Here is a 72,089-nt window from a genome sequence, read left to right on the forward strand (position 1 = left end):
AACCCTCCTCTGACTGGCCAGCTGTGGGGACCAGCAGCCTCCTTGCCCTGGGTGCAGTGGCGGGTGGCCTGCGCCCCCACCTGTCTTTGGAGGTCTCCCCTAAGGGTGGAGATTCGGACACTCAAGACCTTACAAGGCAAAGTGTTAAAAATGCAGCCACTGTCCGACACCCGTGCATCCTTCTGAGAAGACCTGGAGTTCAGAAGTCACTGACACCAGATCTGAGCCACTCTCTTTTTATCAGCTGAAGCCACTGTTGGCCCTTTTACAAGAAGAGACACAGCTGCATTTCAAAAGTGGACACCCATGGTTATCAAGTTTCTCTGGGTCTGGTCAAGTTTATCTGTTCTTCCTTGAGTTCTGTCAGAATTTTTTTTTGTAAAATGAAACTCACAGATTAAATTATAAACTCGTTCACTACCAACATAGTCTATAGAAAACGGCAGAAGAGGGGCAGAGAGAAATAGCGAATTAGTTAAATACACACACTCAGTTACATGAAACTAGTGAGAAATGTTAAAGTTCTACTACTTGGGACTCACCATCAGATCATGGTAAGCCTTTGTAATATTCCTTTTCCAACACAAGTTAGCCTTCTAGTTACTTTCAGCCAGTCATTTAGACGGTCAGGTTTCTATGTCACGTGCAGTGACACAGGTATGAATTTTTAAGGGCTCTGAGATTTTGGGGCTCCAGCAGTACGATGGCTAGAGTCCTCCATTACCTCTTTAAATCCTGGGCATAGTCACATAGGAATGTTTCCAGGAGCTTCCTGGAGCCTCATCTCCTTCCTCTTGCCCCCCTTGGGTTGTAGCAACAACTCACTTCCACGGAGCATCTCAGGAGATGCTGTCTTTGCAAGCTGCACTGCTGCTCTTCCATCCATAGGTTGAGCCTGTTTCTTTACATCCTTGGGTCCGAGCTGGTCTCAACTCTTGCTCTGACAGATGGACCAAGGCAGAAGTAACGGTCTGGGAATCTGAAGTCCAGGCTTCAGGAGGCTCTAAACCTCTACCCTCACTTTCTTGCCACTGTGAATCTGTTACCTGGGTCGGTCAGCAGTAGCCCTGCGGACATGCATATGCTGCTGACCTTGGGTGCAGGGGTCAGGGGTAGGAAGAAAGACAATCTCCTTTCTCTCCTTTGTGATGTCTGCTGGATCACCGCCCCCAAGAGATAGAGTCTGGCTGTTCAACCAAAGGTGTGACAGAGCCATGATGATGGCCAGCTAGGAGGGGACAGGAGGAGAAAGCCCATCCTCCCCTAAATGGGTTAGTGCTTTCAGCTCCACAGTCCCTGAGGGAGAAAACATGGATTTCTTGCAATATAATTGCCAGTACGTATGCATGCATATGTATGTAGGCATGCATGTGTATATACACCATATATGTGTGCATATGTGTGTGTGTACTCAGTCACTTAGCCATGTCTGAATCTTTGCGACCCTATGTAATGTAACCTGACTGGCTCCTCTCTCCATGAGATTCTCCAGGCAATAATACTGGAGTGGGTTGCCATGTCCTCCTTGAGGGGATCTTTCTGACCCAGGGATCGAACCTACATCTCCTCCTTGGCAGGCAGATTCTTTACCAGGGAAGCCAATTGAATATTAAATTTTACATGGGCTTATTTTAAAAATTTCAAGTTGGATACATGTCAAATCTTGCACAGTAACCTGAGAAGAGTGGTGACATGGAGATCATATCTAGACGCTTGGAATATTGGCACAGATGTGCGGGGAGTCTGTTAGTAGGCGACTTAATCATCAAGAACCAGGAATTTACCCTAAGACTGAAGAGGGCAGACTGCGATTTTTCACAGCTTCTCCTTCTCAAGTGTGAAGAATTGAAGAGACAAAGTGAAAACCAGCCTCCGTCAGCCCACAGTGCACTCCTTGCCCTGGATACTAAGGTTAACAGTCCTGAGTCCCCTCGGGCCTGGTGGAGGATGGTCCCACAGCTGGCACATACATTCCTCCGATGCTGTGCCAGTGTCTTTGTTTTTTCGTTTGTTGTTAACGTGGAAATGATACATAACTGGAGCCTTGCAAAGTGCTTGGCAAGCAATGTGTTTTGCTCAGACCACCCTTTATTTCACAGTGAGAGCAAAAGAAACAGGCAGTGCAGATGTGACTGATGGTCCTAGAGGACCCCTGTCAGGGTGACCTCCAGAACTGGAGCAAGAGTGGTTATTCTGAAGGCACTGAAATAAGTGGGTCCAACTTCGAAATATTTTAGAAAATCTTTTCTTGCTCATCTGGAAAGCTGAGATTTTTTTTCCCAAAAAAGCACAATGAAGGCCTTTTTTCCCCCAAAAAAACCCCCAAGAAGACCCCCCTTCCGAAGACCCCCCCATGTGCACTTCCTGTTCAGGGTTCACAGCTGAAGCCACTGTGTTTTCAGGGATCCTGGACCAGTGACCACAGATGCCCAAACAGCAGCACTATTTTGCCTGGCAAGACAAACCACTAATTGACTCACGGTAGGTCATTTCCTCCATGGCTTTCCACCACGTTTTAATAGGGAGGAAAACCGATGAGCTGAAAATGGAAACTCTGAAACTTGGCAATGAGATGTTAACTTTCCTCCTCCTGGTTTTTTTTGCAGCAAAAATTTCTCCCTGATGGTTTGATGCGGCCATTGCTTTCTTAGTGGAAGAAAGAAAGGAATTTGGGATCTGGGGCCGTGAAGAAAGAAGATAGGAAAAGGAGGTAGAATTGGGGCTAATATAAAAGGATAAATTCTGCTTTTCTTGGTCCATCTCTTTGTCAGATACTTTTACTCTCTGGACTGACCACCATATGACAAATAGAATATTTGAGCATGAGGGCAAGAGGCAGGAAGTATGACTCTGTGTATTCGATTGATTCTCACATTTATTTACCTATAATGTTTGGAAAAGACCCTGATGCTGGGAAAGATTCAGGACAAAAGGAGAAGTGGGTGGCAGAGGATGAGATGGTTAGATAACAACACCAACTCAAAGGATATGAATTTGAGCAAACAGGGGAACCTGATGTGCTGCAGTCCATGGGGTTGCAAAGAGTCAGACACGACTTAGTGACTGACAAGAACAAGTATATAACAGAGTAGATTCCACAAGTAGAAACACAATTTTCCTTCCTCCTCTCTGTATAAAGCAGAGAGAAGCACTCTGCCTTGTATTGTAGAGCAGATTCACACTGCAACCCCTTTCTGCATCTCAGCACATTCCTGGGCAGAAACTGGAGACAAAAACACATGTGGTTCACTGTGGTTTCTGGGAGACCATGAGCTAGTTTGGAGACAGGACAAGCATTTCCAGGACGTTGGGGGTCAGGGGCCAGGAGGGGTAACCTCCTCACCTCTGTTGCTGATCTAGGTGATGGCTTCATTCTTAGAATAAATTTGTGGGAGAAAAACCTTTAACATGCATGACTATGATAAAAGGCTCCAGATTACATAAAGCACCCACCATTGAGTGAATTATTCTTGTGTTCTCCATCCTAAATGGTCCATGTTTGAACTGCTTGTGCCAAAGGAAGTGGTAGGAGGCGAGGGTTGACAGAAGGGACAGTGTGTTACTGCTGGGGGACCACGACAGGCCTTTATGAGGAGTGCACTGTTGCCATGACAACTAAGACTCAGGAGGCCCCTGACAGGCACACAGATGTCTTTAGAAGGTTCTCTGGCTTGAGGACCCTCAGGGAGTGCCCTGTATGCGATAAGATCAGCATTTTCCCAGGAAAGATAAAAATGAAGATTTTAAAACATTATTTCTTGAGCAATCACTGTGTCCCAAGACTATCCCATCTACAACATAAAAGATCCCTTCAAACCTGCAAAGCCCAGGGGAGGAGTGGGGCAGTGGGGAGGGGACTCCAGTTCTTGTTTATCCACCTAATATCAGTGTTGGTGCCTCCCATCACATGACTTCACACTGACGCTTCCTCCTCTGCGTTTAGTCCTCCTCCAGCTTGCGGCCTTGTGAACATGCATCTGGGAAGGTCAGATGTCCTTAGGAAAGTGACCTGTGTGTGTTTTTCCTGTCCATGTTCCCTCCGTTTCTGCTTCATTTAGTTCCTTAAATGTGGATCTACTGACAGCTACCGTTCAACTCTTCTTCTACACCCCCTTCCAAATGGATCTGTACTGTTAACTTATCCTTAATCACTGAGCCAGCATCCCTGGAAGAGAAGCAGCGCAGATCCTCCTTCCGGAAAGGTAAGGGACTCCCCTCAGTGCCTAAAGGTGGGGGGAAGGGGGCACTCTGACTTCTCCTGTTCAGATTCATCTAGTCGTTCTTTTAATTTCTTCTTTTATGTATCTGCTGTACTCGAACATTCCTGTCTAATCTGTCAACTGCTGATCAGAGAGCTAATTAGGGACCTCATGCCAGGGAAAGTGGCCAGTCTCACGTTTGTGTCTTACCAACCACAGTGCTATTTACCTCTTTGGGGTTTTGAGTGTTTTATATGGAAACAACTTGAAAAGACTGGGGAATTAAAGTGAGATTTTTTTGGTAAACTTCTAATGTTGTGATCACTGAAGATAGTTGTGTGAGTGTGTGTGTGTGTGTGTATGTGTGTGTTTAGTTGCTCAGTCATTTTTGACTCTTTGTGATCCCACGGACTGCAAGCTGCTAGGCTCTTCTATCCATGGGGATTCTCCAGGCAAGAATACTGGAGATTCTCCAGGCAATAATAAAAGTGGGTTGTCATGCCCTCCTCCAGGGAATCTTCCCAACCCAGAGATCGAACCCAGGTTTCCCGCATTGTGGGTGATTTTTTTACTGTCTGAGTCAATTTCACCAAAAATTTCCCAGTGCAACATCTTGAAAAATGACAGTAGGACATCACTTCTAAGACACCCACATCTTCACCTCGTAAGTACTCCTCAGGTGGCCCGCATGTAGACACACACACTTACCTTCCACTCCCAGATTCTTTGAAACCCCTGAAACCCATTAATCTTTTCTCCATTTTCACAGTTTCGCCATTTCAAGAATATGCTACAAATAGAATCACAGAATGTGCACCCCTTGGGATTGATTTTTATTCTGTTCCACATAATTCCCTGGAGACCCAGGTTTCTCTATCAATGTCTTCTTTTTATTGTTGAGAAATATTCCTTGGTATGGATGTCCCACAGCGTACACACTCACCTACTGAAGGACTTCTGGGAGGTTGAAAGGTTTGGCAATTATTAGTGTGGCTGGTGTTCACATTCCTGGAAAAGTTTTTGTGTGAAACAGAAGTCTTCATTTCTCTGAAATAAATGCCCAGGTGTGCAAATGCTGTGTCATATGATAGTTGCATGTTTAGTTTTTAAGAATCTACCTAACTGTCCTCCTGAATTTATGTTCTCATCAAGAAAAAGAGATGGTGCCACTGTGTTTTCATCTTGGCTGGTCCGATAAGTGTGGGTAGCTTTTTCAGGGTAGCTTTTTAAAAGAATTGTATTGACTTTTGGCTGTGCTGGGTCTTCATTGTTGCTTTTTCTCTAGTTGTGGTGGCTTCTCACCACAGTGCCTGCTCTTGCTGTGGAGCTCACGTTGCAGGATGCACAGGCTTCAGTAGTTGCAGCACGTGAGTTCAGTAGGTCTGGTGCCAGGGCTTCATTGCTCCACAGTATGTGGGATCATCCTGGACCCATGGAACCCATGTCTCCTGCATTGGCAGGTGGATTCCTTACCATTAAGCCACCAGGGAAGCCCTTCAGGGCAGCTTCAATTTGCATTTCCTACTTGACTTGGTGTTTGTGACCCCAGTTTTTCTGTGCTCCTTGTCTGGAGTAGAACCACTGTTGGCTAAAAGATTTCCATCATGGAAGGCTGCCCATTTCCAGGTTTTTGTTGGGGCTTTTGTGATTGTACCAGTTGGTTTCTGGGTTGCTGATTTTTGCATCAATCTGGGAGGTATGAGGCATAGGGAAAACCCAGGAATCACCACTGGGCTTTTCCTTGGGTCCTAAGACCCCTAGCTGGCCTACTTTCTTCTCTTCCCTCTTCAGAGTCTCTATAGGCTGGTTCTACATGTAGTAGCCAGGTTTCTTAGCTGTAGTTGGTGAAAGGGATAGGAAAAAGTAGGTCTCATTGTGGCCTTATTTTTGTATTTCCCTGGTGGGCACAATAAAGGACAGAAATGGTGTGGACCTAACAGAAGCAGAAGATAATATGAAGAGGTGGCAAGAATACACAGAAGAACTATACAAAAACGATCTTCATGACCCAGATAATCACGATGGTGTGATCACTCACCTAGAACCAGACATCCTGGAATACGAAGTTAAGTAGGCCTTAAGAAGCATCACTACAAACAAAGCTAGTAGAGGTGACGGAATTCCAGTTGAGCTATTTCAAATCCTAAAAGATGATGCTGTGAAAGTGCTGCACTCAATACGCCAGCAAATTTGGAAAACTCAACAGTGGCCACAGGACTGGAAAAGGTCAGTTTTCATTTCAATCCCAAAGAAAGGCAATGCCAAAGAATACTCAAACTACCACACAATTGCACTCATCTCACATGCTAGCAAAGTAATGCTCAAAATTCTCCAAGCCAGGCTTTAATAGTACATTAAACATGAATTTCCAGATGTTCAAGCTGGACTTAGAAAAGGCAGAGGAGCCAGAGATCAAATTGGCAACATCTGTTGGATCATGTAAAAGCAAGAAAGTTTCAGAAAAACATCTACTTCTGCTTTGTTGACTATGCCAAAGCCTTAGACTGTGTGGACCACAACAAACTCTGGAAAATTCTTAAAGAGATGGTAATACCAGACCACCTGACCTGTCTCCTGAGAAATCTGTATGCAGGTCAAGAAGCAACAGTTAGAACTGGACATGGAACAACAGACTGGTTCCAAATAGGGAAAGGAGTACATCAAGGCTGTATATTGTCGCCCTCTTATTTAACTTATTAAATGCAGAGTACATCATGGATGAAGCACAAGCTGGAATCAAGATTACCAGGAGAAATATCAATAACCTCAGAAATGCAGATGACACCACCCTTGTGGCAGAAAGCGAAGAACTAAAGAGTCTCTCCATGAAAGTGAAAGAGGAGAGTGAAAAAGTTGGCTTAAAACTCAGAATTCAGAAAACAAAGATCATGGCATCTGGTCCCATCACTTCATGGCAAATAGATGGGGAAACAGTGAAAACAGTGACAGACTTTATCTTTTGAGGCTTCAAAATCACTGCAGATGGTGACTGCAGCCTTGAAGTTAAAAGACGCTTGCTCCTTGGAAGAAAAGTTATGACCAACCTAGACAGCGTATTAAAAAGCAGAGACATTACTTTGCCGACAAAGGTCTGTCTAGTCAAGGCTATGGTTTTTCCAGTAGTCATGTGTGGATGTGAGAGTTGGACTATAAAGAAAGCTGAGTGCCAAAGAATTCACACTTTTGAACTGTGGTGTTGGAGAAAACTCTTAAGAGTCCCTTGGACAGCAAGGAGATCCAACCAGTCCATCCTAAAGGAAATCAGTCCTGAATATTCATTGGAAGGACTGACGCTGAAGCTGAAACTGCAATACTTTGGCCACCTGATGCAAAGAACTGACTCATTGGAAAAGACCCTGATGCCGGGAAAGATAGAAGGTGGAAGGAGAAGGGGCTGACAGAGGATGAGATGGTTGGATGGCATCACTGACTCAATGGACATGAGTTTGAGTAAACTCCGGGAGGTAGTGATGGACAGGGAGACCTGGTGTGCTGCAGTCTGTGGGGTCACAGTCGGACATGACTGAGTGACTGGACTGAACTGCTGTCTTGGTTGGCCTGGGCTGTCATAACTGAACATTGCAGACAGGAGTTGTAACAATAGAAATCTGCTTCTCACATTTCTGGAGGCTGCAAGTCTACAGTCAGAGATCTGGCAAATTTGCTGTCTGGTGAGAACCCACTTCCCAGTTCACAGATGGTGTTTTCTCACTGTGTCCTCACTGGGGGAAGGGGACAGGGGCTCTCCGGGGTCTCCTGTATAAGGGCACTCACCCATCACGGTGGCTACACCCCAGGACTCATCACCCCCCAAAGCCCCCACTCCTGACACCATCACACTTGGTTTAGGATTTAATATAAGAATTTTTGAAAAAAAAAAAAAGAAAAAAAAAAAAAAAAAGAATTTTTGGAGCACAAACATTCAGTCCATAAAAGACCTATAAGAAAGGGATACATGAAGCGTTCAGGTAAAGACCTAGAGTAGACACAGCTGTAGGATTTTGACACATTTTCCCCATGCTGGCTGGTCACAAGTCTGTTCTGACTGGGGTTTCCCTGAGCACCACCTCCTCTTATATATTTTAAATGTCAGCTCCTGCCTAACAAGATTTTAGTGCGTAAGTAGAAAAGGTAGTGTAATTCTGATAAAGCTTTGTGAAAAGACAGAAAACACAGCAGTGACCTCTGAATACTAGATGAGGTCAATATCCATCAGTGGAAAGCTGCCAATCTGAAACACAGTTTAGGGCTGTATTCTACAGGAAAAGGAAAACTGAAAGCTGTGGAATGGGAATGTAGCGTCGTTGCAGCTATAATTCAAGGTATAATACTGCTTGAAAAACACTTTTTCTTTCCTGCAAAAATGCAAATACCTAAAAATATTTTTGAGGTTTTGTAAAAATATAAGAAAAAGCTTTTTGCCTACTCAAATCTCCCCACCATTTCTACCACGGTTAAGACAGAGAGATTTTAGTAGCAGCACTTCTTACTTTCAATAGATTCACACATTTGCAAAGTAGGTGAAGATTCTTCAGATATCTTAATAGCATGTTCAAGTTCAGGGAGTGATCTGCCTTAAAAATATCAACATGAACATGAAACATTCCTAGAATTTGAAATATTTTAAAGTATTAAATATTTTAAAAAACTTTTTAGGCTGTTTCATAACGTAGTCAACATCTCATGCAGGTAAGATGAAAGAGTCAGGCAGATTGAAAGAAGAGATATTTCATTTTTGTCATGCCTTATGAGTTATCTCTTGAAAATGAAAACAAATCTATATGTTGACTAACTTAATAACATTGATTTATGGTCTGTTCGACAATGTAATCTAGTCCTATTTTTCATGGAATTCTTGATTTTCTCAATGAAAATCCTATGTAAAAACTTGGGTGATGTTCTGTAGAATGATCTTGTTTTCTTGTTTCACTGTACTGTCAAAACTTGACACATTCAACAACAACCCACCTTAAAAATAAAACAAAATCCAGTTAAAAACTAATTATCTATGAAAAGAAAATCTGTATTATCATCATCAAATGTTGTCAAAACTATAGTGCAAAAATTAAATCTGAAATGGAACAGAAGTGTTTTGTCTGTAGCAAGTTTTATTTTTCTGAGACTTTATACCAATCATTAACTCCCAGAAATACATTACATTTGGCACTGAATAATGAGAACAAAAAGAGCATGCAAAATCATAGCTGATAATTTTAAGTCAAGCCTAAGATAGAGATTTCTTTTGCACATCCTAGATAAGCAAGTGGTTAAATGTAATGATTTTACGTTGATAAACGGAACGATTTGTTTTTCAAGTTAACCATATAATAAATCCTATTTACATATTGTTTGTATGTGTTATGTATTTAACATTTACCAATGTCTTTCTTCTATTACTTGTAGGGAATAGTTCCCAGATATTTATTTATTACACCATGAAAGTAGAGGACTAGTTCCTTATTCATATGTTCACCAAGCCTGTGATTATCATTTTATGATATTCTGTAGAATTTACTTTGCTCTGTTACATAATTACTATGCTCTGGTGGAATGTAAGTAAAAATGATACAAATCAGATGAAATGAACACCTGCTGGAGGCCAGCTAGTAACATAATCTTCAAGGTGACCCAGTGCAATTACTTCGCCTACACGAAGATTTTTAATAGTTCCCGTATTATTAGAAAAGGTGTAAATAATTATACGGTAAATATTGGCTCATCACGAATAACAATGAGCTAATAAACTGCTTCGGTGATTCATATGTCTTTCAAAGTGCACATATTCTGGGAACCGCTTCAGAAATTCCTATGCTTCAATAGGGCCATTGAATACACAAGTAAGTGTAGGGTAACTTCATCGAACTTTTCAGAAGATCATTTGTTTTTCTTTGAAGAAAAACTTTAAATAAAATATGATTCTTTTATACTGGGTTCCCAGGAAAATAGAGACTAAGGTGAAAACTTTTATGTTGACACTGTCCAGGTGAGTGCAAACCAGGGCAGTAAGAGTGAGGGAGGACAAAGGCGAGAGGAGCAGGCAGGAGATGAAACGCAGAGACACACACTTCCTGGCCAGCCCCTCTTTGCGGCAAGAGCAGCTGACCTCTCATCCAATGGGACATCCTCACATGGGTCGTAGGAGCTGCTGCAACTTGGGATGGTCCAGCAGAGGAGGAGATGAGAGAACGGTTTCCTCTCAGCCCTTCTGCCCCCTCTCCTCCCCAGGTGTCTGCCCTGTAGGGTGTGAGGTCCTGCATTTCCCAGCAGCCTCTGCGGAACCATATGTCCCAGTGGGTCTGGACTTGGCAGGAGCCCCCTGGGTCCTCAGCATCACCTGCTCTGTCTTCAGCGGGATGGTCTGGGGCTGAGGCATCAGGTCAGAGGGAATGGGGTCACGCAGGTGTTCACTGAAGTGTGAGTCCATCATAACCCCCTTTTTATTCTCAAATCTTGTCTACATTTACAATGTCTCCTTCTCTACCAAATAAAAATTTATTTAAGGAAAAGGGCAAGGAAGCTGTTACCGAACTTTAGGGAACTTTTTTATTTTTAAATATGCCTGATGGTCTGTGGTTAAGTCTTCAAGACCTTCAGGTGAGGATTCAGTGGGATCTGCCTTCAGTAAAGGGGCTTCCCTGGTGACACAGTGGTGAAGGATATGTCTGCCAATGCAGGAGATGCAGGTTCAATCCCTGGGTCCAGAAGATCCCCTGGAGAAGGAAATGGCAACGTACTCCAGTGTTCTTGCCTGGAGAATGCCATGGACAGCGGAGCCTAGAGGGCTACAGTAGCAACGAATCGGACACGACTGAGCGACTAAACAACAACCTTCAGTAAAAGACACTAAGAATTAGTGGCCAGGAAGGATACTGTTGATGCCAGTAAATGTTCATTCATAGCATCTTTTCTAAAGGGGAATTCTCAATAATTACCTGCAGGAAGTGGAGACAGACATCCACTTATAAAGGAAGTTACTGTCTGAACATCTGTCAGGATGGTGGGATGGTAGGCATCGTGGTTTCTCCAATGTATGAACAATGCCTTTCAGAATTTTGCTCTTTTGTGAGAAGTGAATTCCATATATATTTTAGAGACTGCTTGTCCAGCGTTTTTTAATGTGTTGGGGTTCTAGCCTGATTATCATTTCTTGGATGTGGCTGTGATTAAAGAGTATCTCAAATAAGAAAGAGGAGTCAAAGTGTATGTGAGCATTTTTACAGAAAGAGAGAATCACAGTCTCACATGGCCAGTGCGTGCATGCTCAATGGATTCTTTGCGACCCCCTGGACTGTAGCCTACCAGGCTCCTCTGTCCATGGAACTCTCCAGACAAAAATACTGGAGTGGGTTGCCATTTCCTTCTCCAGGGAGTCTTCCTGACCCAGGGATTGAACCTGAGTCTCTTGTGTCTCCTGCATTGGCAGGCAGGTTCTTTACCAGCTGAACCATTGGGAAAACCCAATTTTTTTCCCATATAGAGAAAGGTCTTAACTGTGCAGGGCACCTTTTCTGACAGCAAGAAGTAAGACAACCCCACTGACGGGTACAAGTGACGGTGTGGGAGGCTACCAATCCTTAGGATCCACGTCATGTTTGCAAGATCTACATAAGCATTAGAGCCATTCCATTATTTTTGTTTGCTTTGTATAAATTTCCATTTGTGAATTTTGCATAAGTTCTGTTTCTAATTGGAGAGCTTGTTTCATGTAAAACAAAGGAAACAGAATGCAGGGGATTTTGTGTATACTTAGTGAAGAGGAATTTAAAGTGCAAAGGCTTAAAAAAGATGATAAAAATTACCAGAAGTACCTGGAAGGCTGTGCTCACCCACTTCTTCTTATGTGAGATGGTGATTTCTTTGGAAAAGACCCCGATGCTGGGAAAGATTGATGATAGGAGAAGGAGACGACAGGGGATGAGATGGTTGGATGGCATCACTGACTCGATGGACATCAGTTTGAGCAAGCTCTGGGAGCTGGTGATGGACAGGGAAGCCTGGTGCTCTGCATTTCATGGGATCACAAAGAGCTGGACATGGCCAAGCGACTGAACTGGACTGAATAGCAGAAAATAAATTAGGAATGATATTTTGCATGTGCATCCCTCACATACACCATGAAGGTTTGAGGGGCTCTGATAAACAGCACCCCCTTCTTTGTTTCAATTTAGAACCTGCTGAAAAGGAGAATGGAGAGACAGGTGGGAAACCAGCTGTCACTCACCTGATGGATTAAAGACCACGTGACCGTGGCTCACGGGCTCTAGGAGCTTGTTCTTGCTCCTGGGAATAAGGCAAATGTGTTCACCCCATCACAGGAAGAGTTGGAGATCTGAAGGTGTCCTGGGAGTGCCTTTAACTTTGATTAAGTGCAGCAGAAGTCATCTCCCTGTACGACAGCCAACTCTGAGGAGAAGGGACACGCCCACTGGACCATGTACACCCACTTCCTCCTCCTAGGTCCTGGACCAGACAGCCCCTCCTTCCTCACTTACGAGTCAGTCCAGGTAGTGAGAATCCAAGGGCATCATTCTGTCCAGATGTTCGGCCTCAGGCTTGGACTGCTTCTGGTTGCCATGCAGGGGTGGGTAGGGGAAGGTGAGGGTGTTAGAGAATGAGAAATGAATCCCTGCCGTTGGCATTATTCAAACTTACACAAGTCAATTAAGCATTTTTTAGCAACAACCAGGTCATGAAACAAATAGCTTGTTCTCCCAGCCTCAGGTTTGATTTGAGGTCATGCTTTTTCTGTACCTGGTTTAACATCAAACGCTCCCTGGAAGGTGCTGCTTCATCATGAAATGTAATTCTCTAACTCTTCTCTCCAAGAACACCATGGGACTCTGTGAGCCTTTTCAGAAAACGAATTTAATTGATTCTTAATTAATCCATAGTTCCTCTAGTCAGGAGTAAAACACAATGTGTGAAGATCAAACGTGAGATTTTCTGTGTTTGTTGTTTTATTGCTTTGCCTACTTGAAATAATCCTGTTCCCTGCCCCCTGTGTGAACTTGGATGGATGCCTACACGGTTTTACTCTCTGATAAGACATAAGTTCTAAAGTCCTCTTTGAGAGTTTGGCATTCAAGTGTTTCAGTGATTTTCCTGTTTCCAATAAACCCAGTTGCCATGGAAACTTTCTTTGTGACCATTTATTTACTTACTTTACAAATCAGGAGAAAAGATGATGTACCTCCTTGACACCCTGGTGAGTCATTTGAGGTCAAAGTGGGAAGTCCTTACATCCCATGGCTGAGCAGTTACACTGGTGTTTACTGCTTAAACTTCTACAGACCTGATTTAGGTTTTACTTCCTTCCAGAATGATGGGTGAAGGAGTGCCAGAGTAACTGAACTTGCTCTTTCTATGTGACCTGGATTCTTGTATCAGAGTGGGGACCTGTGAGCTCCTAACACACTGTCAGGGTTTCACAGAACCATTCTGGCACCTGCAAGGTTTTCCCTGCACATTTTTCAACCCTTGCATCTGCAGTGAAATTCTCATCACATAAAGATTACTTGTTTATTTAGAAAGTTAGATTTTGCTTCCTGTGCAATTGCACAGGGCAATTGTTTGTTTGCCTGCAAACTTTCATTCTGCAAGAATAAAGTTAGACTCAGTCACCATGAAAACTACCTCTTCAAATGGAAATGGAGCACACTTGTGCTGAACATGGTTAACTAAATTTCAGTTCTGTGATGGCTCAATTATATTTATATAGCTAATTTTATGGGGCAAGTATAAAGAGCAAATTATTTGACTCAATTAGTTGCTTTTTTAACAAGTGACTTTCCTGGCCAAGCACCCATGTACAACTGGTCTACCTATTTGAAGCTAGCAAAAGGCCATACAACTTAAAATTGTCCCAGATGGTCACATAATGGCAGCATGGTTTCCTTAGTTCCAGACTCCTCAAATACCAATAACCTTGAACTGTGGTGTTGGAGAGGACACATGAAGGTCCTGTGGATTGCAAGGAGATCAAACCAGTCAATCCTAAAGGAAATCAACCCTAAATATTCATTGGAAGAACTGATGCTGAAGCTGAAGCTCCAATTCTTTGGCCACTGATGTGAAGAACTAACTCATTGGAAAAGACCCTGATGCTGGGGAAGATTGAAAGGGGGAGAAGGGGGCGGCAGAGGATAAGATGGTTAGATAGCATCACTGGCTCAATGAACGTGAGTTTGAGAAAACTCTGGGAGATAGTGAAGGACGGGGAAGACTGGTGTGTTACAGGCTTGGAGTTGCAAAGAGTTGGACATGACTTACTGACTGAACAAGTCCAATTTGGACCTTCTGGTCTTTACAATTATTTTTCTATAAATGATGCATGGACTTCAAAAATATATTTTTATCACTTTTTTGTTTGTTTGTTAAATTTTCATTTAACTATTGCCAGAGCTTAAGTTCTCAAGCAGCATGAGCACAATTACATTTTGCAATTACTAGAAAAAAAATGGGACCCGGCATGCCACAATTTCCCTAGCCAAGATCCCCAGGCTGGACATTGTAATTTCTCTCCATCATGGAATTCTTTAGAAACTGCTCTGACAGTTCACCAAGCTAAGCATTCTATCATCATTCTTTGCTCTTATTATTTATGATAGTAAATTATATAAATGCTTACTTTTTTCCCCACAGTGGATGCCTCAAACAGCCTCTGTGGCATAGCCACTCAGCCTTTCAAATGCTTTATTAATTTAAACTAGCGAGTTCATTCCAAGATCTCTGTTAAATAAATACAAGGAGAAAGGCTCTGAGATCTCCATTAAAAAAAAGAAGAAGAAGAAGAAGGGCTCATTTAAAACATGATGTCCTAAATCGTTTTTTTCATTTTTTTTATCTTACCATAGCTGGGATGGAAAAAATGCACACCCAGGAAGGGGACTACTTCTTATGTTTGAAAGAGTATCTCTATTTTTTCTCCCTGTATTTATGTGTCACTTGTTCCTTTTTCTTAATATATGGAAAACTAAATTCAAATGTTTATCTTGTTCGCATTCTTTGTAACAGGGGCCTCAGGCAGGCTTCATGTCTAGTCTTGTTGTGATTTGGCTTAGAAAGGTAAACCTTAATTTCATCTGACTTTGCAGTAACTATTCAGTGTTTGGTATTTATCTCTTACGAACTGGCAAGCAAGTAGCTCAAGTCTTCAGGAGTCAGAGCAGCGGGTGGCCATGAATATGTGAAAAACCCTAAGATATTGGCGAAGGCTGTGACAAATACTGGCAAAGTCTTCACTGTACACAGGTGATATCCCTCGGCAACATGGAGGGGCCTGAGTGTTGAGAAGTTACTCCTCTGGGAGCACGGTGGTCATTTCCGTAAATCCCTATATTCTTTGAGACTAAAGAAAACCATCTCTTATGATGGTGTCTCTCCAGGCCTTTGTGTCAGTCACATTGCATCAAGATCCTTGACAAAAATTTAGGCTTTAAGGACCTAGGATGGCTTATGAAGATTTATTTTTAAGATGTGTCTACTGTTGTGAAAATAGAACTGCATTTGGAAGCAAATTATTGCATCAAGAAGTGAATGGTTTAAATAAATGTTTTTACTGAATTGACATGCAGTTGAGAATGGTGTCATTTATAGAACATAGCATCACAATTGGCTGCTTCCTGGAAGAGTGTTAACTGTCTCAGAAAACATCAAGATGGCAGGACAAGAAAGCAAGCATATTTATGGAAAACAAAGAGGGTGCCAGGTTTACCAGGGTTTCGAACAACCAGTAAATGTTGCTGTTTAACTGAAAATTTGATCATCGGGGGTTAACCTGGTTGATTTTCCAAACTGTCCGCTTTCATATTTTTCCCCTTCAAATACCTTGTCAGTTATTGCCCACCAATTGTGCTCGTTTCAGAGCCAACGGCAGGTAATGAGATGCTGATTGGGGATTCTAGAATTCACTTGCTGATGATTATGTGTTATTTTAACAGGAGAATGACAATAATTTCCTGTAATGCCACTTGTTAAGGTAATTATGCTATAATTGCCTTATCAAGGTGTCATAGAGGAGAGGGGAGAAATTCCAAGATTTCACAGCTGCTGTCTCGTTCCTTTAAGTGTTCTCTTGAAACTGCATTGTCAGCCATTGGGATAAATCACTTCCCATTGTTTTAAATCTGGACATTGTTGTCCCAACTAGGTTATGTGACCTTAAAATGAGATTTTTCAACAGTTGATGTCTTAATATAAAAGTTATGCTGTAAATTAAATGCATAGAACTGCAGATACACTGAAATGTGTTTCAATTGCAAGGAAATCCAAAGAGATCACTTGTAGAAAAAGTGGATTTAAGAAATCAGTTAAATATGAATAAATATAATAGCATACTTTAAGGGCATGTGTTTCTAAAATGTGTGAGTGAAACACGCGTTTGGCAGTTAATGTTCAATTAAGGGTGCTGTCCATAGTACTGAAAAAAAGCAGCAGTCTCTTTGTTTAACTTTATAGTACCACAGTGAAGATTAATTGTTCATTTAAGGAAGCCCTTATCTCCTTACTGTAGTTATCAATAACATGAAAATGTTTGGTGAATATGGGACCCTGTTCTAAAATATTAAGCAAAATGCTCCTAAGTTGAGGAAACTCATGTTTACTCTGCACACACTAAGCTTGCATTCTGTTTGGAGTAGGAGACAAAAGAAAGATAAAACAAGTAAAAAGACAGGATGATAGACGGTGGTGAGCAGTAACAGTGAAGAATAAGGCAGAGAGTAAACCAAGCATCCGAGAGGGAAGGTTGGCATTTTCCAGGCAGAGGCAGGAAGATAGGGCAACTCTGGGGTCCAGACTGAAGGAGTTGAAGAGTCATCCGTGTGATCCCAGGTAGGAAGTTATAGCTGAACATACAGAGATCCTGGTGCATCCTGATACAGGTGGTGTATTTGAGGAACGCTGGCTGGCTGTGGATGGCCTGCGGGGAGGGACAATAGAAGTTGTAGATGAGTTCAGAGAGGAGGAAGGGCCAGATGGTAGAGGATCTGTCCCATATCTTGGTGGGCTTTTACTCTGAGAGGGGTGCAGATCCTTGGGGGCTTTATGTGGACATGATGGACTCCACAGCCTTAAAATTGGTCTGGCTGCTAAATAGAGAGCAGACTGTGGGGGCAGAAGTGAGGGTTCCAGCTGATGGACTTGAAATAAGGTTCCAGATTGGTGAAAAGATGGTGGTGGCTTGGATCCTGGACGTGTAATGAGAAAGGGCGGGAAGTGGTCTGCTGGACTGCCAATGGACTCAGTGTGGGGGAGGCCGGGGATTCCTCATCTACTCATCTAGGAAAATAGAGCCACCAGGATCTGCATGGAGGGGATGCTAGGAGGGCTGGCTTGGAGGGAAAGATCAGGAACTTTGTGCAGATGTGTTCCATTTGAGCAGTTACTGAGTCCCCAAAGGAGCATCAAGGGGGCTGTGTATATGACTCTGGCATTCAAGGAGCACTGGGAGTAATTCCTGTGGTCTTGTTTTAGCAGGGATATTTTAAATCTTGTGTATACTAATAGAGATGATTCAATGGAGAAGAACAGTGTGGAAGAAAGAAGGGCTGAAGGATGGAGCAAAACAGACAGGACCAATGACACACTTGTTTCATAGAAGTGTTCCTCTTCCTTTTTTCCAATTTAATTTTTTTAATTGAAATATAGCTGATTTATAGGGTTGTGCCAATCTCTTCCATACAACAAAGTGACTCAGTTATACACATATAGACCTTTTTAAAAAATATTCTTTTCCATTATGGTTTATCACAGGATGTTGAATATTGTTCCCTATGCTATACAGTAGGACCTTGTTGTTGTTTATTGTGTATTTGTGTTAGTTACTCAATCACATCCAACTCTTTGCAAGCCCAGGGACTGTAGCCTGCCAGGTTCCTCCATCCATGGGATTTAAGGATGGATAAACAACAAGGTGTTCCTCGTCTCTAATGTAGAGTGAGGCAGAGTGCAGACAGGTGGGGGGCAGGACAGAGCATGTTTGCCTTGTACACATTTGTGGGGTAGAATCTTGAAAAAATACCAACATATGTTTCCTCCTACACACATTTTAAATCCTGCATCTTCTCTCTATTAACTCTCCATTAGAAATGTAAGTTTTCCTGCCTCCGGAAAGAGAACGCAACCAATCTTAACCTCTTGATTTCTGAGCTCCTAATTAGACACTTAAAAAAAAAAAAAGACACACACAAAAGCTGAACAATCATTTGAAAGTGAAAGCACTTTTGACTCCTAAGAGCCAGGCTCCTTTGAGAAGGAATTTTTAATCTTCAAATTAAAAATATCTTAACTAAGAGTACCAGTAGTAAAACCATCAACTCTGGGTGGACTCTGGGTGTGGACTCTCCCCAGAGTTGAGGAGAATCTGAGCAATGGGAAAGGTTGTCTCCCTCTAGTTCAAAGTGGCATGGGTTTGGTCCTCAGGCAGAAGGGAGACCCTAGGGTACAGATGAACTTCGATGCTTCCAGGGATCTGGGAGGAGTCCAGTCTCCTCACCTTGGGGTGGAAGCCATGCGGGAGGGGGTGCTGCCTGACAGATTAAGGTCCCCAAAAAGAGAAACCTCCTGCAGGACCTATCTTTCTGTTCCAATAGGTCATTTCCAAGATCAGTCCCCAATTTTTTTCATTTCCCAAGTTTTCAACATACCACTGTTCCTCTGTATCCTTCACCTTTCGCAAAGTGATCTTTCTGAAACCCCTGTCTGTCGCCTTTGCCCACCTGGCACACCTAAGTCATCCCTCTGGATGAGTGGGGGTTTTCCGACCAGTGGTGGCCACCAGGTCCTCCCCAGTTGATAGTGAGAATGAAGCTTGTGCAAGACCAGACCACTGGACAATTAAAGCCCAGCCATATCTCCGGGTGACACCCACTTGGTGGAGAAGTTGGGAGAGAAAAGGAGGAAAGGGCCAATTTGACTCTTGATTCTTTCAATCAGGCTTTCCCTCTCTAGATTCATTCACCAAATGAGGGAACAGCATTCATACATTTTAAAATGAAAATACTCTCCAGAACATTCTGTTTTGATGTGGTATGATTTTAAACATCAGAAATGAAGAGAAGAGAGGCAGAGAACTAAAGAAGGTGTTTTATAATTCACTTGAATATTTTCCACAATTAGAGATTGCTGGTGTAATGGTTATGAAGACACAAAAGTGCTTGATTGCCGCACAATTTCCCAGTGAATGAGAGAAAATTAATTTATCAGCACTGCATTTAGTAATAAATATTTAATGGCATATTCTTTTTTAACATGTTTAAACCACATGCTTTTCTTGTCACTTCCATAACATTTACCAGCACTTTCTGCATCATGCTTTGAGCTGGTGGTCCTTTTATCTTCCTATGATCTGACTGAATAAAGATATTTCTACTGATACCAGCACCTAGGTTTTCAGAATTGGTGAGCTTGAATCTTGCATTATTTTTTACTTGTTTTTTTTTTTTTAAACATTCCGAGGTACAATTTAAATAATAGGGTAGAAAATTATATAATATCTGTTTCAAACCCCAGTATCTTCTTTCATTATACTGCCAAATATTTTTAGAGGTTTCTTTTAATCCTCTCAAACATTTTATGAATGTGTGGTATTTTAGAGTTCCATTTTGGGGAAAGTTTCTCTTTTTCCATGTGAAAAGAAACTGTGACATGAGTGGGTGGGGCTATTTTCTCTAACATGAATAATACCTTAGAAATAGTCATTTGAGACAAGGTTCTAATTTATGTTCTCTGAATTTCTGCCATAGCACTGGTTCAGGTGAGTTTTTTTATATCCTGCAAAATAATGTTCCTAGGACATGTTGGCTGGCCAATGGTTTTCAAATGCCCACATTTCGTTGAATCTATGGTGCCATAAATTTAAAGGTACACCATCACTGTGTGTGACATTTAGAAAGAGAAAATGTTTCCAATTAAACTGTCACCCAGAATTCCTAATTAACTTACCAGAGAAGCTTTTTAATATTTATTTAAAAATACTTTCATCCTACATCTCTTTCATACATAAAACAGAATATGTGTGTGTGTGTGTGTGTGTGTGTGTGTATGCTCAGTCATGACTGACTCTTTGCTGCTCCATAGAATATAACCTATCAGGCTCCTCTGCCAATGGGATTTTCCAGGCAAGAATACTGGAGTGGGTTGCCATTTCCTACTCCAGGGGATCTTCTCAACCCAGGGATCAAACCCATGTCTCTTCCGTCTCCTGCATTGGCTGGCAGATTCTTTACCACTAGCACCAACTGGGAAGCCCAAAACAGAGTATAAATTAACTGAATTGGTATTCTTGACATTTCTCTCCTATTCTGGGGTGTCTGAACACATTTTTCTCTGAGGTGTTAAGTCCACATACTTTCTGAGAGCTTGGCAGTTTTCTCTGTGACATTTAAGCATAGACGATCTAGCACTTCATCTACTCCATTGTTGCCTAAACCGTTGGCATCCAGTCTGTATGTTTTGATGAATATGCCCAGTTAGTGGTGACTATGTTACAACTAAGAATCACAGCAGCTAAGATGAATTTGTATTTCAGTTATGATAGTATGTGGGGGTGAGGGTTGGGCAGGGAGAGAAAGTCTATATACACAGAAAGAAGGCAGTTACGCGTATATGTATATATGTGCGCGTGTATGTGTTTGTCTCTTTATAACTACACCTGCAAGCTCTGGGAGATTTTGTGAAGGCCAGGGAAGCGTGGCATGCTGCAGTCCATGAGGCTGCAAAGAGCTGGACACGACTGAACAGCAACAACCACAACATGTCTGCTATTGGACCTATTTCTCTATTGGAGAATACACCTGTTCATGTGTTCATAAGCAGAACAATAGCTGAACTTTCTGTGCAATGTTAATATAAAGGGCCATTCCTCAGCCATAGTACACACAACGAGGTTAAACTTCAAACACAAAATTTTCCACTCAGTATTAGCACTGATTGTTGCCCAATCATTTAATGAATTTTTCCATTCTCTCCTTCATTTCTCATATATGCTGACAGAAAAATAAGGGTAAAAAATTAGAGCTCAGAGCAATGAATGGCTGTTGGTGGTCCAAATGGATAAGCCAGAGATTCCTTCAACTTTATTCTCAACACTGTCAACCTCTCAGCTTCTACTTTCGATTAGTAGGTACAAAGAATGGATGGACGTGCATGTTTTAACACACACAGACAAAAAAGATAAGAACTAAGGTAAACAAATGCTTTCACAAACTTAGCAACTTAAGTTGGTTATACCAGGGAAGAAGCTGTGTGGGCAAATGGTGAAGCTGGTATTTGGTGAACTGATCCTTATCGAATATGCTGGACCTTTTTAAAATTAGAAAACTTGTAATCAGAAGGCTGAAAGCTAATAATTAAAAGAAAAACCACTAGCAACATCATGTAGCATATCTGTTTCATTTTGTTTGTTCAAGTGAACTTGATATAAAAATAATACTTGCAGGTGGTAATTTTTCTTTCAGAATAAGCAATTTTAATGCTTGATGAAGTAAGGGCAGTGAGAGAAATCTGTGGTTGTGTGAAAACAGACCAGATCCTCAAGGTTTTTCAAACCATATTTTGTGTTTACTTGGTTTACTAATTTTACATTTTGGGTGAAGAGTTTATCCTTGACACTCAGCATATCAGAAATGCTCAACCAGATTCTTCTTAGAGAAGTTATTTCTATGTCTTCTCAGGATTGCCATGGCAATAGGATGGTAATGATGGTGTGTAAGTTTGGGGAGACGCACCACAGGTTTTTCTCATCAGTATAGGCGGTTGCCTACTTAGGGGCTCTGGTCACTACCTGAACTATTTTTTCTTTAATTTTTAGTTGGAGGAAGATAGCTTTACAATGTTTTATTGGTGTTTGCCATACATCAACATGTATCAGCCATAGGTATACATATGTCCTGCCCCTCATGAACCTCCCTCCTGTCTCTCACCTCATCCCAACCTTCTAGATTGTCACAGAGCACTGGATTGGGTTCACTGCATCACACAGCAAATTCCCACTGGCAATCTAATTTTGCATATGGTAATATATGCTTATTACCATGCACATAATATGATTATATTACTATGCTACTCTCAATTCATCCCACCCTCTCCTTCCCCCACTGTGCCCACAAGTCTGTTCTCTATGCTATTATTTTTTTTCTTCAATTATTTTAGTACAAAATTATATCAGAAAAGATGTTTCCTACTGTCTTAGTTGACTTGGATGCTATGATGAGAGTTACTGTGGACCAAGTGGCTTAACAATAGACGGGTATTTCTCATGGCCCTGGAGGATGGACACCCAAGATGAAGGCACCTGAGATCCAGTGGTTGGTGGAGACAGAAGCACTTCATGATCTGTGGTTGACAAATAAGAGTGGAAATCATGCTGCCATCACTTGCACTTGGTCAGCATCAAGAGTGCCCAGGCAGAAATGTGCTTGTTAAAACTGACATCCAAGAAAGCCCCACGTCGATGGTGACCACTCCTTCTCCCAGGATCTTCTCTGAGATGTGATCAACAGTGAGGGACCCTGGAAAACCTTAGTGCACTGCTACATTACATTTCACTGCACAAAACAAATTGTGGATAAAGGATCCACCAACTGGATGATATCTTCCTAGAAAATTGTCCTTGAACACACTCTCCCATCTCTTCTCCATTATATTTATTGAATTCAGCTGCATCCATGTAGTTTCCCTTCTGTCAGTCTTTATTAATATTCACAGAGCATCTGTGTGCATGTGCGTGCATGATCAGTCATGTCCAACTCTTTTGGCCCCATGGACTGTAGCCCTCCAGGCTCCTCTGTCCATGGAATTTTCCAGAATACTGGAGTGGGTTGCCATTTCCTTCTCCAGGGGATCTTCCTGACTCAGGGATTGAACCCAGGTCTCCTGCGTTTCCTGCATTGGCAGGTGGGAGCCACTGGGGAAGACACACATCTACTCTGTGTTAAACACCTTGCTTTATATGGGTGAAAGAAGAGTAATACAACAGATTACTGACAAATAACTCTTCAGAAGCTCTTATATGTTTTAAATGAAAACTACGTAACAATTTACATTTTCTTTTTTCTCTTGATAGCTAAGAAATTGATGTCAATTATTAACACTCTGAAGAAACAATTTTATTGTAGCTTCCAGGTACAATTACCTTCAGTTTTCCTTATCTGGTTACTGATTTTTTCCTTAACTTTTCATTTTAATTCTGTATTTGTATATGATATTTCATCCTAAGACATAGAATGTTTTGAGAGCAGAGAAGGTATGAATTCCAAATTAGCAAGTATCTACCATTTTACCTAATGATAGAACTGTAAGGAAATTAGTGATTTTGGACAATTCTTTTCTGACCTAAGTAACGGTTATCTAACTCAGGAGAATGTTGACCAGTTTTTAGCCCTGCAGCTTCTTGGAGAACAACTTTGATGGAAACAGGCAGTGACTGTGGATGTCAAACATGAAACCTTGTTCTCTTCAGTGACTTTCTAAATACACACTTTGCTGGGCTTGGATTTCAATCAAATGCTGTCAAATAAATGAATCTTCACAAGCAAACTTCGTGTCTTTATTTGTCATATGGAGTTTCAGCTAGTAGAAAAATAATATTCTTTGAAATAACAGAGTTTTAATTTGTAGTGTTTTATCTTACTTTTAAGGGCATGCTGGCACTTAGGTATGTTCAAAGATTTCTATTAAATAAATGCATTTGGAAGATGTTGCAGGGTGTGTATTTATACAATAACCTAAATAAAGGGAAAACCATCAAGGGTACAAAACTAAAAAGTTGGGCTACATACGAACCATCAGGCACTTCAGATTTACTACTGTTAAGAATAATTTTTATTGTCATTCTATCTTCATTTTTAATGATTTTAATTATTATCCACATAACTACAAGAGCAGAGGCACGGGACCACATTAATAAGAGAGAAGTGAATGTAACCCCAGTCTTCTATTCTTGCTTTAGTCCCAGCTGCATTTTACTCTAAAAACCATTAATAGCTTTATTTCTCGTTAATGGAGTAATTTATATAGTACCCAGTATCTTCATTGATAGCACTTTTTATCCTGTAGCAAATGCGCAGCATTTAGCAAATCAATTACGTGAGTTATGAAGAGTGGCCCAGGCCCCATCGTCACTCCATTCTTCTCAATAACAAAGGAGAAAACACATTAAAAACTAGCATTGATGGGTTGTTGTGAGACTCGGTCAATGCACTCTCCCAGAGTTGAAATTAAAAGGCAGTTAGGAGAAAATTGTTTTCTCTGGTCATCAGTCACAATGTGAAAGCCCTTTTTCACCATGATTAATTAAAAGCCAAAAAAAGAGCGTGAGATGGGATGAACTTTAATAAAGTATCTGGCTGGTTTGCAGTACCATCATGAGTTAATGGACAGTGGTTTGCCTTGACTAAGTGTTATAGCTCCAGTCCATAATTTCATCTTGAAAATGGGCAAGGGAGTGAATCTTCCTCTTCGTAATTGAGTATTGATTTGAAAATAAATGGCAGTGAAACTCCCACTGAACTGTCAGGATATATTCTGGACAGCACTGACAATAAATGATTTCTGGTTCTTGGGAAAGCTATGGATCAGCTTGATGCTTAAACACATAGAAGACCAGTGCAATCTGCCTTCCGTTTCATCAAGTTTCCGAGGTCAATAGATGGCGCAGCTTGGGATCTGGCGCCCACGTGCCCTGGCCCTGGCTCTACTCTGGTTAGGAGCCTGCTTTGTAAAATGCTTCCTTGGATCTGGAAAGTAATTTTAAAACAGCAGGTGCAACATTTGATTCCTCTTCCAAATAACAGCTTCCTTCTAAATACTGCACTCAGGGAATACTTTTCAATGGGAGGGACTTAAAATGTCATTATAAATGTTTCGAGGAGGCTCAATAGATTTCCTTTACAAGTGGTAAGTGGTATAATTGGTGTGATCTAACCAGGCACAAAAATTACATCCTGTGGTTTAGTCTCCTGTGTTCAAGGATTGCTCAGTGTCTTAAATGGGAAGCTGTGGACAGCAGTGAAAGGTGAAAAAAATGTGGAAGGAAATTGAGAAAGATAGGATGGGATTCTAAAACAAGATTGCCCTTTAAAAAATGTCATTTGATGGATAAATCCTTGGGCTAATACATCAGTGCTCATTCTAAGAATTTGGAGCCATGATCTTTGTTTTCTTGATACTAAAGACCTTTTGAGACTTTTAAAACCACATTTCATTCATTTGCATGACATTCCTGAAGTGATATCTACCATGTTCACATTAGTGGTTTTCTGTTAAATCAGAGGACAAAACAGTGTTGCAGGAAAGATGTCTTTGTGTAGCTTTCTCTTTGATTAATCGCCAAGCTGTTCTCAGCCCAGAGTTTCTTTGTTAATTACACTGGATGTCTGTCCAATATGCCTTCTGATGGTTGGGGAAGAAAACGTGCTTTGTCAGGTGCTTTTCTTTGTTACGGTGGAAAACATTTTATATTTATTTGACTTCAGAGAAGCTCTTTTGGAAGAGCAATGGTTTTTGGACTCTCAGGGCTATGAAAGAGCATTTGAGACACATAGAAACACAGAAAAGCCCCACTCTGGGTCCTATATCCCCATACTCTGCTCCCCCATCTGTATATAGACTTCACTAAACAATAGTCATGTCCAGTTGGCACCAACTAAAACAACTAAAGCGAATTTTTTAAGAATGTGGACAAGTTATAGACACTGAAAAGACTCAGTGTAGCATAAATTTTGGGGGTTTTTGGTTTTGTTTTGTTTTTTGATTTGATATATATATATATATACACATATATATGCATGTGTGTGTATATATATATGTTTATTTGGCCACACCTCACAGCTTAAGGGATCTTAGTTCCTCAATCAGGGATTGAACCTGGGCCCTAGCAGTGAAAATGCCAAGTCATAATCACTGGATCGCAGGGGAATTCAAGGTTCAGTTTAGTTTTCCGACACTCCCGTCTGGAATAGCCCGGTGCAGATGAGGGCTGCAAGGTCCCCAGGAGTGGGGACTCACCTAGATGTGTTCCCATGGGATAGAACCAGATCTGTGGGCTTTTAAACTATGTCAAAGGTCATGAGTAATTTTATGTACCAGAGGCATATCTGCATAGGTATATTTAATCCAAAGATGAAAAAGCACATTTTTATTATAAAATTGGAGTTGAATATTCACAGAAGTATAGTGAGGAACATATGCAAGTGACAATAATTATCCTACAGTTTATTCATGGCATATTTGGATTATCATAGGTACACTTTCTCAACATTTCTGAATGTTGCACATATTAATATATTCAAGACTCTGGTTTTTAAGAGGGCAGCCCTCAAAATTAGTATAATTTTTTTTCCTTTTGAGCTTTTTATTTTGTATTGGGATACAGCCAATTCACAATGCTGTAATAGTTTCAGGTGAAAGCAAAGGGACTCAGCTACACATATACACGTATCCATTCTCCCCCAAAACCCCCTCCCAGCTATAACATTTAGCAGAGTTTCATGTGCTGTACAGTAGGTTCTTGTTGGTTATCCAAAAACTAGTATGCATTTTAATGAGGATGAACTATGAATTATTTTTGTATTTTTCCCTGGAGGAGGAAATGGCAACCCACTCCAGCATTCTTGCCAGGATAATTCCATGGACAGAGGAGCCTTCTGGGCTACAGTCCATGGGGTCACAAGAGTTGATACAACTGAAGTGACTGAGCACACATGACTTTGGTAAATTCAATGACAACAGCATTTATTTATTGGTTTATCTCAGGTCTATTAGCAAAGTTCTTTGGGAACACAGACATGTTCATTCATTTCCACATTGTCTATGTTTTCATGCCACAAAGGCAGAGCTGAGTCATTGTGACAGAGCCCTACGAACTACAAAGCCTACAGTATTTACAACCTGGCCTTTTTATAGGAAAAGTCTGTTGACCTCAGATCTAGAGGAAAGGGGAGCTTTATGATAAAACAGTGAATAAAGCTAAAGATCTGGATATACTCCATACTTTCCTTAGAAATTTTTAAATTCACTACTTGATAAAAGTCTTTTGTTCATAAGGATCTCCCCACTGTTTAAATCACCAATTAAAAACTCCTGCCACTGGTTTTGTCAAAGAGAACTGAGGGAGACAGTAGCAGAGTCTAGGTTGAAACAGAGAACACCTCCCTCAATCCAGTTAAAACACCTATCCTGCAGTCAGAGAGGATTTGATGAGCTCTGCTCTGGGAAATGGCAACACTGGAAATGCTCTCCAGTGTTCTTGCCTGGAGAATCCCAGGGACAGGGGAACCTGGTGGGCTGCTGTCTTTGGGGTCACACAGAGTTGGACATGACTGAAGCGACTTGGCAGCAGCAGCTCTCCCACCCAAGGGTGTTTTTTCCACACTGGACAACAATCTTCAGAGTCAAACAGAGGAAACCGCAGTTAGAAAGTGTCCACAGAAAGTTCTTGCCCTTTCTTAGTCTTCACAGCACACTGTGAGGTTCTTACTATTATTATCTCCTGGATGTCAAGGAGGAAGGGCTTCCTGGATGGCTCAGGGGGTAAAGAATCTGCCTGCAATGCAGGAGATGCTGGGGATGTGGGTTTGATCCCCGGGTCGGGAAGATATCCTAGAGGGGGAAATGGCAACCCACTCCAGTATTCTTTCCTGGAGAATCCCATGGACAGAGGAGGCTGGCAGGCTAAGTCCATGGGGGCGGAAGAGCCAGACATGACTGAGCATGCACACTATGCTTGTCAAGGAGGAAATGGACTCTCAGGGTCCTACAGGCCATGTGAAGTAGAGAAAAGGTTGACACCTCCTCCTAGAGTCCCAGCTGAACTCTCAACACTTCAGGCAGAGACTGTGGAATCGTAAGTCATGGACAGGTGAAGGCCTTTGTAGTCAGGTCTCCAAAGTCAGGGCCTGTGTTTTTATTTGCAGTTTCCTCTATCTCTGGTTCTTCACTTTTCCTTTGTTGTTAATTTTTTTCAAATCAAGAGCAGCCTGAGTAAAGAACCTTCTAGTTACCTACTTGCCTTCAGAAGAAGCACAGGTTTGTCAGGAAAATAGATGTGCCCGTGAACAAACCCACACCTGCCCCCTTCCTGGTAGATGGACAGTTGGTTAATTGTAATCGTATATGTCACACAGCAGTCAAGGGAGGCATCTCAAACCACAGGTGTGACTTCTGTTGACTTTTGTAAAACTCTGAACAGTAAATGAATTCTAGCATGCAGTTACCTTAGTTGATAGCATTTTTTCACTTTATTTCATATTTTTACAACTATAAATCTGAAAGAAAAAGTTTAATCTGGTAAAAGATAATCATAACTGAGTATCTTTCTATTATTCCCCAAACTCCTAAACTTAGGAAATACCTCAATGGATTCATTTATGTTACTTCTCTATCATTCAGTTACACTCAATGCTTAATATTTAATACTTACTTTAAAAATCTCTTCATGGAAACCTTGGTAGGTTTTAAAAGCATTTAACAACTTTCCTCTCCTCTTCAGGATAAATTCACCCATGTTTAAAAATTTCCTCTGGTTTGTTCTAACTCCTAGATAGATGAACGTTTGGGGCGTGTGCCCTTGTATTTAGATCAGAAAAAGCAAGTGGAGAGAGTGAGTCTCTTTACCAAGAAGGAACTCCCCTCAACTGCCCACATTTCAAGGAGCCAATAGCTCTTTTGAGAAACTTATTTTTTTTCATCTTCCAAGCTGCTTTTATGGTTTCTTTTAGTGAGTTTTCCACAGATAAACATGTTGAGTAGTAGGGACATCAAGAAACTTAATCTCCTAAAACAAATCCTTCAAGGGTGGGCCCACGGGGAGTCCTGGAAGAAACTGCTTTCAGCACAGGAAAATGAACCCATAGGCTGGGAAACACCCCAATGGCCTTTCCAGAGTTCACTTCAGAGTGATTATAGTCTTGGCTGCAACTGGCATGGTAGCTAGATTCTGTTGTTGGTGGTGGTGGGTTTTTTGTTTTTTTTTTTTTGATGTAGACCACTTTTAAAGACTTTATTGAATTTTTTAGAATAATGTTTCTGTTTGGATCTTTGGTTTTTGGCCGCTGTTTTTTTTTGTTTATTTTTTATTTTTTTAATTTTTTTTGGCCAAAAGGCATATAGGATCTTAGCTCCCTGACTAGGAATCAAACATGCATCCCCTGTATTGGAAGGTGAAGTTTTAATCACTGAACCCCAAAAGAAGTCCCTGGATGGTAGTTTTTGTCTGCTTTCCCTGTCCTGTGTTCATGACTGAGATCCACTCTCATATGTTTAAAAAAAAGAACTCAACCAGGGTGAACCCACTTGTAATTTTTTTTAAGGTTATTACTATTTTTCTGTCTTATTTAAAAGGTTATCATTATTTTCTTTCTTTTGGGGGGCAGGGCCATGCAGTATGTGGGATCTTAGTTCCTTGGCCAGAGATCGAACCTGCACTCCTTTCAGTAGAAGTACAGCCTCTTAACCGCTAGACCACCAGGGAAGTCCCTACCCACTTGTCTTTATTGGCCAATACATAGAAAAGCAGAAGAGCAAATGGGGAGATTGCACCTTCTTAGGGTTCTAGAAGCTTTTTCAGATTTCAAAAGTGCTTTCCCTGTCCTGTGTTCATGACTGAAATCCATTGTCATATGTTTAAAAGCATTGTCATATGTTGAACAAGTATTGGGCTTCCCCGTTGGCTCAGATGGTAAAGAATCCTCCTGCAATGACAGGATACCCCGGTTTGATCCCTGGGTCAGGAAGAGCCTCAGGAGGAGGGCACAGTAACCCACTCAAATATTCTTGCCTGGAGAATCCCAAGGACAGAGGAGCCTGGTGGGCTACTGTCCATGGGGTCACAAAGAGGCAGACACGACTGAGTGACTAGCACTTTCACATTCATTGATGTTTATACATTTAATACACTCTGATAATCTTCTGCTTTACCAACCAAATCATACAGTGGAACAAAAGTGGAGCCGTGGTTTCACCTGAGAAAGTAATGGCCTCGCCCATCAGTTATTTCGAGTGCAACCCTGATGACCATGATGCAAAACTTCCCTTCTTCGTAACTGTGTTTGGTTCTCACCTGAGCTGTGTGTGTTAGGGCCGGTCAGTATTTTAATCCCATATTTACACAGGGAGGACTGAGATCCAGAATGAAATGACCCCCTGTGGATCGTGCATACGTAAGTGATGAGTCTGGGATTGCCTCTGGCCTCCTGCCTCCAAGGGTAACATGCGCTCCACTGATATTTAAGGGATGTGACACTGTTGTGAACTTTGCAGCGATTCCGGGTCTGCCCTCATCTCAATGCAGTTCTGATAATGCGCCTGGGAAACTGCAGGCAGGGTCTGGATGGCAGTTTTCTGCTGAGGCCACGTCTCTCCACACTGGCAGCCCATTTAGGGCGTTGGTATTTATGCAAAGATAATAGAGAACTGCAATTACCTGTTCATCTATTCTCCAGCTGGACTGTCAATCACAGAGAGGCAGTGCTTTAAAAATCTTGTCAATCAGAGAGTTTCTCCCACATAAAGGTCTGCCTCTCGCCTCCTCCAACACCACTTCCTATAAACCTCTTAAAATGCTTAATTCAGGTGGTTTCCTTGCTTCATCTCTACCTGCACTCCCAAATTATCTCGACCCCCAGTTTTAGAAAGTGGAAATGGTTTGACTTATCCATCCATTAGACATGCAACTGGAAACAGAAAAGCGTTGCTGAACCAGGGACAGTTCCGCATTCAGGGTCCCCGGTAATGAAGCTGCTCCTCCTGCAGACCTCTTTCCCAAACAAGCAAATCTTATTCCTCCTCTGGCTTCTCATGGAAGCTCAATTCACCTCCATGCATATCTAGTTTCTTTTCCTCTGCAATTTGTCTCGGTTTTGTGATTAGTGGCAAAAACCCTTTTCGCCTTGCACACTGCTTTCTGCTTAGCAAAACAGAACTTGTGCTATGTAGCCGGGGCTTAAGGTCAACGGTTAAATTGTTCCTGCTCCAGAAGACACGTTTTCACGGGCTGAATCTCAAGCATCCGATTAGCATCATTTGTACCTGTAATAAATGTCCAGGTGGAACAGGGAAGAGAGTCAGGGGAAAATGCTGAAATTCTCTGTTCTCTGCCTAGAATGCACTGCTGTCAATTATCTCATTTTCATTTCTTTAGAGACTTTTATTAGCAAAAATGATAGAATAGTTTTCAGTCTGAGGACTAGAAGGAAGCCTGCACATCGGCTCATTGGGCAGTGGTGGCACCTGTTTGCAAGTCAGGGAGACCCAATGTCAGAGCCAGGGTCTCACCAGAGAAAGTTCCCAGGACCTCAGCCTCCTCATTCATAACAGAAGCAGCTTCCAAGATGACCTGCATTTCTAAAACACGATGATCTCCCTGTCAGATACATAGGGACAGAGCATATAAGATCTAAATGTTATTATGAAATTACCAAGCTTAGAGTCACCCGAAGTCCTTAATAAGGGGTAGAACAAGCATTACTACTGGAGCCACCAGTCCCCCAAAGAATAACAACCAAGGAAGAACTTAGGAGAGAAAAGACCAAAACCAAAGATGAAAGAAAAGAGAGTGAAAAGAAACTGGAGAAGATCCCTGAGGAGAGGATGCTTCAGGTGGCGCTGCAGACACATCACATGGGAGTGGATTAGTTAGTCCGCCATGGTCCAGGGATCTGTTTTTCCACCTGGCCCCACCATTGAAGTGTTTGTGGGTGTAAACTAGGGCCCCTGCCACTGGAGTGTCCATGGGTATAAACCAGGACCCCCACCATTGGAGTGTCAATGGTATAAACCAGGACCCCCATCATTGGAGTGTCCATGGGTGTAAACCAGGGCCCCCATCACTGGAGTGTCCATGGATGTAAACCAGGGACCCCACCATTGGAGTGTCAATGGTGTAAACCAGGACCCCCATCATTGGAGTGTCCATGGGTGTAAACCAGGGCCCCCACCACTGGAGTGTCCATGGATGTAAACCAGGGCCCCCATCATTGGAGTGTCAATGGTGTAAACCAGGGCCCCCACCACTGGTGTGTCCATGGGTGTAAACCAGGGACCCCACCATTGAAGTGTCCATGGGAGTAAACCAGGGTCCCCACCATTGGAGTGTCCATGGGTATAAACCAGAGGCCCCACCATTGAGATGTCCATGGTGTAAACCAGGACCCCCACCATTGGGGTGTCAATGCTGTAAATAGGACCCCCCCCATTGTACTGTCCATGGGGTAAACCAGGGCCCCCAATAGTGGAGTGTCCATGGGTATAAACCAGGGTCCCCACCATTTAAGTGTCCATGGGTACTACCAGGGGCCCCACCATTGAAGTGTCCATGGGTGTAAACCAGGAACCCCACCATTGGAGTGTCCATGGTGTAAACCAGGGTCCCCACCACTGGAGTGTCCATGGGTGTAAACCAGGAACCCCACCATTGGAGTCTCCATGGTGTAAACCAGGGCCCCCACCATCGGAGTATCCATGGGTATAAACCAAGACCCCCACCATTTGAGTGTCCATGGTGTAAACCAGGACCCCCAACATTGGAGTGTCCGTGAATGTTAACCAGGACCCCCACCATTGGAGTGTCCATGGTGTAAACCAGGGACCCCACCATTGGAGTGTCCATGGTGTAAACCAGGGTCCCCACCATTGGAATGTCCATGGTGTAAACCAGGACCCCCATCATTGGAGTGTCCTTGGATGTTAACCAGGACCCCCACCATTGGAGTGTCCATGGTGTAAACCAGGGCCATGCAGATTGCCTGAGCTGGTAGAGGTGACAGAAGCAGGCAGTGACAGGCCAACTTCAGACAGTTCCCTCCTTCTTTCTAATTCCTTGATGCTGGGGGATTACCAGCTAAGGACTATGCTCCCCTGTTGCTCAAGGGTAGCACGTCCCTGACGAGTCTTCATTCCCCACCCCTACGCAATCCAGGGTCAGCCCAGGACACCTCCTCTCTCTAATGGGGCACCACTGGTGCAGTGGCTAAGCCAAGATCGCAGGGGTCATGTCATATCTCTCTCTTCCCTCACATCCACTCTACATGGCTACATTTGGATGCACTCTGTGCGTTACTTTTTACACAAACGCTGAAAGTACTACAATTGTAAGCTGCTACATCCTTACCTTATTTATGTACTTAGTTGCTCAGTGGTGTCCTACTCTTTGCAACCCCACCGACTGTAGCCTGCCAGGTTCCTCTGTCCATGGGATTCTCCAGGCAAGAATATTGGAGTGGGTTGCCATGCCCTCCTCCAGGAGATCTTCCCCACCCCGGGATGGAACCCAGGTCTCCCGCACTGCAGGTGGATTCTTTACCATCTGAGCCACCTGGGAAGCCCTCTTACCTTCCTTAGAAAGACAGAAAATCTTTTCTTCTCCTCCAAAATAAAAATAATTCAGAACCAAGGTGTTGTGGATGTGTTTTCTGATACACAAACCCACATTGTTACAAAACACAATCATCCCAGGGCTCCTGGCAAATTCTAACACCTGAATGGAGGGACTGTTTTTGACAAATGCGTTGCTAATTACTTCTGGCACCACTAGGTCTTGGAACGAATAGCGGTTGTACAGGACGTTCCTCCCAAGCAGAGTGACATCAAACAGTTATTGTAGGAAGGGAGCGGGTAAAGTCCCCAGCTTCTGTGTTCATCCATCACAACGATCAAGCCTGACTGCATCTCCCTGCCCCCATAGCTGTGCCCCCACCGAAGTTCAGCTCCTCTACAGTTACCCCCGCCCTGTACTCTCACACTGTCAGTGACAAATCACCCTGGAGATGCATTGTTTCATAGTTTTGGAGACCCGTACTCCAAAATCCAGGTGTCACAGGTTGACTCCCCTTGGAGGCTCAGATGTATGGTCCATCAATGCTTCTCTCATTGTTTCTGGTGGCTCCCGGCAATCCTTAGGTTCCCTTGAATTTCTGTGCTGGGTCACTGCTGTCTCTGCCCACATCGTCACGTCACCTTCCTTTCTCTATCTGTCTATTACAAAGACTTTCGTCATAGGGTTTATGGTCCACCTAGTCTATGGTTGCCTTCGACATCCTTACCTAATGACACCTGCAGAGACCCTTACTGCACATTTTGAGCAATAGGTCACATTCTGAGTGCCTGGGAGAACACATATTTGGGGGACCCCTTTCCAGCTGCCACAGTCACTAAATATGAAACCTCCAGCTCTCCTCTCAGGTTACATGAAACGCATCCTTTTCTACCTCACTCAAATTTGTGGTCCACAAATTCAAAAACTGCTTGTTAGGTTTTAAACATTTCTCTCCGTTTTCTCCTATGAACCAGTCTCTCAACCAGTCTCTCTCACTTTCTCTCAGGCACCAGTATCCCATGGACTTTTTCATAATTTAAAATGTCAACATTTCCCAGTTTGGAATGTATGAAAAAATGAGTCAACTGAAGTCTTTTTAAAGTGGTGTCTGTTTCACACGAGAAACATTCATTGGGCAACAGCAGTTCCATGGATCGCCCATGTTTCAGCATGACTGGCAAATAAGGCATTAATTACCCTTATTTTAGAACTATCTTTTCAAGGAAGTCTCAGTCATGACCATTTTGGATGGTGGAGATGGTGTCTTACTGTGGAGCCAATGGCACGCATGCTCATTGCCCACTATAAAACATTTGGGTTCCTTAAGCTCTGAGTTCTTCCTTAATGAAACCCCCTGTGTGTGGGCATCCATGTAGACGGATCCATGTCATTCTTGTGGGCAAGGAGGACCACACAGAGTTCCTGAGGTTAGTAAAGTCCTTTGTCTCAGACTCAGGAGTCTTGAGTCTCCTGATGGCAACCATGAAATTGTGACTAATTTATAAGCTCATACAAAAAATAAAACCTTAGACCCTCTGAAGACCTCAGTTAGATACAGTGTTTCTTTTTTTTTTCCCATCTATGTACCAATGATTTTCAATGAAATGAGAGACAGCGTGAGAGAACATGTTAAAATCATTCAGGTAGTGTTTTCAAAATACCTATTTTCATCTCTGCTCAGAAGACACTTGTATCTCTTGAGGATATGTTCAAGTGAGTAGACTGGCCAGGATTCAACCATGGACTTACTGTTTCTTCACAACATTTGTTTATTCTGAGTCTTAAGTGCTTTTTTTGGGGGGGGGGGTATGACTATACTTCTAGAAATAACCTCTCTTTAACAATTAGAATTTCTAACTATTCATTAGTATCCATCACTAACTACATATCATCTGGGCTCTGTGAGCATAACAAAATTATAGCTTTTGCCTCTTTTTCCCTTCTCCCAAACAATTTGCTTTGGCTTTCTCATCTCTGTCATTGGTATCACTGTTTCTTTTTGTTCTCACTGGAACGCTTGGATATGTTTGAATTTCAATGTTGTAGATCTAGAATAAATTTAGTGACCATTGAATTCAATATTCCTATTACCCAAGTGAAGCACTAAGGATCAGAGATAAAGCTGTTTATGCAAACTTACAGGAAAGTTGCCGAAGTATCTTTACTTCAGTTTAGTACTTTTATTCTTAGTTTAATGCTTTTTACACCACAACCCTTTCTCTCTGTCTCCAGATTATGGATGTTACCAAGTTATTCCTATATTTAAAGTCCTCTTAAATCTGTCTTTTTTACTTTGCACTTGTATTGCTGACCAAGAAATGCCATTAATTGTAAATTTGATTTGTTATTCTTTTATTGGACTTCCCAGGTGGTGTAGTGGTAAAGAACCTGCTTGGCAGAGCAGGAGAATTCAGAGACATGGGTTTGATCCCTGGGTCAGGAAGATCCCCTGGAGGAGGGCATGACAACCCACTCCAGTATTCTTGCATGGAGAATCCCAAGGACAGAGTAGCCTGATGGGCTACAGTCCATGGGGTCACAGAGAGTCTGACACAACTGAGCACACACTTTCTTTTATTTTGAGAGGTCTATGAAAGAAATGTGGACACAGCTTTGTAAGGCTTAACTCCATTCATGAAAGAGTACAGAACCCATGTTGCCTATCACCTGAGTCATAGTTCTACTTTTTTGGTATAAAACGTAAACCCAGTATTTTCAGATCGACTTTGAAGTATTTGTACGATCCTGTATTTATTTCTCTCTATACCGACCTCAGCTGTACATCATCTAGAAATTCAGAGATTCTTCTCCTTCCAGTATGAGTCATGGAGAGATTTGTAGGTGCCCATACTCTAAAGGTTGAGGTCACCATGGCTCTGATGAATGTCTGGTTGGTGCCAGGAGAGGCATTGTGCACAGGACCTGCTGTCCCAGACAAGCTCCTCCTCGGTCATCAGTGGTGACCAGTGAGGATGATCAGAACCTCCCCAGAGTGATGGTCACCTGTGTTTCTTTATACATTGACTGAAGATGTATCATTGACATGAGTAGGCAGTTTTCAAATTTGTTTTTATGTTCACTTGTTTAATGCCTGCTCATTTTGTGAATTTTTAGCAGCACAACTGGCATTGTGTCAGTGTCAAGACTCTTCCCTCCATCTTTATCTTTCACTCCATCTCTCTCTATATATATCTGTCTCCTGGATTTACTACTGTGGCCTTTCTGAAATTCATTATAGATCAAGAACATCTGCCAATATCTCTCTTACAGTGGGACCTCACTTTGAGAGTTCAAACCAGTATAATTCACTTTCCCCGTGTTCAGCAATTCTGTGCTAACCATACTTCCCTACCCCCATGATAAACAACTCTGGGATGAAGGCGACTTCCTAACTTTGCACTACACACTCTTGCAATCAGGCGAATGCAGCTCAGTTATCCACTCCAGGAAACGCTCCTACTGGGAGCTATGAAAGTGATGCTACCTAAATATTACATCTCATTCAAGACTAACATATCACTCATCAATACTCGTTTCAAGACCCTACCTTCCCATGTTCACCACCCAAAGCTATTATCATAAACTCTCTGGAACCCCAACCAGTTCTCCACCTTGGGTGTCAGCTTTTACATCGCTCAGCTGAAGCCCTAGATACATAAGTGTCTTCCTGTTGTTTTTCCCTTCTGAGATACTGCTGAGACTCAGCCAAGATGTTACTGTCCTTTAGAGCAGTGAGCTGAATAAATTTTGTCTGTCTGTTCAACAGCTTTGATGGTCGTCTCTTTGGAAATTCAATGGCAAACACAAGTTCTAGGCTTTTCTCTCAGGGTCATCTTTCTTAGCCTGACTGCTGGAATTCACATTCCTAGCTTCAGCTTTTCTCCCAGGTGTCAGGGTTCTGTTTTCCCCCTGTGGTTCCAGATGAACAAGCAGATGTTTTCACCTTTTGCATACCTGCTGCCTTCCTGACGTAGGGCTCTGCAACTCCTCTCTTGGGGTCTGAGCAGAGAGGTGTCCTCCTGGGAGTGGAGTTTCCTCCAACTGAGCTGAGAGAGCAGAAATTGTGGAGCAGTTATGGCTTAAGTGCACCAGGCTCTTGATGTTCTTACTGAGCTTTAGTAGATTTTCTTGAGTAAATGTTTCCTCATTTGCTGTATGCCCTTAGGATAACTTCCAGACAGTTAAAAATTTCAAAAAGGTTTAAATAATTTCTACCAGTTATGGGTGTCTCACAGGGAATGGATCCACAAGGTTCCTGGTGCCACCATTCTGGAAGTGGGATTTCCTTAATCCTTAAACCCAAGTAAATACTAAAGCTTCTTGGTGTTCAGTAAAACCTCATGGAAGCTTTTATGTGAGTAAGTCTCTCCTTCGGAGGGCAAGACGACTATTTCCAGTTACAGAGAGATCTCAAAGAAATATCAGATTCAGGAAACTGGGCATAATTTATTTTTTGCAGTTTGATAAGAAGAAGAACACACCATCGCTTGGTAATTGGCAACCACCATAAAGTGCCTATCTTGGTCTATCAGTGTTAATGATAACATAATGAAGCCCAGGGAAGGAGAACATCAAAGAGAGAACTAACTTACCATCCACCACCCTCGTTTTACCCGTGGTGAGAGGCTCATGAAACAGAAGTGGCAGCTTTTTCGTACACCATGTTCTGCTTCTGTGCCTGACTGTTGACATTCAATGAATGAAAATGATGGCGGAGTAGCCTACATCTTTGAGCAGGTATCAGAGAGCTCCAAGTACTCAGAACCCATCTGTCAGCACTAAATCTTTCTGTTAATTTGTATTAGATTTTTTTCCCAGTCATAAAATAGCTAGACTAGAGATCAGATTGGCTATAGCAAACTTTATCTGGGAGGAGAAAAGTGTCAGTGTTCAGGATGCAATCCAAGGACCCTCTCACAGGTAGCTCTGAGGAAGGTGGGGAATGAAGTCAGTTTTAACATTTTGGAGATGATGGTCTTGGACCAAAACTGATGATAATTAAGAAAAGTCACTGCTGTCAGATAACAATGTGACTTGAGTTTGAATGACTTGCCTCCTAGCCTAAAGCTTCCCACAGTGTCTCTACTGATTTGCTTGTCAAGTAACAAGTCACTGTAATTTCCTGATGATGTGAGAGTCCTTAGAGAGATGTGGACTTTACGCTGAACCTTGGGGAGATGTTTATCACAGGGGTGTCTGCGATCTGGTGACGAGACAACTTGATTCCCTGAGCCGACATCCTCCACTTGGGAAGAATGTGCTACCATATGGCATTTTAAAGATGTTATTCTAAAAAACAAAACAAAACAAAAAACATTGTTAAAGTGAGCGTTTCATGAGACTCTGTGCTTCCAATGCAGGGGGCATGAGTTCAATCCCTGGTCGGGGAATTAAGATCCCACATGTTGTGAGGTGTGGTCAAAAGAAAAAAGTCTTTGTAAAATTTAATTTAACATATGGTCTATTTGTTAAACAATTGTTACATTTTTTTAGTGTGGCAGTCATTTCTTTCGTGAATTAATAATAATTTTTTAAAAAGTTTTACAGAAATTGCCACTTCACTGAGAAAACTGGGTTCAGATGTCAATTTTTTTTTTTTCTGTAAATGATTTAACTAGTGGAAAAATTAACTCCTATTTATTGAAGAAGTATTTTAAATAGTAACAATTCAAAAACCTAAGATCATGGCATCTGGTCCCATCACTTCATGGCAACTAGGTGGGGAAACAGGGACAGATTTTATTTTCGTGGGCTCCAAAATTGCTGTAGATAGTGACTGCAGCCATGAAATTAAAAGATACTTGCTCCTTGGAAGAAAAGTTATGACCAACCTAGACAGCATATTAAAAATCAGAGACATCACTTTGCCAACAAAGGTCCATATGGTAAAAGCTATGGTTTTTCCAGTAGTCATGTGCGGATGAGAGATTTGGACCATAAAAAAGGTTGAATGCCAAAGAATTGATGCTTTTAAACTGTGGTGCTGGAGAAGACTCTTGAGAGTCCCTTGGACTGCAAGGAGATCAAACCAGTCAATCCTAAAGGAAATCAATCCTGAATATTCATTAGAAGAACTGTTGCTGAAGCTCCAGTACTTCGGCCACCTGATGTGAAGGGCCAACTCATTAGAAAAGACCCTGATGCTGGGAAATTTTGAAGGCAGGAAGAGAAGGAGATGACAGAGGATGAGATGGTTGGATGGCATCACTGACTCACTGGACACAAGTTTGAGCAAGCTCTGGGCGATGGTGAAGAACAGGGAATCCTGGAATGCTGCAGTCCATGGGGTCACAAAGAGTCGGGCATGACTGAGTTACTGAACAATAACAACAAATGTATTATGATGGATGTCAGGCTTGATAATTGTCATTTAAAATTGTTTCTTATGCATTCATTTTCTAAAATCCTTTTATTTTCTTTTAAAATTTAGATTATAAACTCCATCTGTTCAGGTCATAGTCACTTGACATATTCAGCTATAGAATTTTAATTCATCCCTGTACAGGTGTATGAGCCTTGTTTAGTGATAGTAGGTTAATGAGAAGGTGTGAAAATTATATTACAAATCGAGTTCTGAAAGATTGGAAGGGTGAAGAGAAGTCACTGGTTATATTTAGTTTTGTTGTTAAATTGTAGAAAATGATCTTTCATGAAGCCATTTTTTTTAAACCATGTAAATAAAATCAACTACTTTTAATACTTTTTCAGACTATATGGACCCTCTTTTCATATGTGAAGAATTTCTTCTGGATAACCAAACAAGGACCTACTGTATAGCACAGGGAACGTTGGTCAGTATTATGTAACAACATAAATGGGAAAAGAATTTGACAAAGAATAGATACATGTATGTGTATAACTGAGTCACTTTGCTGTACACTTGAAATTATCACAAATTATTAATCAACTATGCATGCAAGCTAAGTCAGTCAGTTATGTCCGCCTCTTTGAGATCCCACTGACTGTAGCCTGCCAGGCTCCTCTATCCTCAGAATTCTCCAGGCAAGAATACCGGAGTAGGTTGCTATTTCCTTCCCCAGGGAATCCTCCCGACCCAGGGATCGAACCTGGGTTTTCTGCATTGGCAGGTGGATTACTTAACACTAGCACCACCAGGGAAGCAAATGGCAATCATATTCCTCAAATAGCTAGATGAATTTCTTTACTTGACAGTGCTTATCTTCCAAATACTCAACAGTAATTCCAATTTACAGGAAGCAGGTGGCTTCCCCCAAACCTTCTAGATAACGACCTCTGAAAGGCGGAGGCAGCAGAATCTATTCTGACTCTAGTCCTGGGTCTCAGGTCAGTGGGAGGTCAGGAGATCCTGATTCGGTCCAGGACAGTTGGCCAGTCACTGCATTTTAGGAGTTGATGATCTTCATAATACATCTCACGGCCCATCATGTCTGTCTCCAGTACGATCACTTTTTCCTTCCTCAAATCCATATTCAGGTGCCTTTCTTTTTGATGAGCAGGGATATTTAAGCAACAGATACCATGCCATTCAAATCTAATTTACCCAAATGAAACCACTGTCCCACTCTAAGAAAATTCCTTTCTTTAGCTGGGGTAACGGCTCCTCCAGCTGTCAGGCTGTAACTGAGTCAATCACTGGGGTCCTACCCAGGTACAGCCAACTGAGGCTGCATGGCGGGGTTGGGAGCGGAGGCTGAGGGCTGATTCTGAGAAACAGGAGACCGGTTCTTCCTGTGTTATCCCAGAGCAAGTGGTCTTACCTGTTGGATCATACAAATCATTTTTGGCATTTCTTTATTTTTACTTTCCAACTTGATGGAAATACCACTTTGAACAGTTTCGTGGAAACATCAGAAGTGTAGTCCATGTTTCAATAGTCTTGTAGCTGACTTCATGTATATTTATAATTTTATCACTTTCAGACATCTATTACTTTTCCTGCTCTTGGATGCTTAAAGAGCATGGCTTCTCCTGTCTTCTTCCACCCTAATAGTCCATGTGTCATCTCAGCAGTAAATTATTGAGCATTTGCCACCATTTCCAGGAGAGCTGTCCTCTGGGAGGTAGGGAGGACATGGAGATGAGGATGAACCTGTCTGGTTAAAATCTGAAATATCGAGATATATAGTGGTCAGATTAACAGCACTGACAAAAATGGGACTATATAATTTTTATTTTTCCCAAGCCATTAGACAGAACATTTAGGCTCCCCTGAAAGTAACACTGAGACGAGGATGTGGGCTGAGGGTGAATAACTGATGTGGTTATCTGATAAGCAGGCTAGTGAATAAAGATAGTTTACCAGGAAAAGAGTGAATACAGAGGTGCACTTAAAGGTAACTTTTTCTTGGCAATAGTGAGTCTATTCCCCATGAGTCCTTCAGTAGAGGGCATACAGAACACCCTCCCAGGAGAGTCTGTGTGATGATGAGAGCCAGGATCATGGACACACATCTGCCCCTGGAGATGCCTTCCCAGTACTTGTGAGCTTGTTCAAGTGAGGGGCAAGCAGGGACCCTTGTCTCCAATGGTGGGGACAACCTGTCAGTGTGAATCTGCGCCTCGAAGTGACTGTGAGAGACCAACATTCTCCACATCTTTTGTTCCCAGACCCATTTATTCTAGCTTTGGGAACACGACACTGTTTTTCAACTCACTTATTCTACATCCTGCTCATAGTGTCTCAAGTTGTTTAGACTTGATGTGTATGGGAACCCAAAGTCAACCCCATGACCAGTTATAAGTTGTCCACTGAAGCACTTCCTTTGTCTGAGTATGTGATCTTCACCCCAATACGAAGAGTGTGTTTTCAGTGAAAAGTTTCCTCTGTGACACAAGTATAATCTTTCCCAATAAGCTTATTATTCTTTTTTTAGATTAACAATATCCTCCAATTCAAAATCGAAACTCACTACTTGATACAAGGTTTTCATCAACTTTAAAAAACAGCTCTGAGAGTAAAAAGCCATGTTGACATATATTCTCAAGTAATTCAATGAAGGATATTCAAGGAAGTAATTCATTGGAAGGACGGATGTTGAAGCTGAAACTCCAATACTTTGGCCACCTGATGCAAAGAGCTGACTCATTGGAAAAGACCCTGATGCTGGGAAGGATTGAGGGCAGGAGGAGAAGGGGACGACAGAGGATGAGATGGTTGGATGGCATTGCCAACTCAATGGACATGGGTTTGGGTGGACTCTGGGAGTTGGTGATGGACAGGGAGGCCTGGTGTGCTGTGGTTCGTGGGGTTGCAAAGAGTCAGACATGACTGAGTGACTGAACTGAACTGAATTCAGTGAAAGGAAGTTGTTTTTTTTTTTTTTAATGACCATTTACATTTGAAGGATACATTTTGAATTAAAGAATTTTAGTAAATGGGAATGTAAATAATCAATGTTTCATTTGCCTCTTTTTTCTGTTATGTGTTTGGAATCTATCCTTTCACATTTAGGAAAACCTGAAGTGTTCATTTTAGCTATTCTTTGTACTAGGTTTAATACTTTCTTGACCAAGTTGACCCTTGGATTCTGTGCGGTCCACTTAGGAAATACTCTCTGAGCAGAGATAAACCATTGTGTGAAACAGCAAACTGTGAATTTGCTTCCAGAACTGCTGTGGAAATACATTCTTACATTGAAAGAATGTAAAACTGAGCTAAGCCCTGAAGGGTGGTAGAATTAGGATGGTTAGACATTAATTAACATGTTTAAAAGAGAGTGAAATTCTCAGAGACCAAAAATACGTGTGAGTCTGCACTGAGAACACATGTGGTGTGTATTCATGGACTGGACTAGGATAGACAGAAGTCACGAGATATACGGCCTGGGTGGGTTCAGACCACTGCGCAAAGAGCTGCAAACACAAGAGTGATGACTATAATTCATCTCCTGGGCCATGAGGAATGACAGAATGTGAAGAATAGTATCATGATTTGAGATCCTTTTAAGATATGATCATGGTGACTGTTGGGTGCCGGTCTTGCTGTCTTCCAGATCAGCAGAGGGAAATCAGAAACTGTAATCAGATTTAAGAGCAAGTCTTTCAGACTATAAGCAGGTGTTTATAAAACCAGTACAGTGGAAGTCAATGGGAAGTGACTATCTTAAGTACTTTCATGAAGGAAGGATTTTAGGGTTCATCATTTTGGGGTTAATTTCTACTGAAACAGCCTGTTAGAATTTTCATTGAAATGAAGTACACAGAGCAATGAGGGGAGAGTTGACTTCTTAACAATATGAATCATTTCAATCCATTAACGTGACTCACCTATTAATTTAACTTGTTTTCATTGATATTTTAGTTTTCAGCACATGAATCCACAAGTGTTTTCCTAGTTATACTTTTTAAAATGTCATGTTTACAAAGTATTATAAATGGTATTCAAGTTTTCGTTTCCAATTATTCCTAGTCAGTATATAGGAATACAGTTTTTCCATAGACCTTGCATCAAGTGAACATAATAAATTCATGTATTAGTTCCTGTAACTAATTTTTATCTAGATGTACATGGTGTCTGCAAACAAAAGTAAGTTTATTATTTCAGATCTATAAGTCCATTATTTATTTGCCTTATTATCAGACAGTAACTACTGTAGGCTTTGTGAATCATATAGTATTTCTGTTGCATGTTCTTTTCTCCTTCCTTTTTTGCTTTCTTCCTTTCTTTTTACATTTGGGAGTTTGGGATTGTCATGTATTATGTTTAAAATAGATAAGCAAAAAGGACTCACTGTATAGCACTGGGAACTCTGCTCAATATCCTGTAATAACCTAAATGGGAAAAAAAATTGAGAAAGAATAGTTCCATGTATATGTATAACTGAATCACTTTGCTGTACACCTCAAACTATCCTAACATTGTTCATCAACTCTACTCCAATATAAAATAAAGCTTTTAAAAAATTTAAAAGCAATTCTCAGTTTCCAAGCTATACAAAAATAGGCCATAGACAGAATTTTTGTAGCTTTGATGCAGAGTCTGTAACTGTGATATTTAAGAGGTTTATTCAAACTAGGTATTGAATGAATAGATAAATGAAAGGCTCTTCAAGACAGACCCATTACAGAAAGTTACACTCGTTCTGGGAGTTTTTCAACATTTTAGTCTCAATTATTTCCCCCAGTTAGATATTTGCATTTCACTTCCCTTCAGTTCCCTTGCTAACCCCAGGGTGACCCTTAGAGTGGAGTATTGCCTGGTATCCATCGTGTGCTTCTTTGTATGGTTGAGAGATTGCTGACACTAAATGCCATGGACAGCAGAGAACTTCTGAAAACCCTGGACTTTTTATCATTGAGCCATCGTTTCTTTTATGGATCTACAGTTACATCAACCCTATGTAGAAACCCACCTTTTAAGGCATTTTCCACCTGTTCCACTCTCATTGCCAAAAGGATGGAGACATTTAAGATCAAGTACCTTTTAGGATTTTCAATTTTTCCCCCACACTGTTTTTATCTCAAATAGTTCTTTTTTTTTCTTCTTGAATGTGCTGCTTTTTTAATTTTTTTTCAAATAGCTCTTGTTACAGCTCAGAAAGATTAACTCCAGGCACTGAGGAAAAGAAAGGAGAGAGAGGCGGAGAGAGAAAGACAGAGAGCGAGCGCGCAATCAATTTACAATAGTCTTGAACCACACATGTAAGAAAACAGGATTCCAGAAAGTCTTGGTTTGAGAGATTACTGTTGAATAGCAGGTCATTCTAATGGAGGTAATGACTAAAACATATTATTTATCTAAAAACCCCCAAAATGTTTTTGTCTTGTAGTGACTGTGATTCAAGACCCTCCGGTCTCTTCATCTCTGCAAGAAGTTGAAATGCCTCTGGGAATTTCTGTTGTGTCAAAATCTAAACAGTGATGTGGAAAATGCTCAATATCAGTGTAAACACTCAGATACAGGTGAAAACTGTGTATTCTGAAAGAAATATTATTAGAAAATATGTACATATATAAACCACAGAAAAGACTACCAGAAAGCTACAAAGAAGTCATGTTTCTGTTTGCACTTCCTGTACTTTACATATTTCCTACAGAAAATGTGAATCAACTTTATAACCCAGAAAAAGACCTATTTATAAAAGGATGTATGCTTTTAATCTTTGTGTCCTTCCATTATAAGCTTTAACATGAGCTGATATCATGTCCTCGCTGTTTCTCAGTGATGAGAAAACGTGTATCTGATCTCTCTCTTAGGAAAGTGTATGCATTTTTAAAGGAAATTTCTGCTGTCTCTCTTCTTAACCCAACATAATGGATGGAATTTAGATTTAAGAAGTATTTGGAGTGATCATCAAATCTTGTTTTCACTTTGCTCTTTAAAGAGCAGTAGTTATTATTCTATTTGATGGTTATAGCTCTGAAAGTACAAACAGCAGAGGCATAACTAAAAATGAGATTTAAATTCCCCGACTTGAAGCTCCATCATGACAACCCTTCCGAGGTTCATCCCTCATCGATTCTGTGATGATTTAAGAATCACAGAACAATCTGGCTGTCCCTTCCTAAGAATGCAGTCCCCAACTGTCTGCTGTCTTTCCTTGTCATTAGTTTTCTACATTAAAGATGTAGACACTGTAATTGTTTTCCACTTAACAGCATCATCAGCTGAGCAGACAGGAGTGGCTGCTTTTATAAATCTGCCTGTTTCTCTGCAGGCATGAGCCTCACCCTTCTTCCTCCGCGCTGAGCTGGGCGCCTCTGATTGCACCCGTGTCCCCGAAGCGGGTAGGAGAAAGTGAGAGCTTGCCCCCAGTAGCTCCGACCCCCTGTCGGTGCTTCAGAGAAAATCCAGGCTGAACTGGAGCTCAGGCGGAGGGCAGAATTCCCAGAATTACAAAAGCAGTGTTGAGAGGTAATTGAATATACTTACATTTAGGTCTTAATTACCTTTTTGATTGGAGGTTTATCTTTAGCATGGTATTTTGATAATGCAGCAGGACCAATTATTTTGCGTGATCTCCCACTGTGTTAAGGAAATGCAGACTGTAATTTTGCGATAAGTAAGTTCAGTGGGAATAATGTTCTAAAAGTGTATCAATTATGGCAGGCTTTTAGTTATATTTTTACTGGTGTGTAAGCATTCCCAGTGACTGGGTTTGAACAATGTCTTCACCTTTTACTTCTGCTTCCCTTGGCAGTGAGAGCTGGTCATGGGATGTGGGGTTATAAGGGAGGGGTTCTATGCTTAAAATTATGGAAAAGATGCTTGAAAACTGTCTTAAAGAAATGAGTTGAATGAGTAAGAATACACATTTTCAGTGAGACACACATAGCTTTAGGGTGGAAATAGCAGAGACAGAAGATCTTCACGGTTGGTCAGGATACACAGGTGAAAATAATAGTAATATAAACAACAATCCTAATGGAAATCAATCCTGAATATTCATTGGAAGGACTGATGTTGAAGCACTGATACTTTGGCCACCTGATGTGAAGAGACGACTCACTAGAAAAGACCCTGATGCTGGGAAAGATTGAAGGCAGAAGGAGAAGGGGATGACAGAAGACGAGATGGTTGGATGGCATCACCGCTCGATGGACGTGACTTTGAACAAACTCTGGGAGATAGTGAAGGACAGGGAAGCCTGGCGTGCTGCAGTCCATGGGGCCCAATGAGTCAGACATGACTTAGTGACTGAATAACAACAACCCCAAAATCTTTGCTGAAAGAAATCTATGAGGATGACACCTCAATCGTCTCAACTGAGGACACCACGACCACTCTCCTAAGAATATCTGAGACTTCTGAACTATGCCCTGTGAGATGCCTTTAGCTTTTAGCAATTTTAGCCATTAGATAGTCATATCACTCTGAACTTTATAATGACATAGACTTGATCTCTTTCTTAAAAATCACCATCAGCAACAGGGAACCCACTTAGAACATCAATATAAGAACATGATCTTTGCAATTAACTTCCTGCAAGGTTATGGAAATTTTTTCCAGAAATGAAGTGATTGGGAAAAGGAAATTTCCAGAGAAATTGTCCAAGAGCAGTCACTCTCCACCTTGTCCCCTTCCACCCTCATTGCCTCTTGAATATACACGCACCTCTACCCTAGTGGGCTTTCCTAATAGCTCACCTGGTAAGGAATCTGCCTGCAATGTGGGAGACCTGGGTTTGATCCCTGGGTTGGGAAGATCCCCTGGAGAAGGGAATGGCTACCCACTCCAGTATCCTGGCCTGGAGAATTCCATGGACTGTACAATCCATGGGTCACAAAGAGTCGGACATGAGTGAGTGACTGTCACTTCACTTCTACCCTAGTGAAGAGTGAACCTGAATTATTTAAAATTATTTTATTGTATTTTCTCTTCTTGTTATATTGAAATGTTGTTAACATTGTTCACATTAGCATTATGGAAAGAAAGAAATGGTGCTTGCAGCTTATTAAGTGTCTTAGCTTTTCTTCAGCATTTAATCAAGTGAGAAAACGATTCATTGCCTCATAGACCTCAAATCATGAACATTATCTTCTCAATTCTGTGCAGAATATGAACACCCCAGGACTAGGAGTTTTGATACGAATTTAATATCCAAGAAAGCAGAGAATATAAAGCATTCAATGCAAGCAGTAAGATAAAAATAATAATATTTCAAATCTACTGTGTGCATTCAACAACAAGGCTTTGAATTAAATAAAAATCTTTAAAGAAATTATACCTCTAAAGACATTTTATTTCAAACTAAGCTTTAAAACACAGGGAGCTAGAAAGAAAAATACTGACATATATAACTTGCCCCTTAAGGGAAAAAATACTCATTACTTGTGTAAGCAAAAGATATAAGAAATAAATAATCAAGCATGACTTCAAAACGATAAGTCACCAACAAAGGATTACTCTGTTCTAGATAAAAACTGCATGAGATATGAGCTTTATGCTATAAAAGAATGAAGGAGATAGCAAATTATATGATCTTTTATTTAAAAAGAGTAATTTTTTCCTCAACTTTATAAAATGTTTCTAGAGCAAAATCAGTGACAGAGATCTCTCTTTGTATTTAATGGTGTGAAGAGTCCAGATACATAAACCCTGATCTGAGCGTGCTGTGTGCAGTCGCTCAGTTGTGTCTGACTCTTTGCTACCCCATGGACCATAGGCCCGCCCAGCTCCTCTGTCCATGGGATTCTCAAGGTAGGAATACTGGAGTGGGTTGCCATGCCCTCCTCCAGGGGATCTTCCCGACCCAGGGATTGAACCCACATCTCTTGCATCTCCTGCATTGTCAGGTGGATTCTTTACTCTTGGCCACTTGGTCTGATCTAAGTGGCCTGATCTAAGCCCTGATCACTAAGGGCTTATGATCACTAAGATCACTAAGCCCTGATCTAAGAAGCATGAAATCACACTTGCAGATTATATATATATAGCCCAGGATACTGTAGGAAAAGGCAATGTAAACACAAAAATAGCCATTGATATAAGGGTAAAATATTACAGAAAATGAAGCTACATTTCAAGAAAGCATCTGTTTAGGGTATGCAACAGTATTCTTGGCCTGCTTTGAACGTCTGTATTGTTTTTCATTTAATAAATGCTTACTTATGGTATTAAGAAAATGTAGCCTTTAAGACACAGTGTTGCTAATACCTAAAGCATTTAAATTATGAAGCCTCTTTTCTGACACCCCCTTGGAATTCAGTGGAACATATTTTAATTTAAACAGGTGTCTTGAAAAAATCAGTAAAAAAAAAAAAAAACAAAAAAACAAGACTTTTCACTTTCTTTCAAGCTTGCGATAAGAGTTTTCATTTTAAAATCATACTATCATGCTATTTTGTGATTTAAAGAATCATTTTGTTCTGGTCAACTTTAATGGGATTTTTGTCTGGAAAAGTCTAGGCAAGTTGAAGTGAAGACATTTTATGAAGAAATTGCTGTATTTTTCTGAGTTGCACATTTCTGACAGTATATCTTAGGATTTATTTTATTCTTTTATGTCAGTCTTTGCAGGATAAAAGAGTATTTTTACTACCCCATCAGGTTCTGTATTTATGTGTGTTTCACAGGTTGACTGAAGCAACTTGACAAAGAGCATCAAAAGTTTATAATGAAGTAATTCTATTCAATGCTGAAATTCCTAATTTGTTCCCTTTTGGATTTATTGACCATGATTCCAACCCAGGAGAAAGGATGCTAGACTTTATGTCCTCATAGATGACTTTAACGTTTTAATTTTGGTGGGTTTCCAAACTTTAATGAATGTATCATTTCATTTTTAGATTTTAAAATATTTTTTGATGTGGACCATTTTTAAAGTCGTTATTTAATTTGTTACAATATTGCTTCTGTTTTATGTTTTGGTTTTTTGACCCCGAGGCATGTGGGATCTTAGCTCCTTGACCAAGGATCAAACCCACACCCCTTGCATTTGAAAGGTGGAGTCTTAACCACTGGACCCCCCAGGGAATTCTTATCATTTTAAATACATAAGGTCAAATCACTTTTAGAGAAAACTATTGTTGTTCAGTCACTCAATTATGTCCGATTCTTTATGACCCCACGGACTGCAGCACACCAGGCTTCCCTATCCTTCACCATCTCCCAGAGCTTGCTCAAACTCATGTCCAGCGAGTCAGTGATGCCATCCAACCATCTCATCCTCTGTCATCCCCTTCTCCTCCTGCCTTCAAAATTTCCCAGCATCAGGATCTTTTCCAGTGAGTCAGCTCTTCACATCAGTTGGCCAAAGTATTGAAGCTTCAGCTTCAGCGTCAGTCCTTCCAATGAATATTCAGGATTGATTTTATTTAGGATTGACCGGTTTGATCTCCCTGCAGTCCAAGGGACTCTCAAGAGTCTTCTCTAAGACCACAGTTTGAAAGCATCAATTCTTTGGCACTCAGCTTTCTTTAAGGTCCATCTCTCACATCTGTACCTGACTACTGGAAAAACGATAGCTTTGACCATATGGACATTTGTTGGCAAAGTAATGTCTCTGCTTTTTAATATGCTGTCTAGGTTGGTCATAGCTTTTCTTCCAAGGAGCAAGCATCTTTCAATTTCCTGGCTGTAGTCATCATCTGCCATGATTTTAGAGCCAAAGAAAATAAAGTCTGTCACTGTTTCCATTGTTTCTCCATCTATTTGCCATGAAGTGATGGGACCAGATGTGTAGGTTATCTCAGTTTTAGGAGTTTGACATCACTTACAAACTTCTATGAATTAGAACCATGAAGCAATTTCCCATCAATGATGTCAAGATAATCAGGATAAAAGTATATAAAATAAAAGTGTCTCCCCCCTTTAACTGGGAGTTCTCTGGGCTATAATTTGTCAAAGGGTTTTAGTGCATATCTCTAAACAAATCCTTGAATCTGATGTAGAAATAATAATACAACGTGTTTGTGTGGGCTTAGTTGCTCAGCTGTGTCCACTCTTTGTAGTCCCATGGACTGTGGTCAACCAGAATCTTCTGTCTATGGAATTTTTCAAGCAAGAACACAGGAGTGGGTTGCCATTTTGTACTCCACGGGATCTTCCCTACCCAGGGGTAGAACCTGAGTCGTCTGCATTGGCAGGTGGATTCTTTACCACTGAGCCACCTGAGAAGCCCAATAAGACAATAATAACTTATAAAAACTGATATTGCCACCTAACATATTATGAGCTAAGCATTGTCTGCTCAACATGATCACGTGAGTCACATTCCATTTAACCAAGTCTGAGAAGTGAGAGTCCTGCAACCCAGATTGGAAAAGATGCCTGCTTGCCTTGCAGCTACTAAGTGGTTCACAGGGGATTCCAGCAGTGATGCTTGTGACTACAAAGCCCACACGCTTTTCTTGCTTAAAAAATAAGAACCGCCTAGATGGATTATGGAAGAAAGAAAGCAGTGGAGATATTAAGAACCCTAACCCATAACAACAAGAGAAGACAAAGCATTTCTTGATTTACTCCTCAGTGGTTCACAAGAATAAAACTATTTCTACATTCATTCCCCACCACCCCATCCCCCAATTGCAGCACAGTCATCTTTTCCTGAAGTTTTTTCACTTCTCTATAAATATTAATACATTCATTTACAATCATATTAGTAATTTACCAGTAATTTACTTGTCAGAATTTGTTTTTGAAAAGCCACAATAACGGGGACAACAACAAATGTTATAGGAAATGAGGAACTGGCCGTTGGGCTGGGAGACAGATGGTAGCAGCTGTCTCCTTGACACTGTTGTACTTCCTATCTGACAACGAATAAATCTCCATAAGCATTTCCCGACCTGGAAATATGTCGACGTTGGCCAAAAAGACGCGGGGGAAAGCTCTGCACAGTGCTTGGGACGGAGGAAGCATTCAGTAACACTTAGCTGGGTGGCAACCTTTCAAAATCAGATGAGCAAACTAACCGCCCATCATCTGAGAGATCTGGAGCACCTAGGACTTTCCTGACTCCTCCATGTTGGGGGGCAGCTGTTTTCCCTGTGACCTCAGGTCTCGGAGAGATCTAAGAAGGGTTGTCAATGTTTAGTTTGTTCAGCTATTTTCTTGTGAGGGTAGGAGTAATGGTGTCCAAGACTGTCCTTGCCCTATTTGAAAGTGGAATGACTTGATAAACATAAAAAATCTGAACTAACTTAATTCTTCTTCCTCCAACTCCTCATCTAATTCCCTTTTAATAATATATGATCCAATGTGCAGGATCTATAGAAAATTATTCTTGACAAAAACAAAAGCAGGAGAGAGAATGCTGATAAACTTACACTGTCCATTTTATCAAGAACTTTTAGATTTAATATTTTAAACAACAAGCTCATGGGATAGCTAGATTTAATACAACAACAACAAATTATGGGATAAAAATCTGAAGTTCAGAAGTTTGCCAAATGTATTTATATAAGCTTAGAAGAGGTTTGAGTAAGGGCTCAAATCCAGATTATGCTATACCAATCAAATTATTGTTTGGGTAATTAAATAATTATTGCTTCTAGAAAAGAGTTTAAAAAAGTATCATATTCCATTAAACCAATCAATTTGTTGCATCCATTTACATTATATCTGTCCTAAGAAATGGACTCGCTTTTCTTTTTTCTTTTTTTTTTTTTGCTTTTTTGCTTTTTAATGTAGCAGCAAAAACCCCAGTTTCATTTTTTAATCACACTTTGGCTGTTATCAATGCTTTTTGCAAGCATCAGCTCTTTCTATGCGTTAATTTGATATAATTCATTAGTCTTCCTGACATATCTTACAGGGTTGCACCATTCTTTGAAATTGCCCTTGATTGCATAACCTTCTTCTCCAACTTTTTTGACTTATTCTTCTAAAATCTGAGCTTTGTGGTAATATGGTGCATTCACTCTCATGGTGACCTGAGATTTCTTCTTATCTTTACTGAAATAATTTCTGATGTAAAATCAGAACTCATTATGAGGCTTTTAAATGTCCTTAATCATATTACTTTTTAACATATTTTCACAGTAGAATTGAACTACAGAATAAAAACAGGATCATTTTATTGTATTTTGGGAAAAAAACACAGACAAATTTTTTAAGAAGTCCTAAATATAATGAACAATTATGGATATACTATAAATCCTTTTCTAAGTTATATTTATGTTATATGTATGTGTGTGTGTGTGTGTGTGTGTGTGTGTATGTGTGAGCACACGCTAAGTTGCTTCAGTCATGTCTGACTCTCTGCCACCCTATGCACCATAGCCCACCAGGCTCCTCTGTCCACAGGATTCTCCAGGCAAGAATACTGGAGTGGGTTGCCATGCCCTTCTCCAGGGGATCTTCCTAACCCACAGGAGACTGAACCCATGTCTCTTATGTCTCCTATATTGGCAGGTGAATTCTTTACCACTAGCACCACCTGGGAAGCTATATATATACATGTATATGTATACAAATATATATATATATATTTTTTTTTTCAAATTTTGGTTTGAGTCAATGGAACATAAAATGTGGAATTTTCTCCACCAAAGAGGCAGAAAGTTAAATATTGTTTCACCCACATTCTTTTGCAATCAGAGATCTAGATTTTATTTGGGCCCTTGTGAAATTGTGACTTTAGAATTAGCAACTGGAAGTGAAGTGGACACCAACCACTTCCATTGGGACTGGAAGGCAGTTTGGAGGAACAGGTAGTCGTGTTATTTCTGGACCAAATTCAAACCTCATGACTCTTGGGGAACACAAATACTTGTGCTTGGCCATCGGGCAACAGTGTAGATTCCCCCACGGAGGCTCCATTTCCACTGTGACCTTGCTCCAAGTCTCTTGTCTGTGGCTTCCATGGGCACATGGGTAGATCAGCAAAATGATGGAGGAAGCAGACGTTGAAAATGCAGTGAGAGTCTAGGTTCCTTGTTTTGCAGGTCCATCGACTTTCCTTGAAATTTCTCAAAGGGCCAGACAAAGCACCCCTTCCAAAAAGGAGGTTCAGACAGAGACACAGCTCTGTCTGTGAGCCAACTGAGTGGAAGGTAGTTGGTCCACAGTCCTCTGGGTTTGGGGTGTGGGATGAGTCAGCCTCACCGAGTGAAAGCTCTGAGCTCTCTTGAGACTTTTTCACAGGAAGACTTTAATCCTCTGCTTTGCATCCGGTCTACAACTGTGGGGATGTTGGGGAAGTCATGCCAAACCTTAGTCCCCACTCTCTGATCATTGATTGAACATCTGAGAGTCTTAAGCTCAACTCCAGCATTGGTTTGAAGATTGATTCTTGTGTAGGGAGGATTGCTAATGACTTACTGCTTGTTTTTATGGGATTCATCATTAGAGAGTTTGTGTGTTTTTCCATGTAAACCCTATGGGAATGTTCACCCAGAAAGGCTTTACATTTGCATGTATCAGGGACCCTATCCACAGCTAACTTTTGGTTTAATTTCTCGCCTTGGGATTTCATTGCCCTCCTATGCTGGTTCAGGGATGTTTTCCTCTCTGCAACTTTATTCAAAAGACAGCTTCCCACAGTACTGGATTAGAGTGGAGCCCTGGTGGTTATGGCTCAGTTGGTAAAGAATCCACTTGCAATAAAGGAGACCCGGGTGTGATTCCTGGGTCAGGAAGACGCTGGAGAAGGGATAGGCTACCTACTCCAGTATTCTTGGGCTTCCCTTGTGGCTCAGCTGGTAAAGAATTTGCCTGCAATGTGGGAGACCTAGGTTCGATCCCTTGGTTGGGAAGATCCCCTGGAGAAGGGAAAGGTTGCCCACTCCAGTGTTCTGGCCTGGAGAATCCCATAGACTATATAGTCCATGGGGTCGCAAAGAGTCTAACATGACTGAGTGACTTTCACTTTCACTGGTGGTCAGCACCACTTCCCCACATGAAATATTTAGAGATGTTTGTCTGAAGGCTAGCCTGTGCTCCTCAGTTTTTCCTCTGATCCTAAGGCTCTGCTTCTTCATCTCTTGGGCACAATTTATCAGCCCTTGAATTTGCATCCCCAGCCCTTGAGGCCGAGCTTTGCCCCTCAGAGCATTTATAGCACCAACTCAAACACTTCAATCTCTGCTTTGAATTTTACCTTAATTTCTGAAATGCTATGAATTTCTTGTCCTGTTTTCTGAGCTCGTCTCTGTATTTTAAAAAGTGTTTTATTTTTAGCTGTTTACAATCCACAGGAAGAGTTCAGGTTCACTTAGCTTGCCATTTGTGGGATCTTGAAATTATTATTTCTTTGCAATCATATCCACATGAGCATATTTTTAATGAAAAAGGGCATTCATGATGTAATTTGCAACATTAATATAGCAAAATCTTATTTAATGGGATTTTATATTTCAGATATGGAGTTAGTCCAGAAATCAAAACAGATTTTGATGACATTCTTCTATATTAGAATAAAAGGTTTACCTTGAAAATTAATCATTTTAACAAGACAATAAGAATATATTTAACTAAATCAAGAAAACAACTGTTTTTAGGAGCACTTAAAATGACCCAGAAACAGTGATATGCTAATTACTAATCATTTTTTTCTATTTATTGTAGCCTATCTAAAGGAATTAGGACTTAGGAATATTTTATTTTTCTTAAACCTTGATTTTTAAAAAATATATGGTAATATTACAGGTCTTTGAGAAATTATATAGTTTAAACTTTTCAATAGTTCTCTCTATTCTGTTCCTAATTAGCAGGAATTCATAGGTGATTATCACGAGCAAATTAAAATTCAGAATCTTAATAATACATTGAGAAAAAAGTATAGGGAAGATCTTTTTGGCTCATGGATTATATTATCAAGGAAATATTTGAATCACAAACCACATTCTCCTTGAAGTATCCTTCTTTCTAACTGTATCTCAGCACTTCCTCTCCTTTTTCACACCCTTATCTCCTTAAATGCAGGGAACATTTCAGAAAGCCATTAACTAACTTTTCAAACTTTGATATTACATAATATTGATTGAGTTAAATAAGACTTGTGCGGGCATTTCTGTGGGATTCTAGATCCCTGACCCCAGCATTAATTGGAAGTTCCTTATCATTGAAAGAGCCCAAGTATTGACATGGAAATGGCAGTGCCAAGGTTCTGAGTGCCTCTGCTTCCTGCTGTCACTCTCACAAAAGACTGACCAGCCATTCTGCCTCGCCAGCAAAGATAAAGTTTGTCCAAGGTCGCCCTTCAGTCTGTGGCCTGGCCTGCACCCTAGCAGGTGTAGCTGACTGACTTGTAGATAAAGTGAACTATGTTATTTGTCAAACAAAACCAGTGCTGCCTCTATTCCTTTTACAAAGAAAGTATACAATTAGTTTCAATTTTAAGAGTGCCAAGTAATATTTTAATACTTTCATTTTGTGCATGAGAAAGTCTGATTGGAGTTACAATAATCCATCTATGTAGAGTGATGGAATTCAGGGAATTGGAGATGGCTGGTCTCCTTGGACCAGCCTTAAGTCTCCTTACTCAGGCTCAATGAATGAATATATTAAGACCTGAAAACCATCTGAGATCTGAGAAAAAGAGCCACACACAGAGGCAGCTCTCTTCTCAAATATTCCAATTCTAGCCACCATGTGTGCACATAAAGTAACTGTTAATATAAACCTGTATTTGTCCTAGGACCTTTGAAACTATGGTAATTACTCCAGATTTCAGCAAGACAGTGAGATCTCCGACATGCTCACAGTGACCAATGAGTGAGGGAAAGGGGACTGGGCTAGAAATTGGAGTTGAAAACTGAAATATTAAAGATGTTGTTGTGTCCTGGTGAAGAGTCAAGAATTAACACTGTTACAGTTCAAAGACTCAGACTTCTGTTCTTCGAAAAGATTGTCAGTTTACTGCTTCAAACCTGTTTACTGTAACCTTACACATAATTCTGTTCTATTGGAACAGAATTCCAAGAGCTCTGGAATTCCCAGAGCTTTCTAATCACTAAATAATGCAAATATTATTGTTGTCAGACAGTGAGAACAAGAAATCCCTTCTAAAATCCTGGCCACACACACACACGCGCGCGCACACACACACATGCACATATGAGTTTCTGGTTACAAATGGCAGATCGAACTAGTGTGTTTAAATATAAACCTAACACAAGAACAAGAAGGTAAGTATCAAAAGAGTACCTAAGACACAAACCAGCTTCTGTGGTCTTTGTGGAGTGGAGGGGAAGGTGAATGAAGAAGCTGGCGATGGAAAGAAAGTGCAGTCTAGACAATGCCTCTCTCAGCATTCAGAGGAGGGACCAGCTTTTGTTTTGTTATTATTATTATCTTTTTTTATTTCCAAACTGTTGGAGATCAATATTTTTGTACCATATAATAAAAAGGAAATACTAGAAAAATAAAAAGACATAAAAATTCAGGACCAACGTTTTTAGTCTTATATCCAATGACATAAAATTACTCTGTCAGGCTGCCATAAAAAGGTCTCAGTGGTCCCTGGCATTGGTTTATCTTGTTGCAGAGAGATGACTCATGGTGTGCGAACCCACATCTTTCCAAATGTCTCGAATGAGCATCACTGGTTTAGTGTCTCTGTGAAGGAGGAATAAAAACAAGAGGAGAACCCACTCACTTGCAGAAATGACACAGTGCCTGGGACTCAGAAATCCAGGCAGTGTGGACAGAAAAGTGATACATAGCGCTCAGTGCTGGGGGGATACTGTACATGTCCCGCACCCCCCTTCTTCCAAAGGCCCTCTCCACCCCTAGATGGCATGTCAGTGACTTGGAAAACCAAAAAATACTTGAATTGTACTCATGATGCTTTGTTTAAGAAGGCAAAGAAACTACTGATACATTGATAAAAGGTCCCACCAAAATCGTTATCATACATACCACTTATTATAAACCCAGAGCCAGGAAAACACTCACATCAGAAGAGCCCAGAATTTAAACAGCTGAGATTTCATAGTTTTGGAGATAAGGACTTTGTTTTGAGTACTCTCAGCTCACTATTTTCTCACATATCATAGACTTTTAAATAAAATTTATTAAGTTAATGACAAAAGGCCTAGAAATGAAGAGCTATGGGTCATCTTTAAAGAGCTACATAACGCAGATCCCAGTAGCTAAGATAACAACTATTCTCTCCAGATCCTTAGATCTATGAACACATCTCAGTGAAGGGAGTAGAAGCTAAAAGACAAGAATGCATCCTGACAACTGAATGCTTGATCCAGCTCTCAGACTTCTTCCCACTGAAAGTGACAGAAAACTTGTCTCAAACTGAATTAACAGAAAAGGAAATTTACTGGCACATATACCAAGAGGGTATATGAAGAAAGCTGTGCTCTGAAGAATTGATGCTTTTGAACTGTGGTGTTGGAGAAGACTCTTGAGTGTCCCTTGGACAGAAAGATCAAACCAGTCAATCCTAAAGGAAATCAGTCCTGAATATTCATTGGAGGGACTGATGCTGAAGCTGAAGCTCCAATACTTTGGCCACCTGATGCAAAGAACTGACTCATTGGAAAAGACCTGATGCTGGGAAAGATTGAAGGCAGGAGGAGCAGGGGATGACAGAGGATGAGATGGTTGGATGGCATCACTGACTTAGTGGACATGAGTTAGTGCAAACTTCAGGAGTTGGTGATGGACAGGGAAGGCTGGCATGCTGCAGTCCATGGGGTCGTAGAGTCAGACATGACTGAGCAACTGAACTGATACTGAGAGGGAGGGTTTCCCTGGTAGCTCAGCTGGTAAAGAATCCACCTGCAATGTAGAAGCCCCTTGTTCGATTTCTGAGTCAGGAAGATCTCCTGAAGAAGAGATCGGCTACCCACTGGGGTATTCTCGGGCTTCCCTGATAGCTCAGATGGTAAAGAACTTGCCTGCAATGTGGGAGACCTGCTTTTGATCCCTAGGTTGGGAAGGTCCCCTGGAGGAGGGCATGACAACCCACTCCAGTATTCTTGCCTGGAGAATCCCCATGGACAGAGGAGCCTAGCAGGCTACAGCCCGTGGGGTCACAAAGAGTCGTACATGAGTGACTAAAGTACAGCACAGCATACCCAGAGGGAAAAGGGTAGCAACAAACCTGGACTTGGGCATGGATTGGTCAGGGCTAGAACCCTCACAATTCATGGCTATTCCTTTTCTTTCCTCCTGGGAAACAGGTTCTCACCCTATGGCCACAGCAGGGCTGCCACACAAGTCCAGCCTTGACATCCTCAAGTTCAAGATCAGCTGACCGTACTTATGGGGGGTCTGTGTTTGTCTCTGCATTCTCTCACCAATACCATGTAGTATGACAGTATGTCTTGAAATTGGGCAGTGAGTTCTCCAACTTTCTTCTTCAATGTTGGCTGTTAGTTTGAGTTTTTGACTTTTCCCATAAGGTTTGGGTTCGGTTTGTCAATATCTACAAAATAGCTGTTTTGGATTTTGATTAGGATCATATTGAATCTACAGATCAAGTTGGGAAGAATGCACAACTTAATAATATTGAATCTTTTAATTCAAGGTAACAGTATTATTCCATTTATTTAGATTATATTTTGCTTTTTTTTGATGAGATGGTTTTCCATAAATTTTTCTATTTGTTGAGGTTCATCTTATGACTCAAAATGTGGTCAATTTCTGTCTATGATGTCTCATGTGATCTTGAATAGAATATATATTTTGCTGCTGTTGAGTGGACCATTTTACAAATGTCATTTAGGTGAAGTTAAGTTATAAAGATATTGATGATGAATTCTTCCATGCTTTATTTTTCTGAGAAAAATTATTTATCCTTTAATTTGAAGGATAATTTCACTGGTTATGGAATTCTAGTTTGGTGAGTTTTTTTCTAATACCTTCAACATTGAAATACCTCACTTCACTCTTTTTGTTTGCATTATTTCTGATAAGGTGACACTATAATTCTTATCTGTTTCCTCTCTATATGTGGAATACTTGTCAATTAAGGAGGTACATTTTAGGCAGATATTTTAAAACAAAAATGTATTATCACTACTTTTTTAAATTTCTAAAATTTTGTTTGTAAAGCATTCTGAGATTGCAAGAAAACTGGTAAAATTTCAAAGATATACCTCCTGAATACAGACTTAAGTAGAAATAAAATAGACTCAAGGTTGCATCTTTTTGACACATAATAGCTTTTACCTCTTAATCCCCAACCCCTATTTTGCCCCTCCTCTCTTTCCTCTGAAAACCACTAGTTTGTTCTTTATATCCGTGAGTTTGTTTTTCTTTTGCAATATATATTGGTTTGCTAAATATTTAGTGATAGCATATAGTATTTGTCTTTCTCTCTGATTTATTTCACCAAACATAATACTCTCCAGATTGTTGCAAATGGCAAAATTTCATTCTTTTTCTGGGTAATATTTCATTATATATGCACATATATATACATCTTTATTATATATATATACACACACACATCTTTATTGTATATATATACATATATTCATCTATTGATAAGCTACAAGGATACACTATACAGCTCAGAGAATATAGCTAATATTTTATAACTTTAAATGGAATATAATCTATAAAATATTGAATCACTATGTTGTACACCCAAAACTAGTAGCGTGTTGTAAATTAACTATATTTCAATAAAAAAGATGTGCAAAAGAGCCACAATATCTTTACTCATACTACCCTACCCTAGTAGTAGTAGCAGTAGTAGTAGTGTTAGTCACTAAGTCGTATCCAACTCTTTGTGACCCCACGGACTGTAGCCCGCCAGGCTCCTCTGTCCATGGAATTTTTCAGGCAAGAATACTGGAGTGGGTTGCCGTTTCCTTCTCCAGGGATTGAACCCATGTATCTTGCATAAGCAGGCAGATTCTTTACCATTGAGCCACCAGGGAAGCCCCTACCCTCCCCAGAACTAGTCCAAATGCCTATTGTTAAGAGAATGAATAAATATTTGTGATATGGTCTTACAAGCATAAATAAGCTCTAAAAACAGAACTGTTGACTTTCAAAAGCATTACTGAGAGTAAAAGATATATTGAAAAAAAATCATACCTTGAGTACAATTAAAAACTAAACATTTTGAGAATGTTAAAAAATTTTCATTGTTTCATTGATTGGTGAAAGACATGTGATTCTGTACCTCAAGAAGAGTAGAGGTGTTGATACCAGTGTAGGATGGAGGTGCCCTCTTAAGTGGGAGAGACATTTTTGAGGGACATATTCTATAGTCCAAGGTATTTACTAATTCAACATGAAAATCCCCTTTCAATAAAAATTGGCAAGCACACTAGGCAGTATGCAAAGCAGAACTCGGGGTGTTAGACTCTGCATTTGATCTTTCTCTAATATTATAAAGGAGAGGCACAAGGAAATGCTTCTGTCTACACTGCAAATATTGTTTTATCCTTTTACTATATAGCAATGCTGATAAAATCAATTAAATCATACACAACTATTAAAACATGTTTCCAACTTTCTCCTTATTTTGTAACTCAACCTTAGGATTCAATTTCAAAATATTAAGTAATTTTATTTTATTTTATTTTATTTTTTTTTATTAGTTGGAGGCTAATTACTTCACAACATTTCAGTGGGTTTTGTCATACATTGATATGAATCAGCCATAGAGTTACACGTATTCCCCATCCTGATCCCCCTCCCACCTCCTATTTATACTTAATAATATTTGAAAGTTTCCTGTGGAGTCATTTAAAATTGTGATGGGCACGATGTTGGCTTAAAGCAAAGGCAGTATTGGGTATGGCCAACATCATAAACCACTCCAGACTCCCTGAACACACACACATGCATGCCCATACAGAAGAATAAATGAGAAAACTTTTGCCATAATTTATCAGTGGTGATACCAGGCTCTTCATGCACTGTGACGTGGGAAGGACTGTAATAACTATTGAGTAAAATACAGAGCTGGTTATCTGGTATTAATAGGATTCTACTTTCCTAAAATATGTTGGAAGCTTTAGAACAGGTTGCAAAGAAAGACAGGTTGACACAAATTGGATTTAGCTACCAGTTACATATGAATTTATGGGAACAATAAAATAGGTTAAGTTATTCTTGACAGGTTTAGAGGATTGAAACAAGGGAGATCCAAGGCAAAAGCTATAAAAAACGCAAACTTGGAAGCACAAAGATCGCAAACAACAAAAGAAATACGGGAACTTTCTAAAGAAAATTGCACATGTTTGGGGTATAGCATTTTTCTAAAAGATGTATTGAATGTGGAATTTCCCAAACTTTATTTCAGGAAAATTAACATTTGACATAAAGGAAACTTGACATACACTTTTACATAAAGGAAACTACATATACTTAGTGTCACTTTTTATTCTTGCTTTGTTATCTGCCTATATAATTATATTTGGTAATAACTTATAAACAGAGGCACATATGATTCTACCATCATCTTGACAAAACTAAATCCTTCAAATCTAAATCATTATGGAAATTGAAGAATTAAAAATACTAAAGATTGATGTCACCAGGATGGTGGAGTAGAAGTCCTCTGTTCCCCGGTACAGATCAACGATAACTCTATCGATGAACAAAAACGGCTCAGGGAGAGCCCTGGAGTCCTCGTAAGAAACTTCAGCAACACAGTGGAACCGAAAGACCTGAGAAGAGCTTCACACAAACCCTGGAAGAACGTCTTCATTTTGTCTGCATCACTCGATCCCTTAGGCTGGCCCTGGCCAAAGCCAGGAGGGCCTCCCTGCTAGAAGGGGTGGGAGTAAATGACGAGTTTCCCCAGCCTCTGCTCACTGCAGGAAGGTCCTGCTTTGTTTTTACTCCACCCAGACCAGAAAAGCATCAGCCACACAGCATGCTCTGTCAGCCGAGACCTGGTGACTGACCCTATTCCTTCATGAAACTTACTTGAAGAATACTTTTAATTCCTAGAGCATCAGACTCATATTTTTATTCTCGTCCTTACCATACATAAGAAAAGAATCTTCTCAGCTTATTGCAAGGAATGGAAATAGCCCATAACATGAAGGATTACAAATATAAAACCATGTCATTTAAATTTTTGGTAACAGAGATAGTTTTGAAAAATAAATTTGAATAGAATTTTGCCAGAACAGCCATCATTTGTCAGTGACAGGTGAAACTGGTCAAGGGAAATAGATCCTGGCAAAAATTAATGGTTTCACCATTGCTGAGTTTGGATAAGAAAAATGCTGACACGTTCAGGACTGTTCTGGCTTATTTGTGGCTATTTTCCTTTCAAAAAGAATGTGCTCTAGAGAGAGATTTGCAGTTGCTCCTGGCACTGGGAGGAAAGGTATCTTTACGTCATGGTGTGAAATTGCTTTCTCCATCCACTGCCTTTGCTAACCTTGCCTGTATTTTAATAACTTCTTTATTTTCAGACCACCGCGTGATTGATGTGCGTGCATTTTCTTCTGCAGTTCAGGCGTTTAGCATCTCCTCTTCCTCTCTCATTGATCCAAACCTAGCCTAACCTAAAGACTTGGCTTTGTAGAGATGCTGCCTTTGGAATTGAAGGCCTTTGTTCTCAAACACTGAGGACGCCACGTAAGGTCGGGTTTTAGCTCCAGGGGGAGTGGTGCACTGAAATCCTTGGCCTTTCCTCACTCGATCTCTGTGGCAGGCAACAACAGTGACCCTATATCGTCATTCACACCCCTTCTGCCCACTCTGGCTCAGACCCAAACATGGTACTTTATCTAGGGAGCTGTGAGCAGACATAATGGAGGCTTAGGCTTGCAAAGTCACCTCCAGATTTCCTCTCCTCCGTGGCTTCCCATGTGGACCTGAGAACTGATCCCAACTGGCTTGTTGGAAGACGAAACCTGTGGAACAGAGCCAGTCCTCACCTCTCAGCCTGGCTGAGACCATTCCAGAGCATCTCGGGCCGGCTGCCCCCAACATATAGAGGCCCGAGGCCCAGATAAGAGCCCCAGAACCACTGACTGGTCACTAGAGGCCTGAGTGAGCACAGAGCAGATCAGCCCAGGCTAAGTCAGCACACCAAGCCCCCACACTCACTCCTGGCAAAAGTCAGAGTCCACTTAGTATGCCCCTGGTGTTCATGATGTTTGTTATGCAGGACTGTGGCGGGTATGGCTGATGCTTGGCAAGCTCTGCGGCTTTTATGACCATGCACCAGACTCATTTTTTTTTTTCAAACTGTGACTAATAACCAATTTAATGCACGTCAAGACTTTCTGAAAATGCTAAAAAAAAAAGAATAGGGATAAAAATAAAGCAGAAAGTAGCATGAGTAATAAAATAAAATATTGCCTCTGAAACTTTTTTGTTATGTGTGCGAGCGTGTATGTGTGTGATGTGTGTGTGCACATATTTTCTGAGTCACTAAGTAAAGTGTGCTCTGGCTCTGGGTATGGGTCCAAAGGATGGGGACAGCTGAGCTGGGTTGCCTGTGTAACCTGGCAGGTATCGACAAGCACACCTCCATCTGGGTGACACGGGAAGATGCGGGCAGCACAGGATGAATTGATCACCTCGACAACCAGAGCACATGCCTGGGTCACGGATGCCATCTCTGAGCGTGAAGGACAGCAAAACCTTCAGGAATAATGATTCTGTAAATTTAAAGCTACATAGTTTATAGGGTTTTCTAATCAGAAAAGACATCTAGGAAATTGGACTGAAAGTGCTTATAAAATGACCTTACTTCTTCTGACAAGTAAATCTAAGGTCAGTCTATGGATACAAAGCAATTAAAAGGCCAGTGACACATAGAAGGAACTCTGGACTTGCATCTCATGTTTGTACGATGTGTGTGTAGGACTTAGTTTGATCCTAGGACAAATGCATAACTGATCAGGGAGGACCAAGAGGCCATGAAAGACTGACCTAAACATAGGCTCTATGTAAAAACATGACACACACGACAGGCAGCTGTTAGGTGGAGGAGATCATAAATCTGCAAGTAGATGACCCCTCACTGGTGGTTCTCCCAGTCACTTGTCAGTGCAGGACTTCCTCACACACACTTCCTCACACACACTGTGGTCCCAGGGCGGGCTGGCATTCTCACTGGGTCCTGGGATGTAGTCGGGAGAGATGCTTCCTCCCACACCTGCAGAGTTCATCTGTCCCCGGACAGCAGTCTAAGATCTGAGGGAATGAGGGAGAACTGTTGATACCCAACACAAACCAAAACAGAAAAAAGAAACCTTGGGAGAGGTAGAAGACAAAGAATGCTTGAAATACACTTGGAAATGACTTATGTTAATATAGTGCTTTAAAGTTTGCAAAACACATATGTATAAAGTATACCTAGACAAATACACGTGCGTGTGTGCTTAGTCATGTCCAACTCTTTGCAAGCCCATGGACTCCTCTGTCCATGGAATTCTCCAGGCAAGAATACTGGAGGGGGTTGTCATGCCCTCCTCCAAGAGAATTTTCCCAGCCTGGGATCAAACCAGCATCTCCTGCGTCTCCTGTTTTGGCAGGTGGATTCTTTACCCCTAAGCCATCTGGGAAGACACAGATGCACCTAAAATGAGACACATGATATTTCATTTAATTTCCAATCTATAGGGCTTGATTATTCTTGGTCTCCAGATGAGGTAGGTAAGCCTGAGACTGTTTCTTTGACTCGAGTGCAGGTTAGCTGTAAAGGTGGGACCCTCGATGATCCCCTTGACTTTGCACTACAGCTGCCTCCACCATAGCCGACGTCTCTGCGTGCCTTGTGTGTTACTAAATGATTTTCCTTCTCAAAGGAATCACAAACTGGATGATAAACTCCCAGAGCTGTAGGCATTTCTTTTTATAACAGCCACATAAAAGACCACATGCAGAATACGGCCTTTTATGTACTGACACATGTTTCACAAATGGCTTTGTTGTAAAGGGGAAATGAAAATATATGACCATTCTTGATAAATGAAAAAAGATTAGTTATATATCCATTTAAAAAACCCACATGATTTCTAATAATAAAAAAATAATTAAAACAATGAACTATGATGAAGCTCTGAACTTTGAGACCTAAGATTTTTTTCTAGCTCTATTGAAGTATAATTGATATACAAAAACTGGCTGTATTTAGCGTATACAATTTGATGAGTTAAGAGATGTACATGCGCTTGTGGAATGATTATCATAGTTAAGGTCTATAAACATCCATAACCCATGAATTTCCTGTGACCCTTTATTTTGTTCTTTTTTTGTTGTTTTTTGCAATAAAAACAATTTTACATGTGATCTACTGTTTTGACAAATGGTCTCAGTGCACACGCTTCCGTGTGGTACCCATCAGTCTTAGGGAAGATCTCCAGAACATACTCATCTTGTGAAACTTAAAATTTACACCCATTGAATGATGTCTTTCCCACCACCACACCCCCTGGCACCTGCCTTTGCTTTTCCCATTTTGATAAGGCTACATGTAACACCCTGTGTGTGATCATAGTAGCTCTGATAACTTGGGATAATGTAAGACAGCATCATCAAGGCCTATGTAAAAGTAAAAAGTAGCTTAATAGAGAGTAAACATGTTTACATCAGTGATTGCTGCTAATGGAATAATTCTATCAGTTAATGAGCATCTGAACAAGAACACACAAGTATGAACGATGTCTGTGCAGTGTTTACCACAGATAAGCTAAAAAGCAGATGAGTCTCAACAGTTGTTTGAACATTCACCAAGTCAAACTCGACCGAGTGTGTGATCAGCCGAGAGGATTCAACGCACGACGGAGCACGGCTGCACACAAGGAGGAATGTACGAAGCCCATTAAATCACTCTCATCCCTTAGAATATTTTAGGGCACCGTGTTCTCAGGAGAGAGGCAGCAGGTTCCTGCTCAGAAGGCACTTCAGGTCTGTTCTGACAAAGATAAAGGAGGGAAAAATAGGAAAGAGACATGACGTAACACGCTCGATTTTTCTAAATGTTCTTCTACTCCTTTTATTCCTTCCAAAAAGGGGAGAAAAGAGAGAAAAGACTAAGTAAATAAAAATTATGTGATTCCTCAGTGCAGTGTCTTCTTAGTCCTGCTTCTGCCAATTGACTGGTAAGCTAAACTTCCTTTTTGAATTCATTCTCCAAAATGTTAACTGAATAGCACTGCTGCCCGATTTTAAAAGTAAGACTTATCATCCAATCAAAGTCAGGGCTGCTGATCATTTCTTCTGGTGAAGCTACCATTGTTTGGATTGTAATCAACCCACTCCAGTATTCTTTCCTGAAGAATTCCATGGCTATAGTTCATGGGGACACAAAAAAGTCAGACACGACTTAGCAACTAAAAACAACAACAATCAACAGATACATTTGTGAAGAAAGAAAGCCAAAAACTTTCATAGTGTATTATTTTCCTCAACCCTCACCAAAACCCCTGTAGGAAGGAGTAACAAAAGGCATTACATCTGCCATAATATTAGTGTATTTAAGAGGCAGACACAGCAATAAACATTAGCTCGTTAAATAAGCACCGGAAACAGCCAGTTTTGTCCTTACAAAGATGTATTGAACAGCACTGCCCTTTAGGGGTTATACAGAGTAGAACTGAGCTACTAAAAATGGAAATTTATTCCTCAACATATTGCTGCTTAAATGGGGAATATTCTGATGTCTCTAAGGCTTTTCTGGATAATTTTATCAGTTTATGACCCTAATACTTCAAGGCCACGAAATAGCTTTTCCTTTTTTTTTCCCCCCTTCTTTAGAGAAAGTTAGTGTGTCATCTTTTCTATGAGTACCATTTCTCTGTGTAATTCAAGGTTTTGTTCCTTGATCTAATTAAAGATATACCATATTATTTAGCAAAGTAGCAGTATCTACTATATAATACATAATAAAGCAACATAAAAATAAAGTTCAATGGTTAAGCCACCGTAGATGTTTATGGAGCTTTCTTTATAGACTTTTTAAAAATGCAAGCATATTTACACGGCATTTTTGGCACTGCTCTGGTCTCTTGGGTATTAAATGGCCAGCACAATATTTGATGAAATGAGCCAACGGCTGCAAAAGCAAAATTACTATAGTAGCAACATATTTATGGTAATATGAAAAGAATTCACCTTCCCCCGGCAGAGGCAATAATACTGAGTCTGTTAATTTTCTTTACCCTCGGGCTGAAAAAATGTTTTTAGGTCATGAGAAGCGTATGATTTCATGTATGAGCCATTTAATAACTTTTAAAATTGATCATAACTCAAATTTCCTTTACACCTACATCTTTATTCAAAGTATTCTTAAAAAAAAACAAACAAATGGAGCCTTTCTGTTATGTTGTCGAGTTTCTGCAGTGAAGATAATTTTGTTTAACAAAGCATATCTGAATATTCCTTTATACATTTTCAAACAATAATGAAAATATTATGTATAATTTGATCTTCCCATTAACTTACAAATAATGTTAACTTATGTGTAGCATTAATGAACATATCTTTAATGACAGCATTCCTAATTATGTCCAATAAATGTTAGGCTTTGTAGCAACAGAAATTTAAAAATCTGTATGAAATTCTAGGAAGAAGTAATTTTAAGAAGACTGGAGGAGTAACTATGTCTCCATGTAACCAGACATCACTCTTTGAAAATTTAAACTCATCCTTGCTTTTAGCTGGTTTCTGAATGTGAAAGTGAATTGTCTTTGATTTACATAGAAGTTTAAAAGTCCTGGTTCACAGGAAGACCCAGCAAAATCACTAACAGAACAAAGACATATCAGCTGGCTTCTCAGAGCCTGGCACTGCCCCATGGGGACAAGATGGGGGGCGAGTTTCATCGGTTACTGTCATAGAAACACCCACAGTAAGATTCACCATTTGTAATTCACTCCGTCTCTGCCTCATTTCCCTCCCCACCCCATTTCTCTGTCTGCCCAGTACCACAACAGCCTTCCAAATAAGCATGTTGTTTCCCTATTTCATTTCCAGGAAGCTCTTCCTCTCTGTATGAATGTTGTCAGCCAGAAGCCCACGCATCCTAGGGCCTGTTTTCTGCAACAAGAGAAACCACTGCAATGGGAAGCCCAAAAAAACGCAACTAAAAAAAAGCCCGCCTAACAACGAAGACTCAGCACAGCCAAACATAAATAAATAAATAAAATTATTTTTTAAAAATGTGTAGGTATGGAGGAAACAAAAGGCTAAGGCTATTTCACCCCAAGGGTGAGACTGTCTGGAAGATTTTATGCAAATTCTCCACTATCTTTATTCATTGTTGAATTGTTGGGAGATGCCAGGGATTGCTGCATAAAAGCAAAAGAAGTTAATTGAAGGTCATTTACATTCAAAGAGTCAATGATCATTCAAAGCAAAAAAAAAAAAACAAAAAACCCTACTTAAGCTGTTCCTAGGTGAACTCTCACGGTGGTACTTACAAAGAAGACTTTTCTTATTAGTGAATTTATCTGTGTCAAAAATATGCTCACCAGGCAGCTCTGGGAAAACTCAAGAACATAATAGTCTTGACTACTTGGACCAGAGGTGCCACAGGGATGGGTCAGCAGGCAGAGTGATCCCAGCTGGCCTGGCAGCCCTCTACACACAGCACCTCCCTGTTCATCAGACACTGCTCGATGAGTGGAAGCCACCAGAGGCCTCTGGAGGTGTTCACAGGTGAGCTCACAGAAGTCAGACAGGACTGCACTGACACTTCAGCCACCGAGAGACCAGGGGGAAGAAATGGCTTTAAATCCACGTGGAGAGGAACAGCCAGGGCAATGGTAGGAGAGTGGAAACCAGAACTCTTTAGCAGGTTTGGAGCTGGGCTGCTTTTTAAACTTGTGTTTATTTTTATTTAAAAGCATTGTATTGAAATATAGTTAATTTAGAATGTTGTGTTAGTTTCCTGTATACACCAAGTTGTATACACTTGGATGAGTCAGATAATAGTTGTCAAATACTGAAAGAAAATCTCACCCATTTTTTGTGCTTTTACAAATTAATAGCTGCAGACATGACACACTTTTAGATGCAATCTGTATCATTAGTGTTTTCCGTTGTTTTCTTAAGTCTGTATAATCAACCAGCTATTAAATCAAGACCTGCCTGGAGCATTTGTCATTTCTCAGATGCCTGGACCATTTGCCTTCTCCCAACATGAAGTTGCCAAATTCCAAGTTGCAAAGAATTGCACAGGAGCACATAATAATGTTGTAGATGCAATAGGTACAAATACCTTCATGAAGGTGGATAACAGCAGAATAATTAAGGACAAGGAGTTTTGCAAGAGGGTTCCAGGAAGACATCTACTTCTGATTTATTGACTATGCCAAAGCCTTTGACTGTGTGGATCACAACAGACTGTGAAAAATTCTGAAAGAGAGAGGAATACCAGACCACCTGACCTGCCTCTTGAGAAATCTGTATGCAGGTTAGGAAGCAACAGTTAGAACTGGACATGGAACAACAGACTGCTTCCAAACAGGAAAAGGAGTACGTCAAGGCTGTATGTTGTCACCCTGATTATTTAACTTATATGCAGAGTACATCATGAGAAATGCTGGTCTGGATGAAGCACAAGCTGGAATCAAGATTGGTAGGAGACAATGTTCATTGCAGCACTGTTTACAATAGCCAGGACATGGCAGCAACCTAGATGCCCATTGGCAGATGAATGGATAAGAAAGCTGTGGTACGTATACACAATGGAATATTACTCAGCCATTAAAAAGACTGCATTTGAATCAGTTCTAATGAGGTAGATGAAACTGGAACCTATTATACAGAGTGAAGTAAGTCAGAAAGAAAAACACCAATATAGTATACTAATGCATATATATGGGATTTAGAAAGATGGTAATGATGACCCTATATGCGAGACAGCAAAAGAGACACAGATGTAAAGAACAGTCTTTTGGACTCTGTGGGGAGAAGGTGAGGGTGGGATGATTTGAGAGGGTAGTGTTGAAACGTATATATTATCATATGTGAAGTGGATCACCGGTCCAGGTTCGATGCATGAGGCAGGGTGCTCAGGGCTGGTGCACTGGGATGATCCTGGGGGATAGGATGGGGAGGGAGGTGGGAGAGGGGTTCTGGATGGGGAACACATGTGCACTCGTGGCTGATTTGTGTCGATGTATGGCAAAAACCACTACAATATTGTAAAGTACTTAGCCTCCAATTAAAATAAATAAATTAATTTTAAAAAATAAAAAAATAAATGAAAACCTTCTGGAAAAAAAAAAGATTGCTGGGAGAAATATCAATAACCTCAGATATGCAGATGACATCATCCTTATGGCAGAAAGTGAAGAAGGACCAAAGAACCTCTTGATGAAAGTGAAAGAGGAGAGTGAAAAAGTTGGCTTAAAGCTCAACATTCAGAAGACTAAGATCATGGCATCTGATCCCATCATTTCATGGCAAATAAATGGGGAAACAGTGGAAACAGTGACAGATTTTATTTTTGGGGGCTCCAAAATCACTGCAGATGGTGACTGCAGCCATGAAATTAAAAGACGCTTACTCCTTGGAAGGAAAGCTATGGCCAACCTAGACAGCAGAGACATTACTTTGCCAACAAAGGTCCGTCTAGTCAAAGCGGTAGTTTTTCCAGTAGTCATGTATGGATGTGAGAGTTGGACTATAAAGAAAGCTGAGTGCCAAAGAATTGATGCTTTTGAACTGTGGTGCTGGAGAAGACTCTTGAGAGTCCCTTGGACTGCAAGGAGATCAAATTAGTCAATCCTAAAGGAAATCAGTTCTGAATATTTAATGGAAGGACTGATGCTGAAGCTGAAACTCCAATACTTTGGCCACCTGATGCGAAGAACTGACTCATTTGAAAAGACCCTGATGCTGGGAAAGATTGAAGGTGGGAGGAGAAGGGGATGACAGAGGATGAGATATTTGGATGGCATCACCGACTCAATGGACATGAGTTTGAGTAAGCTCTGGGAGTTGGTGATGGACAGGGAGGCCTGGCGTGATGCAGTCCATGGGGTCGCAAAGAGTCGGACACGACTAAGTGACTGAACTGAACCCCTTGCTTTTTAATGTAATTTATTGAAAACAAGCTTGTGCAATTTAATTTTAATAATGTCTACATTTGACAATTGGTTTTCAATATATTCCTGAATATATGGCAGTCAGCCATCGTAATCCAGAATCAGCTTGCTTCTGACCACACTGTATTCACATTTCTAACAGGACGCCCCCTCTGGGCCCCACTCTGACCTACATGAATGGTATTTACTCTCTTTAAGTTCATGCCCTATAATTTCTCTCCATTTCTTTATTTTGCAGTTCATCTTTTGTTAAGCTTCTCCAGAGTATG

The sequence above is a fragment of the Cervus elaphus genome, chromosome 23 (assembly GCF_910594005.1).
Source record: "Cervus elaphus chromosome 23, mCerEla1.1, whole genome shotgun sequence".
Taxonomy (NCBI): Eukaryota; Metazoa; Chordata; class Mammalia; order Artiodactyla; family Cervidae; genus Cervus; species Cervus elaphus.